The following is a 72,089-nucleotide window of genomic DNA, read 5'->3' on the forward strand; positions in this document are numbered from 1 at the left end:
ATTTTAGCAAGCAATAAGTAATTCGGTTGCGTCCCATTAAAGTATAAAATATTTGCATAGAGAAAAATAAATTTTTGTAAACTTTCCATACTGCATGGTAATACCAGTTCTAGAAAAAAAATAATTCTGGTAATACAACCAAAATTCATGTTAGTAAAATCATTCGTTAGCAATTTCTCCTTTCATATGGTAATGGTTTACTGGAAATCGTGGTTTTCAAAATTATCGTTCTTATTTCTAAACATTTAGAAAAACATGCAAAACTAAAAAGTAAATTTAATCGAATAAATGTATTTTATGCAATGCTCTAAGGTATCATAATTTACTAAATCTACCAAATTTAACAAATTTTATCCCACATAATAAAACAATATTTAATTTTTAATTTCACCAAAATGTTATCGAATAACTTCGGTAAAAATCTTTAGCTTTTCAGTGCTCCCTTAATTTTCTCTCCTTTAGCAAACATTTAAAATTATGAAATCGGAATTAGCAAGACAAAACTTTTAAAAGGGCATAGCTATTAACTATAAGTGTGTAAATATAGTTTAATCAAAGATTTATTTTATTTTGGTAGCATTTAAGAAATATGTCTTTATGCATCAAGATAAAATGTACACAATTTTTTGAAATTGTATTCATTCTATTTGCATGCAATAACATAAATTGCAGGAAGTTATTGAAATTTGGCAGAACAATCTCTATAGTTTGATTCCTTGATAGCAGTGCTGGATTAACTAATATCGGTCCTTTGTAAGAAATTTCACGATTAAACTTCCACTTCCCTTTATGTTTAAGTGCTTGTGATTCTTCGTTTGATCGTTTGTGTTTTGTCATGTAATCCAAGAGTTGAGAAATAATCCCTTGTCTAGACGGTAGAGATTTGTTTTATAAATGCTGCTTCTGAATTTTCAGAACATATCGAAACAACTTCATGAAATGAATATTTCGGAGTAAATAAAATATTTTAAAAAATCAGGAAAAACACCATTTTCTACTTAATTTTCAAAACTAGGAATGGTTGATTTTTTTTTTAATATCACATCTCATAAATGAATGTCTGTTTCCGTCTTTTCTTTAATTATATAGGGCTAAACTAACAAAATGCTGAGTTTCCTTGAAGAGTGGTTTTGCTACTCCTTTGGTTTGAGCCAGAGGATTCCGAATGTGCAGCAGCTTCGGATTTTCAATTATAATGCTTGTCTCTAACTAGAGCTATAACTCATCTTCAATTTAACCAGGATTATAAGCCAAACTTTCCAATGAGAGCAAAACTCAGCTAATATATTGTAACAATGAATAATTAGATAACAAGAAATACTCAATAGCGTTAGAGATACTGCAAAATACATATAACTCCTAAAAGTTATCTTTTCTTTTGAAGAAACCTGAATTTTTAATATAATGGTGAAATTTAACTTAATTTTATTAAAAGTTATAATATTTAAAATACGTAATGATTTCAAATTGAGCATTTCTGAAGTTGTTTCAGAATGAAAATATATGCGTTAAGTAAACAAGACTACTTCAGCAAACTTTTCCTAAATTCGATCTTTATTCATCTATCTAAAAACATTCAAATCTTCATAATTACTGAATTACAAAACCGGGATAGCCTGGTTGTCAGGGAGCTGGATTCAGTTCAAATCCAGCCGACCAAAAACTCCCCGTGCAGTAAATGGTAACTAGTGCATGTTAAATTTCTCGGGTCACAAAGTCATCCTTTCACCATAATAAATTATACCTCTGGGGGTATTGAATTGGAGATTGATCGTTCTCTGGTTCAGATCAAAATTATGATCTGTGATTAAATAAATGGATGTGATCCACCCTACAAAATGGATGTGCCTTATGGGTGTGGCAGAATTTTAATACTTTGCCATAGATGGCGAGACTGGAAAACAAGAACAATCGCTCCTCTTCTGCCTTAATGGCCAACGACAACAAAACTTTAACAGGCAAAAACACGTGTATTTTATGTTTGTTTATTTTTGTTTTTGTTTCAGAGGTTGTGCTAGCTCATAACCGATATAACTGTCTAGTAAGATTTTAATTATTATTTTGATAAGTATACTTTTGATTTTTTACTCGTTTTTTTTAATTTCTTATTTAATATATTTTTATCATTTTTTTCATGTCATACTTTGTTAAATTAATTTTTCGACAAAAGCCAGAATTTTGCTAATGAAAATATCAGATGTATGAAACAGACAGATTAATTTATGACAGTGACTGGATAATAATTATAATTATCTATTGAAACTGGAAATAAAATTTTGAATCAAGTTTTCAAAAGCTTCTGTATCGTAAAAAAATTCTGCAAAATTTCAGAGAAAATAAAAACTATCTCTGTTGAAATACACAAGCTTTAATTCAAACTGCCTTTCATAGTTGAAAAAATAGCTGCGTTTATCTAAAAATACTTTCCATCTATATTCCAATTTACGAGCACTTATTTAATAGGTAAGTAATCATACCTCCTGCTGGATGGTTACAGACTTTGCCCACCGTAACTTTGAACAAGGTTCAAATATCAAGCCAAACTGCGTGCAGTCGATTTGAACTTGCACCTATTTTGACTTAGAGGTTCGGAACCCGCGCTTATGATATGCGCTTATTCATAAAAACGTGACGGTTTCAAAATCATGCAGAGAAAAAATATGTATTGTTATAACTATCAGAATATGGTAAATTTTACCATATTTTTAGCTCTATGGGAACATAAATTCATTGAAATGATCATTTTTCATTGAAATGATTGGTAATGACTTTAGTAAAAGTAAAAATACAATATGGTTTTTTAATATGTGATGTAGTTTGGTAAATACGGTGAAAGTAAGTAATTTTATTATCACACTTTATCATCACATCATCTTTATTATTTTTTATTATCTCATGGCACAAAAACCATTTGTCCGGCTAAATTTAATTCTCAGTTTTGTATTTTTTTAAATGTGTGGTAATAAAAATTATACTTTTGATAAAAGGAATTTCTGGTTAACAGTTACCGTAGAAACAGAAAAATTAACAAGTTAATGATTGAAAGACCGTATAATTATCTTTTTATTAATCAGAATTATATTGTTTTTTTTTTAAAATTTTACCAAAATTGTCAATAATATATAGAGTTCCGTTGAAGAATTTTCAAATTAGTTAAAGTGTTCAAAGAGACAGGACTTTTTTTAACACTTTTGGGAAGATACATTTATATTTAGATGTTGTCAATAATCCATTATTTATATGAAGGATATGCATTTTTTGGAAATCGCTTTAGCTCTTCATATTATATTTTTCAAGCAAAATTTAATAACTAAATTCATGAATTAAGGAATATAATCAATTAATAACCATTTTAACGGTTATAGCACTTCTTTTTAGCTTTAATTTCAACGAAACACATAATTTAACTTATTTTATTTATTTTCAGCTTATGGATATCGATCAAAAGTAAATTCATTGCTAGACTATAGAGTCAGCTTCAGGACTGTGAATTGAGCTGTTGGACTAGAACCCGAATTTGAGATAATATCTGATACAATGAGGACAAAATTTTATTTCTCTTACTTTATTTTATAACGGGTATTGAATAGCTGACCTAATTGTAAATTTACGACTGTCAATTTTCAACTCCGTAGCCTTGAAATTTTTAACTCAATCCAGATGATATTGGAACTCCTGGATCAAGCATTGGGACCAACTAGTTTTCGTGGAGGACTTTTTGATGAAACTCACCCGAATTCACGTTATACGGACAAGAAAACCACATAAACCTTCCACAGTAAGCCTGAGGACAAGGGGCCTCTTATCCTTGATCGATCTACTACTGAAGATATTTTACGTCTGGAATCATGTCGAAATGTTTTCATAAAAAAGAAGTCTTTTATTGATTAAAACAATTACAGAAAGATGGTTGATCATTTACGGTTCCATAGCTGAAACAAATTGGGATCCGCTGCCATTCAATATGGCAATTTTGCCACAATTCCTTTTTCTCCCTGTGTAATTAGCGAAATGTTCGAAAGCTAGAAAATTCCGCAGTTTTACTCAAAACATTTTTGCAAAATTTCTGAATTTTCTGTAAGAGTATTTCTGTATTTTTACAGAAGCTTTTACGCTTTTATTTACGGCAATTTTACGTGACATTCTTGATAAACTATTTTTTGTATAACTTCACTTTTTTTATATATAATTATTTATTTATGCATTCATCTAATTATTTACTTTACCTGTATAGATGGTTTCTATTTTATCCAAGTATCTTGCGGTCATACCAAATCCATATGTCTCTGTCCATTTCTGATGTAATTACATAGTCTTATTTTTTTTTCACATATTCGACTGAATTAATTATTTCATTTGTAAGAACACAACTACCCATCTAGAGGTTGTAATAATTTTGTTGTTTCAAAGAGTTCAAAAAATAGGAAGCACAAAACAAAAATGATTGAGATTTGAAATATTCGAATATATAATTTTAATTATTTTTTATTTAATTACTTATTTATGCGCTCATCTGTTTGTTTACTCAACCTATATAGGTGGTTTCTATCTTATCCTAGTATCTTGAAGTCATACCTGATTAATATGTATTTGAACATTTCTGATGAAATAACAAAGTTTGAATTTTTTTCCACATCTTCGAAGGATTATATATTTCATTCGCAAAAACAAAATAACAATAACATAACCTCCTAGAGATTGTATTAATTTTGCTGTTCTAGAGAGTTCAAATAATAAAAAGGAGACACAAAGCAAAAAAGCTTTTGACTTAAAATCTTCTAAAAATATATCTTGTAAGTCTGACAAATTTATTTTTGAACCTATTTTTTATGTTGCATATTAGAAAAAAAATCTCTGTGCGCATATTTTATGGCTCATATAAATAAAAAAAGTTTAATTTTCTTAACAATACAAAGTGTATTTAAAAAAAAATTCCACAAGAGCGTGCTAGTGTAAATTTGAATATTTACAGCAAAGATATTTTTTGTTCTTCAAATGATAAGTATTCTCATTTTAAGCCAGATGAATACTTTCTTTGACTGCAATGTATACATTTTTCAAAAACATTGTACCTTTTCCAAAAAATATAAAAGATTTTTCAATACTTTCTTAAGGTGTGATATAAGCTGTTTACTTCCATTTTAGTTTTATTATTTGAACATCTTATACAAAATGCATATCGCGTAAGTATTATTTATCCAAATCTATCTTAGAAGTATTATAGAATCTTCTTGAATATATCACACATTCCCTGTGGGAAATGAATAGCATGAAACACATTGTTGTAATATTTGGCACGTAAGATAATTCCCTGAAATGGGATATATGAAATTGAAAATGGAACAGATATTTGCATGCATTTATTTCTTATGGAACGTCAAATCCCGAAACTTTTAAGGATTTTGAGACAAAAATGTTTGCCATTGTAAAATACGCTTATATTATAAGTATGATGGATTACTTTGAAATAAAACGTGCAAGGATACTATTTTATATATATATATATATAAAAATTTCTTCATTTTACTTTTAAATTACTTAATGACGGATAAAAATTTACATTTAAAATTCTTTGATCTAATAACTGGATAATTACTTAACCTTTAACTAGTAATTGATATAAAATCATGCACTCTAAAAAATGCAGATAATTTTTTGATGTAAATATAACAGTGAAAATAGTTTTAGATAAATGGTAAGAGCTTCCTGGGAAGTGAAAGCGTCTGCATAATGTTGACCACATTCACATCATCATCATATCAATCATGACATTATGATTTGTGTGATCACGTGAGACATATTTATTTTATCACTGTAAATACAAATGATGTCGCTTATCAAATCTAATGTGAGCTGCGATGGCATTGCGGTTAAGCAATAGAGTCGTTTCTGAGAGGGATTAGGGTTCTATTCCTAGTGACATCTTCGCGAAAAAATTCTGTTACAATTACCATACTTAGTGACATTTCTGGTGGAAAAAAACAACAACTTAATTTTGGAATTAAACTATTCCATTGGAAATTTTTCCATTTGTTTGGTAACTGTTTGCCGAACATTGTGGTTTTCAAAATTATATATTTCTTTTTATTATTTCCACATATTTTGTAAAAATGCAAAACTGAAATTAAAATTAATAAAAAAATGGCTTTTATGAAATGCTCTAAGGTATCATGATAAAATTACCAAATTTTAGAAGATTTACTACCAAATAGTTTGGTCTCAAGACCATACTTTGCTGCTAACTTTACCAAATGTCATTACCAAAGATTATTCGATGTTAAAAATTATAGTACTTTTTGATATTCCCATAGAGCCATAAAAATGGCAAAATTTGCCATACGCTGGTAATTTTGACCATACTTTTTGGTCAGTTCGGAGCCTACCCGAAATGTAATAAGAATTCCCGCCATCATGCCTATGTTATTGAAACTATAGAAATTTAATATACATGGCCTCGTTGCCCAACAAAGTGGTTGTTGTGGATGCGCCTAAGCTGACAGACAAATCTAACCTGTTATGTACTATGCATTTACATCGGAAATAATATTCATATTAATATTTCGCTTACAGCTGGTCCAACATGTGGACCACATGTAATAGTACAAATAGTACACCGTAATCAAATAGTTAACACACACATATAAAAACTATATTGTTGTTATCCTGTTACTCATTCCCTATGAAGTTCGCATCCGATTTTTCTAAAACCTTCCTTGATATTAGAACCATTTTATAAATAGATTATACTTTTTTTTTCTAATTTTAATATTTTCGTGCTCATTAAAATTAATCTCAACGCTTCATCAATTGACTCGCAACTGAAGTGAGACATTAAAAAGTAAATCAACTTCTTATTTTCTAAATTTTAAACAAAAAATTAGCTAAGTATGGCTTTTCGGACTGGTCGGAATTAGCAATTATGCATGCTTTTGCATTTACAGCGATACCAGCTGCCTCGTGTCTTCTAATATATATATATATATATATATATATATATATATATATATATATATATATATATATATATCTTTTAACCATGAAAGAAACTCTCAAAATATAATTTTCTAACTCTCTGAATAACTCTTTCCCTCACAATCGGAAACAAATCTTTTGTTCTTCTTTTTTTTTCCTGTAGACAAATACCAAACAGAATGCAGAAGAAAAACAGGAGAAATAACAAAAATCTAAAATAATACTATAACTTCTCAGTTACGAGGAACTCTTTTTGAGAAGATTTGGTGCAATGATTCTTGATCATATTCTTGAAAGAAAGCTCGTGAAACGAAGCAAAACATTTTCTTACAAAAAAAAAGGGAAAAAAATGGAAATTCTGACAATTTTTCTTTCATTATTGTAATGTTCAACCTTTTGCCTTTTCTTATCTTAACCTTATTTTTTACAACAACTGACATAGACATGCAAAATCAGTTTCATTTCCATACAAAAAAATAGTTTTTCCTTTGATGTTGAAAGAAAGTTTCAGAAAGGCTGAATATTTCAAATGAATAAAAAAAAATTGCCTAGGCAATTGCTAGCTTTGTATGAATATACAGTTCTTTTGCTGTATACGTAATTGGAATTTCTGTGTTAGTAACATCAAAAATATTGATATTTTATTTACTATTTAAAGTACTTGAGATAAAAATGTCTTCATTGTTTTAAATTTTACTTTACTGGAGAAAAAATTCTTATAATTCACAGTACTGTATAATTCTACTGACTTTACTATTTAAAGTACTGACATTCTTATTAAAATATAGCATACAAATATATATATATATATATATATATATATATATATATATTCGTAACTTAAATAATAATTTATGACCCGAAAATGTTCTCAATTTGACGTTATTTTTACAAATATGTGTTAATTTAAAGATTTATTATTTTAAATTTATAGTAAAGACGCCGAAACGTCTAGTGAGTAAAAAGTTACACTAAGTCCGGGTATAATAGAACTTAGCAGATATGCTTTAACTTGCGGCATATATTAAGAAAACAATGCTTAAATATTTTGCCGTCTAGCCGAAAAAGCAATGCAAATGCTTCACGATTCATTCCGGGAAAAGTAGCTTGAGAATTTATTTACTATTCCTAATGCTATGAGCACTAAAATAGAATTTTTAAAAAAATGATGAAACAACATTTTTCATATTTTTTTTGAAAATATGAAGCTTACCATATAGAGATACCAAACATACAAAAATATCAATTTCGAATTTTTTATCGCTTAGACTGATTTTTCAATTGCATGGCAGTATTCTTATATTCTGCATTTTTATCATACTAGGAGTATCTGTCCCCTGTTCGCTTCGGTCAGTGACTCATTCACCATTTTTCGCCTTCTTTTTTCCACTTCACTATTTTCCACAAAACGCTAGCTATTTTGTTTTCAAAATATGCAATTATTTTAGCTTCATATAAAGACATTATTGTTAAATGTTAAGCTCTATGTTACAGATAATTACCTAGATTTGAAAAATAATCATCTAACCTGTAAAACCTAAGTAAACTGACGAGAACAAATTGCGTGACTCAAAAAGCAGAAAAAATTGAAATAATTTTACTCGTTGACGAGACTTATAATAATTGCAATAGACAATGGTTTTTATCTCTCTTTATTAATATGTTTCATTTTTGGAAATTTCCATAAAACTGTTAAGATTTGAATCTGGCAGCATTTAATCGTTACGACTTTTGATTGACATCTACCAACACTTCCTAGACGTAGGAAGGCCTCAGGACGGATCAATTTAGTAGTCCGATGTGACGAAGTTAACTGCGCCGTTGATGAAAAATAAGAAAGATGTCATTATGTTCGGGGTACTAAGCTGCGCAGTGGTTGAAAATACGATATATGTCATTACGTTTGGACTACTAAAGGATATTAATGGTAACCCGCGCAGAGGCCTACTCTTTTCCAGGAGGTGTTGCATCTACTCGAGATAGAGCTTATGAAATTAAGAAATAAAGATCTCATAAGGGAAGGGAAAAATAAATTTTCTTCACCAATGGATAAATAGTTAATAATTAAATGAATGAAAATCTGAAATAAATTTAAGAAAAACTAAAACGCACTGAAATTTCCTATGACTTTCGAACAAGTTAAAATTCGCAGACAAAATTCTGGTTCAAAAATGAGAAATGTTTTTCAAGCAAGTCAAATATTAACTCCATAAATGCATTTCAGCAGGTTACAGATCAAAAAAACATAGTATTTTTTTTCTGAAATTTAAGCAGTTAATAGTTCTGGAGCTAGCTGTTAAATCTTATTCTTTTTTAATCTGTAATACTTCATGTACTTTTTTCTGAATATCCTCCAGATGTTAGGTTTTTAAGACTTATATTTTGTGGGCAACAAAACGAAATATAGCGTAAAGTAGAATACCCAAAGCAGCGATGACGACAGCAGTCCTAAATATTTCTTCATATAGAGATATTTACTCATTGCTATCTCAAAATTGTATATGCATTGTTAAAAAAATGTTGAAGTAAGGATTGCGAGAAATTTGTCTTCGTGTAGGACATTTTGATTGCACTAACTCTCATTTGGGTTACATGGAAAGGATAAACCACGAAAACCTTCCACAGTTAGCTTGACGACAAGGGGACTCTAGCCCATGATCCGTCTACCACTGAGGATATTCTGCGTTAACGCTGTGGACGGGGCAATCCAGATGCGGAATTTGTTTCAACCAGCCGTCGCAAGAAATCTAGTCCTAGTTACCCGATTTTTTTTGAGGGGGGGGGGGCGGCAAACATAATATATATATTAAATTCTAAAAAAATCGAAAGTTAATTTTTTTTTTCAAATTAATGACTGATACACTTGAATCAGATTACCTGACCCTGAGCGTAAATTTCTTATTCATTTAATTTAATAATAATTAAGGGTGGGGAGGGGGGATGAATTATAGCTAAAAGCTAGGTCTAAATATGATGAAAAACAAATATTTCTTGTGAATGAAATCTAAAATATCAGTAAATAAAAAAGGAAAAACAAGTATTATTCAAAAAAATATATGTGCAAGAAAAATAATTACAATATTTACAAATAACTACGAATTAGAGGGTGACTCCTAACGCACTCCTTCACCTCCACCGCTATCCGGGCTTTGCCTTTTTATGTCTTAATTATTAAGTAAGGTTGCTGTTTCTAGTTTAAAAAAAATAAAAATTTGGATAGATTATAGTTTATTTTTCTTGCCTGGATGATTCGGAATGTGAAAATGCATGGTTATATTCCTTCAGTTTTTTCTTAATATTTATTTATTTATTCATTTGATATTTATTTGTTACCCATTTATTCATTTTAACCCTTCAATCCTATTATTAATAAATAAAAAAATAGTGCAATAACATAGTTTGCTCATAAAAAAAAATTGTATATTTAATGAAAACAAAACAAATGTAAGTAACAACTACTTAAAAGGAAAGACTTCAAAGAATATTGTATGATATATATATATATATAAATATATCTATATCTATCTATCTATCTATATATATATATATATATATATATATATATATATATATATATATAAATATATCTATATCTATCTATCTATATATATATATATATATATATATATATATATATATATATGTATATAATTATATCTATATCTATCTATCTATCTATATATATATATATATATACGTAAGAATTCTTTCTTTCCCCGGCTACTTTTACTCTGATATAAAGCCATAAGGTGGGGATTATCGTATAACATTTCAATCTTTATCGCCTTTTGGAGAAAAAATATGAAGCCTCGCAGGAAATAACACGTGAAAAATAAGCCTAAAGTGATGCGGCATTAGGAATTTTGCAGAGACTGTCATATATAATAAGCACAGCTGATAGTAAATGTTGTGTGTTATGCCCTTAAGGTTAGGATTTTCTTATTATTGATGCGAATCCTGAGTTATCCTGAAATGGAGGAATTCTGATAGCTTCTATAAAATAATGCATTTTTTCTGTAATATAAGACAATATATTAAATAACATGTCTAGATTTCTGTCCATTTATACTGGATAGCTGTGATTTGTTTAAAGTAAAAATGTACATTAAATGTTTCCAGGAATTTTTTTTTACGTAAACTGTTTAAATATGTTATACAAATAAGAGTGTTCGGGTAACAAAATCTTAAAAACTAAAAGATACATTTTATTTAATTATCATTTTAAAAAAATGATACTTTTTATGATGTAAAATATTGTTGTCTACATTTAAACAATAGTAGTTTTAAATAAATAATACCAAGAAACTGTAGCTGTAAGATTACCTGATTAAAACTTGTATTGATTAGGTGAAAAAAAAATACTGAAAAATCCTCAATAACCATGAGAAGAAAAAGATTAAAATCAGAACAAAGAAACCACAGTGACCGAGAGGGGCAAATGAGAGTAAAATGAATTTCAACGCGTTATAAAAAAGTGGCGAGGAACTAAGCTCGTTAAAAAAGAAAGTATGTTTTATGTTTCTAATAACCTTTATGTCTGTCAAGTCTTGAAAATGAGCAGCTGTTGTTAAACGGTCGAAATATGTCGACTGTTATTTCCTATTTATACATATTTTTGGAGCGAATAAAGATTTAAATCAAGTAATAATAGTTTTATCAAAATCAGGCGTGACTTACTTCATTTATCCACCCAATGGAGAAACCAAAATAAATATTCTTTATTTTATGTTTCTACTTATAAAACTGTATTAGGTATTAAAATAATTGCCCCTCTTCGAAGGAATAACGGGTTGCTTATTTTAGCTTTAGAAATAAATCATAGCAATACAGATTGCAAAATAATTAGAACCAATCACATTACAACAAAACAAAACTCATAAGTTTAGAAAGAAAATTATTTGTAAAAAATAATATTCAATATAAAGGGTCACAAAGAAATATTCATTATCTATGTGAAATTGATGAAACGCTAATGGGGTTAAAAACATCAAAACCAAGTTTATTGCTGGTGGAAATTTGAAGGTTTTTCGAACAACTGCATTTCAGCTACACTCTGTTTCTGACAATCAAACCTGTCTTGACTTATTCAATATCTTCTGCCCCCACCCAGAAGTGATTCACTAGATTTCATAAACGTTTTTGTTTTTTTTTTCCTCTTAAATATCAAATATTTGTCACCCCTATCGTGCAAATTTATATATTTTTTATTTTATTTTTTGATAAAGATTCCGATAATTTATTTTAAGGGTATGAATTATTTTTTTTCAATTTTCTTACAATATTTTTCAATATGCATTTAAATGTAGTCAGACGACAACGAGAACTCTTTGCTGTCGTGAATTTACCACCCTTTCATTCAAATTGCAATCAATAAACTTGCCTCATAAACATCATCAAAATCAAAAAATTTGCCTCATAAACGGCAATATTTTTTTAGGCTTCAAAGCTCAAATTTTCGGCAGTGATATCGGTCAAATCTTCACAGTCTTTAAACTGTACTCTTTTTTCATTCTTATTTTTAGCTGGGTAGTGGCGTGTTCTAAAACCCATTCATTGGCAGAGCATGCTCTTTTTTAGAACGCTTTTTTGAAGTATTCATTCAATTCAATTTTTCATTGGAAAACGTGCATTCATAACATATATCATTGAACTTAATGAAACTTTATTTCCATGTACCTTAGTAACAAAATAATTAATTAACTCCAAAAAAAAAACTCTTATTGGACTAATATTCACGAATTTTTCTCAATAAGAGTTCAAAAAGCCGCTATTTTCCAATATTGGGCCTACATAGAATTGCCTGTTGCACCAGATATTTTACAGCCACTTCACAACCAATATCGGACCTATATAGGACTTCTAGATTCCAACGATATTTTATATTTATTATTATTCCAATATGACCTTCAAGCGGAGGTGGATGCAGACCACCTTCGTCTTTGCCCGGCACTAAAGGACATCTCTTTGCGTGATCGTTACTGGCGCGCATGAGACTTATTGGACTCATAGACTTTTCTTGCCACGTTTGTTTTTGCTTGTGTTTATTTATATTGTTGTTCCTCCCTCTGTGGTGAGTGGTCTTTTGTAACCTTGACCATTGGAAATAAAAAAATATTCCAATATAAGCACTATATTGTCAATATATAGGCCGATATTGGCCCTTAAAAAGACCAATATTAAAAACTCTGGATATCCCACTATTGGTCCCTAAGTGCATGTTCATATAGGACCCACCCATATTGAGCCAATATTGTGCCCATCTGGGGCATGGTAAAATTGTTGCTGGGGTAGTTTATTTAACTAGTGTTGTATATTTTATTACATTGTTTTATAATGCTTCTTAGTAGAAATATATTTAAAATAATAGTTTTCAGCGAATCAAAGTGTTATATTAGTTTATTTGACTTCAATTCTACTATAATCATGAAAACGAAATTAAAAAAAATTAAGAAGGGAAACAAAGCAGCAGGGACTGAAGATGCTTTTAAAAAAATATCATTCATCTACAGCTTTAAGTCGGAGTAAAATATTTTTTACTTATATAACTCGTTGAAGAAAAGATTTTTTTATTCCCGTTCGAACCTTTTGTTTGTACAAGAAAGTTAATGGAAGTAATTTATTTTCACTGACATCCCTGCGTAAGAGAGTACTTCAAAGTGCTTTAGGTACTTCAAAGTTTTAGTTGTTCTAGTAAAAGAAAACAAAAACTTTTATTTTGTCAACATAAAGAAAAAGAAGTAGAATCGCCTCAAAAAGAATTTCAGAATTTCATGTGCCTCAAAATTACCACTAGTTCAGTTACAAATAAAAATATAAACTCCAAATATATATTTAAAATGTTTGCTCCTTAAATGTCCGAATCTCGTCCTGTTTTTTTCTTCTTTGTATTAAAATATCCAATTTTAACTTATTTTCTCATATATTCGTTTTCAAATTTGCTCTGCATTTTCATATATTTTTAGAGAATGAACACTGTACTGTCATTTTTATGAATAGTATATGCTATACATTAAATAAGATAAATATGTATATATCTTTGTGGCAAAAAAGCGGGAAAACAAAACACTCTTTCATATTTTTAAAATCAAATATGTTAGTCAATGAAAGAGGTTAGTTGAATAAATGTATAAAATTAACTATGTTTTTTTGTAAAAATTATTTCTACAAATTTTTTTCTTTTGCTTTATTATTCAAGTCAAACTTGTATTCATTTCCAATTCGGAAAACAAAATACAATTTGCATTAAAAAAAACATGGAATAAAATATCAGTAATTATCCTTTGTAAATTCAATTCTTACTTTTCGACACCAATACTTGTTACTTTATTATCTGAAATTTTTCTTAATTAGGTAGGGGAGAGGGGGGCACATGTGAGCAGGGGGTACATGTGAACATGGTATGTTTTACCAATATGATTTGAAATAAAAAATCTCGAAACATTTTCAATTGATGGCAGTACTAGTCCTACCTCTCTGAAAAACTTTCAGAACAATGAGACATTTTGTTGGTCTATTCTGACAATTTCTTTGTATCAGCTGGTGTTGCATATATTATAATCACTCGCTTCTCCAAGTGAAAGCATAATATAAATCAACTAATAAACTAAAATTAACTATTGCAGATCATTATATGAACATTCAGGTAAGTTTATGACAATTATTCTTTTTTTTTACTCAATTAAAAGTTCTTTATTTTTCAAGTTAGGTTTAAAAAGGATGATGGGGGCACTTGTGAACAAAACATCTGGGGCAGATGTGAACAGTTCACAAGTGCCCCTACATAGTATTAAGTTACAATGATTATTATCCTCATGATATTATAAGTTTAAAAAATATGTATGCATTTAAAATTATCATTATTTAATTTTCCATAATTAATTTATTATTTTTTCCTTTAAAAATTTTTTTTTATTAAATGGTTGATCGCGCATCACGCATATTAACTGATACACCTGAGAAAATAAAATTGTTAAAGCTACAAATGAAAAGATAGAAAAAATGAAAATAAAAGCATGAAAGAGTATTAGAGAGGAAAGAAAAAGGCCCATTACAGCACCCGTGGAACATGAAGTTGCGAAAAACCCAATTACGGATAAATTATTGTACAGCTGAAAAATTATTTTCTTATTGACAGTACTGTTGTACAATTTAAATTCACATAGTATGCTACAACCCCATCAGTATAATGCGTATCTATATCTGTTATATTAAAGATTTTTTTTCTTTGAAATATGATGATTGCTTTGTGTTTTTAATCTTGTTCATATGTGCCCCAGGCCTGTTCACATGTGCCCCCAATAGGGGCACATGTGAACAATTGAAGTCATTTTTCTAAAATATTATAAAGTAAAGAAATATTTTATTGAAAAATCTCAAAAAATTCCACAAGACGAAGAAAATACTATTTAAACATATGGACTTTTTTACTATGAAAAATTGATGATATTTTTCGAAAAGTGAAGAAATAAAAAAATTTGTTCACATGTGCCCCCCTCTCCCCTATCTAGAAAAAGTTTTTTATTATTATTAAATTATGAAATTGTTGTCGTAAAATAAGTTATAAAGCTAAATTAATGAAATTTACACAAAAATTCAACGCCTTTTTATACAATGAACTTAATTATTAACATAATTTTTACAATGAAAATAAAAAATTTTATTATTTATTTACGAATCTTTTTAAAATATTATTCGGAATAATTTTGTAGGCCTATAAAATCAAATAAATTTTTTGTCTGCCTTAACATTGGGGCATATAAATGCTGCATAATTTGGTAAGATGAGAAAAAAAATATGGTTAAAACTACTAGGTTGTGGTAAAATTTACTGCGTTTCTATCTTCTTGGAAACACCAAAAAAAACATGGTATTTTTTACTGTACAGTTTGGTATTGTCTTTAAAATTGACAATAAAATATTTTGTTGTTGTTTGCTGTTGCACAAGCTGTTTTGTAGACAATGTAACAAAAATATGGTAATTTTAACCTCTAGTGGTAATTTTAACAGTAATAGTATTGTTTCAGAAGACGCAAAAATTTTCAGTTTGCGTCATCCGTAACCTGTATTTTATTTATTAAATGCTTCCGGACTTTGTTTGTCGTTGCTTATCGCATTTTTTTTCTCTCTTTAAGTTATAACTTAATATCAACCGACATTTTAAACTATAAAAAAGTGCCCTTGTAAGCCAGGTCAAACTAAATTAGTAGATTAAATATTATGCATAAGGGCTTAACTGTAACTCAGCACATTTTTTTTTCGTCATTGAAAAATTACATTAGAATAAGAAATAATTCACTGTTATCTATCTCCTATAAATCATTTAAATAAACCACCATTTTAAGTAAACAATAGAAGTGCGAACAGATTAGTACCATCAATTTGGTAAGAGTCACAGACATCAAAATGTTAAAGTAACCAAATAAATGGTAGAATGAGTGAGAGTTCTGAAAAATGTTTCGGTAAATTCATCGTTATGCTTTAGAGCATACCATTTATTTGGTTAAACTTACTGTTCAGTTTTTTATTTGTCACTAAATCTATGGTAAAAAGAATATAATTTTAAAAACCAGAATTTCCCGTGAACAGTTACCATTGCTAACCGTAAAATTAATAAATTAATGGTTTAAATATCATATATTTTGGTTTAATAACCTGGATTATGATTTCTTTTACCGGAAAATGTCTTTACCATAGAAGTAGGATAATTTTGCCAGATTTTATTTTCTCCGAGAACTTTAGGTAAATGTTTACTAACTAATCCTAGATTACTTAACTTGTATCAGCGTCAATGTGAGACAACTAATCATTAGTCTCAGAAACTGGGAATTAAAAATAAATCCGTTGTAACATTGTTTTAAAAATCTATTTTAAATAATTTAGCAAAATGGGAAAATATTCTGATAATTTTTGAAAGAAAAAAAAAGAATTAAAAATTAATTTCAGTCTTGAATTTTATTAAAGTGTTTTGATAACAACACGAATTCAGAAAACTGGCTGTGGGTGGCAGTCTATTTGGCGAATGTGTACAAAGTTTTCGAAAAATATCTTGCCAAAATTTAAATATGGTTTTAAGGCAATGAATATAACTCTGCGTAAAGGTGGTAGAGAGTGCTGTCTGGTTAAAATTAAACAAGCCAGCAATGCGGAAGCTGCCGTTAGTCAGCGACAGGCCATCAAACTTCCCAACATGGATTTTTCTTAGCGTATGCACCGCATGGTGCATGTATAGGTGATTGGGCTGGTCACCGTACATCATTACTTCGAAGATCTGAAATACAACATGTTTCGACCAAACGGCTGGCGTTTGTGCTTCAGATCTTTCCGAGACATCTTTTTCCAGCTGGATGGAGCACCAGCACACTTTTGCTGTGTTCCCGACAACACTTGAATGCACAACTTTATTGACACCACTGCATTAGTTGAGCTAGCTGGAATATTCCCCGGCACGCCATCAGCTCTGTTCTGTTTGGTGTCCATCTTTGAAGTCATTTCAAAAGCTTCATATACGATAACCTTGTTCTATACAACCTCGATCTCGTCCCAAGATCCGTTGCTGATACCGTAGTTGTACGGAACTCGTGTTTTTGCTATTGTTGGTTGTCCAGTGCTACGGTGTTGTGAAGCTGGTAAAAATGTGAGAGATATTATTTTACAACGTAAAAAATATTAATTTCCAAGAAATGTTACTAAAGAGATGTAATGTTGTGACATTCTTTTTAAATATTAAAATTTTTTATGTTATATAGTGGGTTTGTTATGATAAATTTGATGTGATAAATTGATCTGATAAATTTGATTATACTGTGTTTCAATTATTTATTTATTTTTTTATTTATTAATTATTTCCTTGCAGTGTTGCGACATGCGTTTTTCATAGTCTACTGGTAACATTTTTTAAATGTTAATTTATGCCTTATGTTAGTTGCATGGTAGCTATGATAAACATATTGGTTGATTTTTGTTCTATTACCATATTAAGATATTTTTACTGGATTTCTTTCAAAGTAAACATTAACTTTACAATTTTTGACATTGAAAACATTGAAAAAAAGTATGTTCAAAAATACCAAAATATTGTTAAATTTACCGTGTTTCTGGCTCTATGGAAACATCAAAAGCATATTAGTAATGACTTTGGTTGAAAAAAAGTATAAAATATCGTGTTAAGTGATAAAATTTAATAAATTTGACAAAATATTATAACTTTCATAATTTTTTAGAGTATGCCATAAAAAAAAACATTCATTTAGTTAAATTTTATTTTTAGTTTCGTATTTTGTACTAAATGTTTGGTAATAAGAGCTTTAATTTTAAAAATCAGAATTTCCGGCAAACCGTTAAAATATAAACTGGAAAACAACTCACTTAGTGGCTCCTAAATACCATATATTCTAGTTCTATCATCAAAATTACGTTTTGCTTTTAACAGGAAGGTCATTATTATACAATACTGTAATTATGCCAGAATTTCACATTTTTAATTAAACTTTTTAAAACAGCTTTAAACAAAATACGTGGAACTTTCCGTATGAAATTTCCTCCATAACACATACAAATCAATTTTTTGAATCAAAAATTAGATTTCAAATTTATTTGCCGCTACTTGATGACATTTTTAAGAAATAATTAGTTAAATAAAAGAGATAAAGACAAGAAACGCTGATTTTAGAAGTTTTGTTTTCTGGTTAGAAACAATTTTTACTTATCATACATCATTCCATAAAACCTAATTTCAAAAACGTTTAATTAAAATAAAATAAAAATTATAATAATAATATTAAAAATAATAGAAATTTTCTTTCATTTTCTTAAGACAGAAAACAGTAACAAATTTAAAAGTCTTTATTATTTTCTTGATTGCTTAAATGAAGCTGGGGAAATTGTTTTAAATTAAGTATCACTTCATTGAAAAGAAAATTAATTCCTCAATAATGGCGCCGGCATATAAATATAATTTCTTATACCGTCTTCTTAATATCATTAGTTTCAGTTTATTGCAGCTTTAATAAATGAAGATTTAATTAGTTTAACGCTGTCGACGTCATATTTTATTAAAACTCCGAGTTTATTTTCTCTAAGATTTTCACTAATTAAACTGTCTTCTTTATATTGAAAAGAAATGGATTTTGTGTATGCGAATCGCGGGTAATTGGAAATTCATAATTATTTTAAATCGTTTCAAAGATTTAATTAAAAAAAACCGAGATATATTTATTACTTAATTTTGTTGATAACTATTGTCTTACGCTTTATGAAATATCTTAACTGTTATAAATTAAAATTTACTTGAAAAAATTAATAAATAGTTTTAATATTTGTTCTAACTTGTTTAAAATTGTATTATAATGTATGTATTTCTTACAATTGTCCAAGCTGCCCTTGGAGACTAGCTGCTCTGCCTTTTTATATCAGTAGAATTTCAATTACTTCAAGATTTAAAATAGCACAGTCAATAATCAAGACAAAATATAACTATAATAAATTCATATTGTTCAAGGGAGGGTGGATTTAATTTTTGACACCTACATGTTCATATGGTATCATGCGTATCGTGGTAAAATTGTTCAGTACAATATATGTAATCATAAAAGAAATCAAACAGCCATACTAATAATCTCAATAGGGCTTTTGATGGATAATAAATATAAATAAAAATATGCATATAATTTTCTATTACTAACAACTCGAGCCAATGAATTTAGTTTGAAAGAGTTTTCTTCTCCAAGTTTTCGTTTTTAACTTTATAAAAGAATTGAAAAAAATGCCGTTTGGAAGAATAAACGAATTCATGTTTAACATTAAAACATTAAAACTGAAGGGGAAATATAATATTTCTTCTATTTTCTGCATATTTACAGTACGATTCAGTTGTGCACGTAAATTATAAGTTCAGAGAGCATAATATATATATATATATATATATATATATATATATATATATATATATATATATATATATATATATATATATATATATATATATATATATATATATATATATATATATATATATATATATACTAGGGGGCAAAGCCCCTGTTTGCTAACGCTCACCTACCCCGATGATTGCCTTGGAATAATTGTTTTTTCTTGCCAGAAAACAGTTTTTCAATTAAAATTAAAAATATTCACTTAACATCTATGAGCTAAAAGGATTTCTGTTTACTAACACTCTTGCGCCTCTACTTCCCACCTCCAAATATTACTATCTATTAGTATTATAAACATTTAGATCTCTTGGTGAACAGAAGTGATTTTTTAATTATCATTTTTTTCAAAATAACATTTATATTCTTAATACATTATATTGTTCAAACAAATTTGATGAGTTCACAACCATAATTTAAAATTTTCACTAATAATAGCAGTACTGAAAAATAACTTTAAATTAGGGATACCAAAATATTTGAAGGAAAACAATACCTTTACGACTTTTGTTAATTTTATGCTGATGACAACCTAAACAATATGGAAATGAATGGGGTAAAACAGGATCCTACCACGTGATACAAAAGCACTAATACAAAAGCACTAATGTTTATAAATTAGCATTGCGAATGAAAATAATTTTGTTTACTTGTTGGCTTTAATTTTCTATTCTTCCGAAAAGTGCTGTTTTAAGATTATTCATCATTTTAAATTTATTAAGAGCTACAACATAGGTTCCTAAAATAATTCGTTCATAACGAACATATATACTAGCACCTAAGTGTACAGAGTTGTGATGCCATAACATATATATATATATATATATATATATATATATATATATATATATATATATATATATATATATATATATATATATATATATATATATATATATATATACATATATATACATATATATATATATATATATATATATATATATATATATATATATATATATATATATATATATATATATATATATATATATATATAAACTATATATATAAACTATATATATAAACTTTAAAAGTCTCCAAATACATAAATAAATGGGGAATTGCAGAAATATATTTTTACGTTTATTTATTATATAGAGACAAAAATAAGAAGATAAGTTATTAAAGAATGCATTATGCATTTTTCTAATAGTCATGTTTCTTGCACACAAATTATTACGAGTTTTATCAATATTATGTTATCAATAATTTTCACAGGACATAAAAATTACAAACAAAGTTACCCGGTTTAACGTAATCATAGTATCTTTCTGAGGAAAAAAAATTATCCTGTCACGGGGTATGACATTAATTGGACCATCAGAAAAATTAAATATGCAACAAATATTTCGGTCAATTCTTAAATTTTTAACGAACGTTAAAATGAACATCGTTAATTCAACTTTAAAGCAGATAAAAAATCAATTATCCCTCTCCTATGGAAAGAGGTTTAGAAGTAGCATACGACTGAAACTTAATTGAAAACAAGCATGGCCCTTCTGGCGGCTCTATAAGATCGAAATGCCTTCCGAGAGAAAGTTCAGCTCACTATTGCGCCTAGTAGTACGTGCTTCAGTAAAATGTAATGTTATGAATTTATGTACATAATATCGTTTAATGAATTAAAATTGAGCATAAACTATGGTTCTTTCTATGTGGCTTTTTGTTGCATGGACTTTTCGATACTTGAACTATTTTTTTTTAAAGTTCAAATATATTTTTTCATGGTTCAAACAAAGAACAGGCAAACCCCGATATAATGAACATGGTTTATAGTGAACTCCCGGATACAGTGAATGAAATGTCAGCTCTCGTGCCTTGCTGCACACGTATAATGTTATTTTTTGTGGACATAATAAACCATAGAAAGAGAGGAAGTTAGATATTATGAACTTTTTTCTGTCATCGAGTGATTTATTTCCTAGATTTTTTTGCAATAATTTGAAATTTCTACTTCAACATAAATACATATACCGATTTTTGAAACTATCTACAGCATGGAATGTAGCAATAAGCATTTTTCTTGTTCGCTTCTTTATTGAATAGCATTACTGAATTGGTTTAGCATTCAAAGAAGCCGCAATCTTTCAGTATCTGGAAAAATGATTGAAGTCAAAGGCAATGAATTTGCTAAGCAACTTAGTGAGATTACTTTTATGTGCTCGAATGGATGGTCAAACAGGTTTAAAAGTCTGAATAACATAAATTCCGAAAAAAATTATCGGAGAGTCGGGAAGTGTTCCTATATCTGATGTTGAGGATTGCGAATCAGCTAAAGATCACAACTTTTTTTTGTACGCATTGTGAAGAGTAATAAAAAATAAAAGTTAACACATTTTTGTTTCTACGTACTATTTTTCAGTAATTTTTGTATTTAATTCCATTTAAATAATGCCGTGTAATGAAAAGGGGGGAATTTGGAACCTTTAGTTAAAATTGTTTGCGGAACGAATATAGTGAAGTCCCGGTTATAGTGACCGAAATTTTGAACTCTTGAATTTTCACTATACAGGGGTTTGAGGGTATATACATATTTGTATTGACTTCTGTCTATCAGAACAGTGATTGTGTTGGTTTACTTTACTTTTTTGAGTAAATTTTATTACAACCTATCCTCAACACAAGTATCAAACACAAATAGTAATTAATTTATAAATTTAATGTGAAAATTTATATATTTGAAATCAATAACATCTTCTCTTTACATGCCTAGTGACAAAGAAGGATCCCAGTTTTGTTCTCCACTCTCCCCTGTTAGTCGCTCTTGCTTATTGTCAACTGGTTGCTTAAAGCTTATTCTACTCTCTTCCTTTCCCCTCTTCCTCCTGAACCACATTAGTTTTAGGCTTCTTCTTCATCGGTTTTTCTCTATTGCCCGTTGAAGAGACACTATAAATTCTATATCCGCCCTTTCTTAATATAAGGTTGTTAAAGCGCCATCTTCGAAATCTAATTTCTTCATCTCTGGGATATATTTTTGTTTTCTGTTTTAGCATTTCATTGATAATAAAGATAAGTAAAAAATAATTCATAATATTTCTCAAATATTTATTTTCGAAACCTTTCTTTTTAAAATTTGTGCTGCTATGAGTTTCCATGTTTCCGATCCATACAATAGAACTGATCTTATTAATGATTTCTACAAATTTAATTACACTCTTAAAGTCATATTTGAGCTCTTCCATAGTTTGTTTAAAGGTTTGAATCAATTGCGAGGATTTACAGTTCCATTTTGAATATAAACATAGGCTCCACTTTGGATTCTTATAGTTACATCCAAATATAAAATTTGCTCAATATTTCGCATTCAAACCTTCTTTGTGAATATTGAGACCTTCACTGGGTAATTGTAAATTATCTTTCCACTACTTTTCTTAACAATATGGTTTAATTAAGGAGTTTGATCTCTATTCTAGGCTACTCACACATTTTTCACACAATTTTCTTTTGTCACCCCTATTCATTTCTATAAACTATTCCATACAGAACTTTTCACCACATAGAGCAGTTGTTCGGATTTTGAACGGTTTCTTAGGAGCTTAAGTCTCTTTCTTTTTCAATTTCATTCCAGGCGTCAGCCGTGAGCAGTGCATTACTGTTTTTACTTTTTCTTTTTTACCAATTACATCGCGTATTTAAAATGTCTTTATAAATTTTACCAACTTTTGTTAAACAGTTATAAGATTGGACATTGCTCTAAATGTCTAGTGCTGCATTTTTTTAAAACTTAAAACAAAATCTATCTCTTATATCTTTAACTTTGAATTTTTCAGTACCATAACTAATATTTCAATATTAACCATAACTAAGTTTTCAAATTGGTCTCATGTTTCTTAAACTTTAAATTTCGACTTTACCGTGAGCAAATAATTATATGATCCAATATCAGCTCCCTTTTTTGCTTTAACCTCAAGCATCGACCTCGAAAAGTTTCAATTTATAACAGAATAATCTATATTAATATGATACGGAGATAATCAAGTATGTTTGTATATAGCTTTATGCTTGAACACGCTTTCTCGTATGAATAAATTACGCATCTCGAAAAAAGCAATGAAAAACTGACCATTTTTATTTCTTAGACCATTTGCCTCGTTTCGCAAGCATTTATTCACATTTCTTGCCTAATTTCGCATTTTATCCGGGGTTCGAATTCCACTATGCGTTAGGGTATAGTTTATTTCGCTGTTCCATTTAACCTTGTTTTGCTTTGCTACCTATATGGTGCCTACGATAAATTGATCCTTAGAAAAGTTAGATATAATAGACATTACGATAATTTTTTAAAGGGGGAAGGGTTATTTGACAAAATATTTCTTTAATTTTGACAAAATTTATTTCTTGGAGAAGTGATGACAATTATTTCATCTTGAGGAAATCTCAGCTTGGACTTATTAAAAATTAGTGTCATCAAAAACGAAGAAAGTTTCGCAATATTTGAGTATCCACTTTTTTACAGCGTACATTAATAGATCAGTGATGAAATTAATCAAAAATAACGCTATTTATTATACAATATCTTTAAACTTTTATAACTATTTTGCCAAATATAATATTTTACCAATGCTAGATCCAATATTTTATTATAAGTTAACAATTAAAATATATCAAATTTTATTCATTTTGAAACTAAGTCATATATTTATGTTATCTATCCCAAAGCGTCTTATGTAGCTACATTTAACTATATTAAGTGAACAAATGTAATATTAATAGATAAATCCCTTAAAAATAATTCGATATTTTAGCACTTAACGATTAAATTGATATTGCATGTCATTATAGGAAATTCAAGATATCATTTTAGAGTACTTACCATAAACGGCTCATTAAAATAGCTTAGAATGAATATAGTTTCTAGAGTCGATAAAACGATTACAAGAGTATTATTTAGAATGAAAAATACATTAAATGTTTTCCATTTACTAAGATATATTTTCGATTACAACCTATCAAAATAATTTAAATTTTCAAAATACCTATTACGTATTTTAAAGCTTTGCAGATATATTTCGTGTGCTTAGAAATATAAGTATCATTACGTGTTATTAAATATACTTTTATATTAGTTTGTTTTTAGAAATAATTGAAAGTAAATTTCATTTTTAACATATTAAATCTGATGAATACAAATATATTACTTGCATTATGTGCTAGAATTAGAGAACTGATTTATAAAATATTATAAAAGAAACTAGTTTATCACCATGTTTAAGCTAATAAAACAATTTTGACTCGAAAGTTTTATAATAATGATTATATAAAATATAATTTTATTTATAATAGTTTAGAGACTCAAGAGTTAAAATCATTTTGAAATGCTTCATAAATTTCTGAATGATAATTTAATCAATATCGTATTTTCTTCATTGTGAGAAAAATTTGTGAAAGTATTACCTTAAAAATTAACCTTTCTAATACATAAAATTTTACAGCAAACAGTTTTAAACTTGTATCGAATAATTTGAGCATAGAGCTATATTTGTCGCAAAAGACTATACGTCCCCAGTACGCATCATTCCAGCCTGATCTGTTCGAAATTACTGTTTGAATACGAAATTTCAAAGCAATCGGATAATTGCTTCCTGGTGCGTCGATTTTTTTGTTATAAAGTGTATTTAAGTGCTGCTTCATGCCATTAGATTTACCAAAATTCAAGTTAGAAGTTTAACTCACTGAAGAAAAGATTAATTATACATATATCACTTAAAATCACTTAACAGTATCACTTAAAATGCGATATTAAGAATTGGTCATACATTCTCCTGGCTTAATAGATAACTTTATTTCATTAGTTCTTGTTGAAAATCCTGTTATTAAGTTCATTGACACAAGCTTTCAAAGCGTAAATATCAATATGAGAAACACTTGGTCTCATATACATTTCAAAGTACCATTTCCTTACTTCATCACCATACATCATTATTAACGTTGATTTTACTTGTGATAACATAACATATCAAATATAATTTAAATAATTTATCAGAACGAGCAATAACGCTTATTTTTGATTATTAATTAGAGCTTATTCGCCTTAATATTTAAAAAATGTAAGTATATTAATTTTATGAATAGTGATTGTCTTTTAGCTTTGTGCAGAATTTGTAATGCTTTTCCATATTGATTGATTGACTCCAGCCCCAATGGGCACCTGATATATATATATATATATATATATATATATATATATATATATATATATATATATATATATATATATATATATATATATATATATATGTGGGAATCCAACCCCCACTACAGCAGCGCCACCCCACTTATGTTAGATTCCAGCTAAACGCTCAGACGGAGCGGTTGTGTTATTTCCATTGTTGTTATTTTTTCATTAAATTTGTTATTACAAAAGCGTAGTTATTTCAACCATACCTGACGCCAACCTCCACATGGGGGCTCTGGCCGTTTGATAAAATATAATTAACATAGACGGTGTTGATTAACCAACGATAATTGATAATTAAACACAGACGGTGTTTACTGTTTACTTGACTTACCAGACGGGTGAGTTTAAATTTGAACTGCATCTCTGGCCTTGACCTTGGTTTTTGTGAAAGATAATTAACACAGACGGTGTTAGTTAACCGAAAGATAACTAAGCACAAACCGTGTTTACCTAACTTACCAGACGGGTAAGTACAGCTTTCGATTTGAACTATCTCTCTTAAACTGTATTAATTATTATACAATGACATCTCTTAACGATATTGAGTCAATTGCAAATTTCCTAAAATCAGGAAATATAAAAACTGTGAAATTACTGAATAGAATTATATTTAATGACGTGTTTGATCGTAACTCACGAAAGAAATTGCGATCCTTTTCTGCTTTTCCCCCGGACATAAATATTGAGGAAAGAAAAAAGTTAATATCTGATACTTGTTCCGAACACGAATTAATATGTGTATTAAACCTGCTTAATTTAGATGTTGAAGGAAAAAAACCAGAATTAATAGATAGAATATGTCAATCGCTTACGAACTTAAAAGAATTACAAGCCTTGAACACACAATTGAGCGAAGAAGATGAATTCGAAAGTGAAACTGAAGTACACGTACATGACATTGAAACCCCACCCAAGTGTATATCGAGTAGTAACAAAACAAAGAATGCAGAATTTGATTCTTCGAATTACTTTCTTTTAAAAGAAATATCATCTTCAATGAGACGATTTAATGCTTCTGATTCATATGGGATACATTTGTTTTTTAACGATGTTGAGGACGCGTTTAATTTTATTCCGGATTTAAGTGATACGCAGAAAATAATATTTTGTAAAACTTTACTTGACGGTCAAGCTAAAACTTTTATTTTCACACAACGTAATTTAACATCGTGGTTATTGTTTAAAAATGCTTTATTAAATGAGTTCAGTCATCAATTAAATGCCGCCGAAATTCATCGTCAATTAAGTAATCGCAAAAAAAATCCACACGAATCTTTTATGGAATATTTTTTTGCCGTACGGGAACTCGCGTGTAATTGTAAAAACCCAATAGACGATTTTTCTTTATTTGATTATACTATTGACGGTATTTCCGATTCCCCCGCTAATAAATCCATTTTGTATGGAGCGAAATCTATTTCTGAATTTAAAGATAAATTGCGTATTTATGAAAAAATAGTTAATGATAGAAACAAAAAATCTTTTTTCCGTACAAATCCTCGCTTTTCCCCTGAATTTCCCAAACGTGAGCGCAGTAATTTAGTACGTGACAATGTACGAGGATATGATTTTCAAAATGATATTAAGTTTGATAAACAGAAATCATGTTATAATTGTGGTGTGACGGGGCATATTTCACGTTTGTGTCCTGATAAACAACGAGGTTTGAAATGTAATTTATGTAAGAAATTTGGACATATTGCTTCTAAGTGTAATAATAAATCTACTAACCAAACTGATAACACTGTAAGCGCAATTACACATTCACCTTCTTTGATGTATAAAACTGTTAATGTCAATAATACTTCATTTAATGCTCTTATTGATACTGGAGCTATGAAAACAATTTTGCGGGAACAAACTTATCATAAAATAGGCTCACCTCCTTTAACTTTTTTTTATGGTACACTAGCAGCGTTTGGTAACGGACATATTAAACCAATAGGTAGTTGTACTCATGAATTTGTAATAGATGATCAAGAGTTTAAAACAAATTTTTGTATAGTTAGAGATAATATTATGTCATATGATGCTATAATTGGCATGGATATTTTAACACAGGCAGAAATAAAAATTAATACCGCTGGCATCACTTTAACAAAAATCGAAGATAGTAGAACGGAACCCGTAGAGCAATTTTCTATTTCAAATATTTCCATTAAAAATGATTTCGAATTAGAAATCGGATCTCGCGTTAGTCAAACACAAAAAGAAACTCTTCAAAATATGGTTTCAAGTTATAAACCTACCAAAACTAAAACTTGCGAAATTCAAATGTCAATAAATTTAAAAAATGAAACGCCAATAACTCATAGACCACGTCGATTACCTTTTACAGAACGTAAAATTGTTGATGACCAAGTGACAAAATGGTTGGCTGACGGTATTGTTGAACCATGTTCATCCGAATATTCCAGTCAGGTTGTAGTGGTAAAAAAGAAAGACGGAACCCCAAGAGTTTGTATTGACTATAGAGCGTTAAATAAAAATGCAGTTAAAGATAATTACCCTTTACCACTTATTGACGATATATTAGAAAATCTTCAAGGAGCAACTACGTTTAGCAAAATTGATTTGCGTAATGCATTTTTTCATTTGGAAATAGAACCGAACAGTCGTAAATATACATCTTTCGTCACTCATAATGGTCAATTTCAATTTTTACGCGCACCATTTGGCCTTTGCAAATCACCCGCAGCTTTTCAGCGTTATATTAACACTATTTTTAAGGATTTGATAATTAAAGGTCATATTATTATTTTTATGGATGATATGACTATACCATCGAAAAATGAAGAAGAAGGTCTCGAGAGGCTTGCATCGGTATTTTCACTCGCTTCTGCTTATGGGTTAGAGATAAATTTTTCAAAATGTACATTTTTAACTAGAAAAATAGAATTTCTCGGACATGTAATTGAAAATGGTAAAATGTACCCATCACCACAAAAAATTAAAGCTGTACTTAATTTTCCCGAACCCAAAAATAGGAAGGATTTACAATCATTTCTTGGTCTAGCTAGCTATTTTCGAAAATTCATATTAAATTTCTCCATCATTGCGCACCCTTTAACTGAACTTTTGAAGAAAAATCGCGAATTTAAATTTACCGAGAATGAAATACAAGCATTTAGTAGTTTAAAACATAATTTGTCTTCTCCACCCGTTCTTAGCATTTACAATCAAAACGCGGATACTGAAATACATTGCGACGCTAGTATTCATGGTTACGGATGTATTTTAATGCAAAAGTCGATAGAAGATAATGCTTTTCACCCGGTATATTTTATGAGTAAGAAAACGTCTGATGCCGAAGCGAAATACAGCAGTTATGAGCTTGAAGTCTTAGCCATTGTACAGGCTTTGAAAAAATTTAGAGTTTACTTGCTAGGGAAACATTTTAAAATCGTGACCGATTGTAATGCGTTTGCGATGACATTAAATAAAAAGGATTTGTGTACTCGCATAGCGCGCTGGGCATTATTGCTACAGGATTTCGATTATATCATTGAACACCGTTCCGGTTCTAAAATGTACCACGTTGACGCACTAAGTAGATATCCCATTATGATAGTACACGATAGTCTCATTACGAAAATTAGAAAAGCTCAGGAAGAAGATAGTGAAATCCAAACGGTTAAAGAACTTTTGAAAATTAAACCTTATGATGACTTTTTTCTTAAATCTGGCATACTATACAAATTTGTTGATGGTGAAGAACTTCTTGTCGTTCCTGAAAGTATGCAGAATGATATTATACGAAATGCTCATGATCGCGGACATTATGCCTCTAAGCGTACTGAAGAATCATTGAAACATCAATTCCATATTCCTAAAGTGAAAGAAAAAATAGACCGTTTTATTAAAAACTGTGTTCCTTGCATTTTAATAAATCGAAAGTGTGGAAAACAAGAAGGACTGTTACATCCGATATAAAAAGAATCCATTCCTCTGCACACTTATCATATCGATCATTTAGGACCATTGCCTACCACAAACAAGAATTATAAATACATTTTTGCAGTTATAGACGCTTTCACAAAATTTTGCTGGTTATACCCAACTAAATCTACAGATGCTACTGAAGTTATTTCTAAATTGGACTCTCAAAAATATGTTTTTGGCAATCCATCACGAATTATTTCTGATCGTGGATCTGCATTTACTTCTAAACAGTTCCTTGAGTATTGCACTGCTGAACAAATTGAACATTTTCCTGTAACTACTGGTTTACCGAGAGCAAATGGACAAATAGAAAATTTAAATTCTACCATAATTTCTGTAATCTCCAAAATATCAATAGAAGATCCTAACAAATGGTATACTTATGTAAAAGACGTTCAGAAAGTCATTAATTCTACTTTTCAACGAAGCATTAATACTACCCCTTTTCAACTGTTATTTGGTACTGCTATTAAAACAAAACAAGATCTGAAAATTACAAATATGCTGAATGAGGAAATTCAAGCCATCTTCGTTAACAGCCGTGACGAGTTACGGAAACAAGCCAAAATACAAATACAGAAAGTCCAAGATGAAAACAAACGAACTTACAATCTTCGGCGAAAACCATCTGCACCCTTCAAAATTAACGATCTAGTGGCAATAAAACGCACACAATTTGGACCAGGATTGAAACTGAAACCGAAATACATAGGACCTTATACGATAACAAAAATTAAACCTAATGATACTTTTGATGTCGAAAAATGTGCTTTTTTTGATGGACCTTCAAAGACCAGTACATGTGCAGAATACATCAAACATTGGTCTGATGATATTGCTTAAAATGACATTCTCTTCAGAACTCTTTAGAACATTTTTACTTTTTCCCCGAGATTTATTGTTTTTTTATCTTGAAAATTATTTTAATATTTTGATTATTAATATGTCTTTTGAAATCTTTTTCAGATGATGTATAGGTATTTAGAATGTAAAATGATATTTAGCTATTATGTAAGTATTTTTTTTGAATTTTTTTTTGATATGCCCACCTGAGGGCAGGTGCTTCTTGTCGGATGGCCAATGTGGGAATCCAACCCCCACTACAGCAGCGCCACCCCACTTATGTTAGATTCCAGCTAAACGCTCAGACGGAGCGGTTGTGTTATTTCCATTGTTGTTATTTTTTCATTAAATTTGTTATTACAAAAGCGTAGTTATTTCAACCATACCTGACGCCAACCTCCACATATATATATATATATATATATATATATATATATATATATATATATATATATATATATATATATATATATATATATATATATATATATATATATATATATATATATAAGTCATTTAAGTTGGGAGCAATATCGAAATCATTGTTCATCGAATTTCATTTTTGAAACCTCTTGTCACAGATTATACTTTCCCTTACAGCGTTTAAATTTTTTCTCATATTTCTTTGCAGCATTTTATACAGATTGCTAATATTTCAAGAAAATTTTCTAATATTTTCCATTCCTCTTGGTTGAGCATGCAATATCGAAAAATGCGTTTTTGCATTAGTTCAATATTGCACTTCATGGTTTCCATTCTTTAAATAGACAGAAAGAGACAAATCTCTCAAAGAAAATGAAATCCCTAATTAAAACTCACAATATTCCTAAGTTTAAAGACTGAAAAAAACCGTGCTGTTAGCATACATGCAAGCTAATAAAAGTCATCAAGAATTGAAGAAATACATCGTCTGATTATTTTGAACCATCTTAAATGTTTTAACCGTCTTAAGAATTTTAAGTGTTTTTCACCAATATGCTTATTATTTTTCATCCAAACGGTATTTCAATTTAAAATTTCTCTAATTTATTAAATTCTAATACTGAAACGTTGTTGCCAAATATTCAAACGAGACACATTAAACGTATAACTATATGTTTGTGCAGACACATTTTAAGGTCTGGATCAGTTATGTCTTCAATCCTGGGTTTAGATATTAAGAAGATAAACATTGTTAACAAAATATGTTCCGTCTCTGATTATATGAATGTAAAGAATAGTTCAATTTAACTTAAATATTTATTTAAGAGGTTATACTGTCTCTTTGGTTTCTGCAGCTCCTTTAAGCAAAAACATTATCATTTTATTTTAATTTCTTTCAGATGTATTATTTAGCGCTTTAGATCTAAATATTTTTTCTGCGTCACATGAGTTTTGTCTTTAAAAAAAGTCTTGTTTTTAAAATTCGATTTCTCAGGAACTATTTGACCGATTTCACTCAAATTTTGTATTTTGTCATGTAGAATTATATTCTTTAAAATGATGTAAAAAATAATTTACCTTGAACTTACATGCATAACGCTTTTGCTACTTTCAATATGCCTGCACTATTTTGTTTTCGTTTTCTTACTCAACTAGAGAGTTTAAAGTTGTATAAGTATTTCTTTTTTACATATATGGAGTGAATAATTAATACCATTAAACGCTAGCAAGTTTTCTGAAAGCTTAAAAAAATAACAGATTTTCATAATTCTTATTAATGATAGCAAGTTTTACTTGAATTGTCTTCGAATAACTTTAAAAAAAATAATTATATAACTGTAAAAATTGTGCTTTTTTTTGACTAGATAAATCGGTTCATAATTATTGCTAGTATTGCTCATTAATTACTTTCCGGAATATCTTGCACAAATTAAAGCATTATTAATTGATGATGTTAAACATGCTAACTAGTAATATATTACCAGCGAATGAACTTTTATAATTATGATATTTTTCTGATTTATTTCTTGTATCCCAAACGAGTAATTCTACAGAAATTTCCCAAATACACTTTCCAGACACGTATTTACAAATAATAATTAGATAAGCGAATTCGTATCAGCTCCATTACGCTTATTTCTCAAACTTTACTTTTGACAACTAAAGAGTCTCTCCAGGTCCTTACTTCTCTCGAACTGAAAAATATCTCTAGAATACCACAAAGTCTTAGAATTTTTGTAATTAACTTTTGCGCAAATGTTGAATGAATTATACTTTTTTTAAAAAAATAAATAATAAATAAAATTAACAGCCACGTCTTATATTTATTTAACCTTAATATTTTAATGATTTAATTTATGGCAAAGCTTTATTGTAACGATCAAATGGGAGTATATCCCGATCATTTTTGATTTACATATATTATCAATAAGAAATGTATAGTGCAGAAAAAAAGATAAACGGACCACCCTGAATAACCTTTGATCAAATGATCAGATATTCATGTTCCAGGAGTCAATTTAAATTGTTCAAAAGGGTAGCCTCAAATATGCTCGAAATCAGACTCAAAACGTACTATCTCTGATTAACCATACCTTTTTTTCCAAAAGATTTGGATTTCTTTCTCCCAAAATATTGGATATAGCCGCAATCAGGGAGCGCTCTGTCGCCAAGAAAAATAAAAAAGTCATAGTTTTAGTGCCCTAAACTTGAAGCAATGCAATGATTTTAAACTATGTACATATTTAATCTTGCTCTGAAGAATTATCTGCGCTTTAGAACAGACAGATAACTTAAATTTTTTCAAACGTATTTAACTTTTCTTAAAAATCCCCGATCAGGTGCATTTTTCAACCTAGATGAAAATATCAATATCAGACAGGTATTTTCAAGTTTTGCTATTTTTTTATGAGACCAGTTGTTGAGACCAGACCATCATTGGAGGAAGTTGTTAAATATTGAAGACCACATATGCTTTTCATTTTCACAAAACTCCGGCTTTTCTCCATATTGGTGCTTTGCGCCAATTTCAAAATAAGTGTAAACAGCGCTGGCTTTAAATAAATTAAACTTGACCTAATAGCCATGAGTAACAGTTGCAGACTCACAACAGTTATAAAAATAGCATATTACATGGAAATCATTCTTTATATTATTTTATATTGCAACGGAGCCTTTGAAAATCAGCTTTAAGTTGTTATACTACAAAGGGTAATTAATGTTTTCATATTTATCTTCTTAAATATTGATTTCAAATAATTCATTATTTATCTTTTAAAAAAATAAACTAAGTAATTTACAGTACAAGTACACAATATAAATACTATGATACTAATAATGTGTTTTAAAAAAATCGGAGACTTTTTTAATTCAAGTATAAAAATCGCTCTTGTGGTCAATGTTTATTGGTTTCAGAGATTGGTGAAAATAAGGTTCTGAAGACATTTAAAATTATTTGTTTATTGTAATTTTTTGAAAATGGAAAGAAAACTCACTTTGTTCTGAACGATTCATTTTGAAAACGCTCAATTTGTCAAAGCTCTCTTCACCTTATTTTAAGGAACTAGTGGGTTGCGCCCCCAACTCGCTAACGCTCGCCAACCCCCGAAAATTGCTACGCAATGTTATATGGTTTGCTCCGCAAACCAAGCTCGCTTCGCTCGCTACTAACTTAGGTACATTACAAATGCACAAAATTCTAAGAATTCGAAACAATCATTCAAATCCATATAACAACTTTTTTTTCTAAAAAAAATTACTTCTTTTTAGTAAGTACTGAGTCCTTAAAATAAATTTGAATTCAAATAAATGACATGTAATTCGTTAAATCTATTAGAAATGTGCTATAGTATAAAATCTTAAGATAAAATTTATAAAACTGATATCTCTTTAAAAAGATTAAAATTTCGGCTATAATTAAGTCTATTAAAAATTTAAATCAGTGAATTGCAATGGAAAAACCTGCATAAACAAATAAATTCTAGTAAAACAAATTAATTCGTGATATAAATAAAAAATTGTCAAATAAATTCGTAATACATAAATTCGCGGGAAAAAAAAAACGCTTTCGACAAAAAACCAAAATAGAGATCTATCGACAAAGACTTCTGCCTAGCTTATGCTCTCCATGGTTATTTCAGTTTCCGTTTTTAAAAGCGCTATATGTTGAGCCATCTTAGCTAGATTTGGCATGTGACATTTTTAGCGGTAATCATTGGTCTATTTTCTAGCGTTGCCATTCGGGGAGTTGTAATGAGGCTTTTTTTTTATCGCCGTGTAAGAGAAATATATATATAGATAATTATTTAATGTTTTCATAAATTTTTAAGTGAAAATAACTGCTATTACACCCGATGTTTTTATTTTCTAATTCTTTTTTCCCTCCTTTTTCATGTAAGTATAAAATGATAAGAATTTTAATTCTCTTTCTTATTTCTACAAAATGTAATATAAATCTAAAAAAAAAAACATTATTATTTTGAGAAAAATAAAGAGATAACTGCAGATCAGTTAATATTAAAAGCAAATGGTAATATTTTTATTTTTCGTGCATTTCTAATGACCAGTTAAAGAAGAAGAACAGCAAAACTTGTATATCCTTTTTATTATTTAAAAGAATTCTATATTTTTAAATATGAAACATTGGAATAAAGAACCGTAGAGGAAGAAATGTTTTCAAAACGTGCTTCTTCAAGTAAAGTGTTTGCTAGATTGCATTATTTTATTTTTTATAACCTTTCTTTTCTGTTGCATCTGTAGTTTTTTTTCCTTCTTTTAAGTGTGAATATTTAAGTACGTTCCCTCGCTTTCAACTAAATACTGAGTATTTTTCTTAAATATAAATATTTTATACAGTTACAAAGTGTTTAGTTCTAATATGGAAATTTGAATATAAAAGAGAATTGTCTCTGATACGTAACTATAAAACGATTTCTCTTTGTTGTTTGAAAAATATTTAAACATATAGTATTACACTTTGAGCTTTTCTTTCATATTCATATATTTTAAGTATATTTTTTGTGATGATTTATTTTCAGTAAGTTCGTAAGCAAGTAACTGAAATAGAAAGAAACCATGTTACGCTACTCTGCGAAAGTGAAATAAATTTAAAACATACGTAGCACATACGTGTGTTTTGTAATAGATGATTTTAATACTTGAGAACATCTTAAAATAATTGAATAAAATGTACGATTCTTAAACAAAAGAGTCATTTTTTTACGAATGACACAATTTTAGTATAAACTTTACCTTTTGCGAATTTTATTAAATTTCAGGTTATGAAAATTCTTAAAAGCTTATTTTTTATTGTCACTGCATTAGAAAAATTTTCAAATGTGTAAAATGTCTTTAAGTAATTTTTTTACATTTCTTCATTTTTGGTAATTAATTTTCACAGCTAATAGTCCGACTATTTTCTTTCAAACTCTTTCTTCATTTATTTACTACTTTTTCAATTTTTAAATTTTTTTCCAAAATCGTTTTTTTTATTTTTCGGATATTTAAATGCTTTCCTTTCAAAAACTGAACATTTTACAGCACCATAACATATTTGAAGCAAGTTCCTCCTGAAATTATTTTTAAAAAATTCTATGAATAAAAAAACGCTAGAAAATTCCTGTTTGAATGCATGGTCATTTGTTCGAAAAATGTTCTTAAAAATAACAGTTTTGAGCACCAAGCGTTTTGTTGCATAAAATGACATCCTATATGCCTGACAAATATGTGACAGTTTCGTTATATTGCAAATGACTCGTTGCATTCTCGTCTCATTTACTGTAATGTTTTGAATACAGAATTGCAGGGACTACATTTTACAATAATATTGTCCTCAAAAATTCCCAAGATTTTTTTTCTATGTGGTTCAAAATTTAGAGCATTTAAAAGTGAAAAGAAATCGTAGTCTTTAACTTTTTTTGTTAAAGTGCAATCGAAAGACAAATTACGTAATAAACATAATTCACACAAAGTTAAAGTAACGCCTCTAATTTATTTTGTATAGAAACAAACCGGTCTTAATGATACAGAGAGAAAGGAACTTTATTCTTTGTCGTCATACCGCTCTCTTCACTGAATAATTTTTTCTTGAAATCTGCCATTGATGAATCACATCATTAGAGGCATTGGCAAAGATCGATGGTGGTTATATGTAAGACACGGTAGTTTACTAGTAAGAAAGGAGACAAAGAAAAAGAAGAAGAAAGAAAAAAATGACAAGGCAAATACAATTACAAGCGTGGTTGTCTTGACAAAGAAGAAAAATGTCCGTGTCTGCATGTCAATATGGAAGTTGTCTCTTGTACTATTAGCATTAGAACAATCAGTTGCAGTTTCCTCTTTTATATTTTGCACAAAAAAATAAATAAAATTATCCATTCAGCAAAATGGTGGTGTGATTATCATTTATTTTATGCATGTTGTGAAAAACCTAAAGCGATTAAGTTACTTATTTTTTCTGAAAATTCCCCTTTTCGATTAAAAAAAAATGTTTGTTAAAATTGGCTGTGTAGCTTCATCTAACTTTTTTTTGCTAACTCTATGTAGTACATAATGCTTTTTCTAAAGATAATAATTGAAAACTACATTATTTAAAACTTAACTTCTTAAAAAAACTTTATAAATGCATGCCTAACATACACATTGAGCGAAGTTGGGACGAAAACTACTAAACGTCACAAGAACTATCACTAAATAGTGTTGTTGACAAGGAAGGAAGAGAAGAGAAAGAACCATGTTGTGTTGAGTTGAGTTGATGGATAGGACCTATGCTTCTCGTTTCTATCATCTTTGGCTGCTAGAGAAATAACAAACATTTTACATTATTACAGAAAAGTTTTCAATTAATTGTACTCAGTTTAAATCTGGCAATAGTTCGGATTCAGCGCGAAAACATTTAGGGTCGATTTTTCCAGTTCTAACCTACATAGAATTCATACTTGTGGTTCTCAGTAAGTAAACTCATTGAACAATCAAGGTGTGAAGATCCGTTTTGTTATTCAAAAGATTATCTATTTGCTGTAGTAACTTGTAATCGCTTGATCCTACCTTCACGATTTATTCTTAGACTTAGACTAAAGTTGTTTATGGGGTACACCTCCGTAAATCGGACACCTCACTCTTTCATAGGTGATAAAGCCCTTTGGTGAAAGAGATAATTACAGTAAGTGCAGGTCAGCGAGAGAGAAGTAGCAGAAGTGGTAACGGACAATAAGTTTAAACTTATGGAATAAATATTCTTTCTGTTATACCACAAAACCTTATAAATATGTTGGTAATATATTTCTTTACTAAAATAAAACTGTGCTAAAATAAAACTGTGCTTTACTAAAATAAAACTGCTGTTCTTTACTAAAATAAACAGTGGACTGATCATAAAGACCCAGTTCCCAATAAGACATCTAAGTCAAGCATTGATGTGATCATTGAGCGTGTGGTTAGCATGCAAAGGGATAGATGTTGCGTGATAATTAAACTGTTCTACAGTAAATTGCTTGACTTCGCGCAGAGGCCGTTTAATTACCAAAGCGGGGAAGCCATCCCCTCTGAAGAGAATCAAAATTGCGATGGCATGTCTTCGGATCATTCTCTAAAATGTTTCCGAAACCGTCTGATTAAGTCCAATGTGAAGCTCTAATGCGATGGTAAACTGACTAATATTACAAACTGACTAATATTAATAAACTGACTAACATTAAATAAATTGATTATATTATTTTCTAAAATAAGTAAAATGTTTGCCATTATTAATCAAATTTCATATTTCATAAATTTGATGTTTAATTAAAGCTTTAAATTTGAGCAAAAATAAAAAGCTACTTTATAATTTTGTTATGAACCAAGTTTACTTCTTGCATTAAGAAAGTCAGTGTCAAAATTCAATTTTTATGAATTACTAGTTAAATACCCATTATTTCTACTTAGTGGGAAAAAAAGCAATCACTATATCAGTACTGGAGGACTCAATAAAATTATGAACAAAATATAAAGACATAAATAAATATAATTAATTAAGCAAAAATAATTATTTTTTTCTAAATTTATAATTAGGTTTTGCCCCTCCCAAGAGCTTTATGTTATTAGACAAAGGAAAACTTGTTTTTACTAGAGCAATCCATCACAATAAAGATTAACTTTGTTTAGAATCATTTGGCATGATGCTCTTGCTCGATACCAACTCATGATCGTTAAAATTTACCACAACGACGAGATTTTCTCCATTACCTACTTCACTCTCATTAAAATATTACATACTTACATTAAGCAATGAAAACTGTCGATGATATCCCTAAGTATTATAAATCAAAATAAATTGTCAAATGATACTAAACTTTTTAGAAGAAAAATATTAAACAAAATTGCCATATTACTGACGCTTATTTCATTCTAGTAAAAACTACTAATTGAAATTAAAAATGGAGCTTAGTTAAAAGCAATATTAATGATGAAATGGTATTAATTCGTTAAAGAGGAGAGTAAGAAATCACCCCACTATTATTAGGTAAACAACTATGGTAAACAACTATGTTTTGGTAAAGCATCAAATTAGTACAGTAATTATTATTAAACATAAATTAAAGCTTTATTAGCTAGCTTTTATATAATAAATATAAGACTTGATTAATATTCAAATTGAATAGTATTATAAATCTCCTTATGCACTTAGAAATTAAAATCTCCTACTTTAATTTATTAAGTATAATTGCAGAACCTTCAGTTCAGTTTGAATTTATTATATGAGATTTTAAAATTTATATAAATATTAATGTATGTAAAAGTATGCTTGATTATTTGAAAAAGATTTTATCACATCTTAGAGGAAAATATTATTTTATAAAGGAATCTGATTTACTTGTTGATTTTTTGTTCAACTTCACTCCTTTAGATATTGGTGCGGGACAATTAGGATTTTTTGGGAAATTTCTTTTACATTTTTCCTGCTGCCCTTTCATGAACGCACTGTGGTGACAAACAAATAATTTACTGCAATGAAAAAATATTTTCAATCCAATAGAAATGTACTAGAATTAAAAGTATTTTTTGTAAATTTATTTGTCCATTACTCATGATACAATGGACAATTCATAATCATTTACTTTGATGGGAATTACGCATCAAAAATTAATAAAATAAACATCTTAAAAGACAATTGCTTGATTTCTTAGGAGTCAAATAATAATTTTTCGGTATTATAAAACATTTAACAAACCAAAAAAACATTAAAAATAAATTATAACTAGGTAGGCAAAACGCTGATCTTTTTGTTTCGTTTAACAAAAGTAGATGGCGCCACTAATACAATTTTAAATTTGAAACTTAATTTTAATTTAATTTTAGTAATCCGCACGAAATAAATAAAATATTAATTTAATTTGATAAAAATTAATTTAATGCAATAAATATCAAGTAAAAACTATAGAGTTTTCATTTCATAGTGAATATAAGAAAGGCAATTAAACTTCGATTTCAATGTTATTCAATAAATTAGAGTGATATTAGCTTCGTAAGAATTGATGCATATGATAATCATAAATTTATCGAAAAAGCATTTCCCGCATCTGTTCCTGCATTCCACAGCCCACAGTCAATAAAACTGAGATGGGTACAGTAGGCAAAGGCTCTCTATCACCCGTATTCACCACGCCGAGTTAAATTCAAGAGGAACTCGGGGATCGGAAAATCCACAGTTCAGAGTTACTCTCGGGTTAACCCTCGCTTTTTATTCTCCAACCGTTTTCAACAGAGGATTTCACAACTCGAGTTTAACTCTTGCAATAATATATATATAACGAGGCCTTTGATTGGGCAAGGTAAAACCATGTGACTTAGTATATAATATAAACACGTGAATAAACAAATTAGCGTGAGTATCGCTCAGCATAAAATCTTACAGCAGTTAAAACTTTTTCCGTTAGAGTTAAGGCATTGTACCGATCTGTATCAGATTCCAACTTACTGCCAATTTTGGAGATCAATTCTTCAATCGTTGGTTTTAAGAAACGATATCTTTTAAAAAAGTCTATTTCATCTAACTCTTCTGGTCATTATTTCTGATAGTTGGGACATATCTTTCCCTTCTTTCCACAGTTTCAAGATCTTCAAGCTCAAACGCAGCGATAGAATCCTCCATCTTTTTTGTTTACAAGCTCCTCGTGAATAGGTTACCCTCCGATAACTCGGCAAAAACGGAGGGTTACCCGAGAGTCAGAACTGTCGATGAAAATCTGCGAGTTTGGCGAAATTTCGGCTGGGGAATAACGTTTCGCACTAAACTCGTGATTTTACTCTTACTCATAGATAACCCGGAGGTAATCCGTGTTGGTGAATACGGACGTATGTGGCGTAGCGACATTAAGCTTAGTTTCGATATAAGTTAAGATGACACAAAAATATTCAGTTTGATAATCTCTATTTTTTGTTTAGTAAATGCTTGTTATCTTTGTTATTTTTTCGGTTAGTTGTTTTTATTTCTTCGTTAATGAGCTAACGCCAAACAGTCGTTAAAAAATGGGTTTTTTAAACATGCATACCCTTGACAGAGTATAGTATCACCCTCCACGCGCTCTGTAGCGGGAGATCTCAATGTGGAGCTCTGCAACGGGGAGCGAGATCGAATCCTACCGTTTACCTGGATGTATGCATCTTCATGCTGTCCTTCTGTGAATTGTGATATTTGTCTATAAGGACTTATAAGCTGTACTTATGCAATTGAATACACAAACCTGTATGTATGTGTACCACTAAATAAATAAATAGAATTTAGTAAAACCAAACTTTCCAGTAAACCATTAACATGAAAATAGAAAAAAAATACTAATTGATTGGATCAAATATCGTAATTTTTGTTTTCTTCTCCAGAAACATGGACCATTTACATTAAAAATGTTATAATGATGCAAATACGTTAATTTTATCAGAATTTTTTAGCCAGGAAGTCAGCTTTCTCGCTGCCTGGAATCAACTAAAATATATCAGCATATTAAAGCAAATATCAATGCATAAAAAAATGTGCTTAAATTCTTTCTTTTTTTCTTTTTTTTTGATTTATTGACTGAATAAGATTATTTTAACTTCAAGTCTAAAAGATAAAATGAAAACTGTTTCTATTTTTTGTTCTGTACTGAAACTTCTAAAACGACAAATCTACCGTTTATCTTGGCGTTCACTTAAATAACAGCAAACATACATTTTGAAATGTTATGAATAATGCAGAAAATAAACCATGAAGACACTTAAATAGGAAAAAAAGTGTCTGAAAAACTGTATTTTTGTTTTAAATTATACCAGTTAACAAGAACGTGTAAAAATTTCAAATTTCTGACAAGATTTTTACATTAATGAGTTTTTTTCCCCGGATCTTCTTTAAAATGCAAGTTGTATTTATTTTGTTCTGAGTTCCAAGCTTGTCTCTTGACATTTTCCTCTTGAATTATTTACTTTAAAGATGTAAACTTAATTAGAAACTTAGTAATTTCCTTCTGGCTTATTAAATTCAGTAAGAATGTTTTTTTTCCACCCTATTTAAGTCACGAAATAAGTTTCGGTCTGTTTACTAATTATCACAACCAAGTGAGATGTAAGAATGAAACTACTCTAAGAGACATTCCGTTATTTTTAATTTTTGGTAGAAAATAAAAACAAAAATCAGAATATTAAAATAATTTTTTTAGCACTTTTGTAGTATTTACTTACTGCATAAAATTCTTATCATGCATTATTCTAATTATGTATGTTATTTATGCGACAGTTAATCATTTGGTATTTTTTACTGGAAAGTCTAAGCAGAAAAAAATTTAATATTAAGCTGGCCTGTGCCTTCCCTATACTATAAAACTGGTAGCAAAATTGCTAAAAATATATTAGAAAACTCACGACCTCACCTTTCCAATTTAATATGCAGAAAACGAGAATCATCCGCATAGATTTTCTAACAAAAACAATTATTACTTTTTAAATAATTGGAAAGTTAAAGAATTTTCAATTGTTCGTTTGGTACCAGTACTACCAGTATTTTAATTTCGGATGGTCACTGATAAGCTTATGTAAACAGCGAGTTTGAAGATCTCCTTTAATATATAAGGTGTCCCATGATTATTGGGACAAACTTTAAGAGGAGGGAATGGACATCCCAAAGTTTCTGCTTTGCATAGCAACCCATGGTAGGAAACGTCTTCTTTCAGCGCTTGGTGGTGTGGTTCACAAGAGCATTGGAAAAAAAAACAGACCTATAAGACAGCAGTCATGGGATCTGTTATTGCCAGCCGAGAAGCATGCAACTTTTTACTAACACCGAGGTTGCAGATAAGCACATGATGTACAGATTGGCAAAAGGAAATGCACGAGCTGCAGAAAGTTTGCGACGCTAGCAGATGCGGGCCGTTTGCTGGTACTCGGGTTCCTACGAACAGTATCCAACTCATTTTGTTCCATGTATCTGACAGAAAACTACGGTTATTTTGTATTGTTGTAAAATTAAGGGCGAGAGGCTTCCGGCAATAGAATAGATTTTGATGTCTTCAATCTTGCTTTCTTCTTTAATAAATCTTCAACTTTTTATAAATTTTTCATATAATTTAATTTTAATTATTACTTTATTATACTTAGGTATAGATTCCAAACATATATATTAAAGGTGGAGATAACTTACATTGTCTATATTTATTAAACAAAATTGCATAAAGTACATATATGACAAAATTGTATTTATTTTATAATTTAAAATCGTTATTTTAAAGTAAAATTTTTACACGATTTATTTAAAATCTGCTAAAAATTAGGTATTTACATATTTCTGTATTTTAGTAATTTTGTGTAATCAAATTAAATTTTTAGTTTGGGCTTTAAGCACATTCATTAGAGTTTACACAATTGAATTTTAAAATTGATATTTATTCACAGATTTTTTAGCTTCAAACCTCTCCTTCAAAAACTTATTTACTTTAGATAGTTTCAAAATTTGTTGTAAATAAAATTAGATAATTTAAAAAATGCACCTATTTTATTGCTTGAAAATATTTTTTTTTAAAAAATAGAATAGCGAAGAATATACATAGAATAGAATAGCGAATAATATATAATTTTTTTAATTGAATATAAGATTTGTGGAACTGCTTGTTTTTAAATTTCATTATAAATCCTGAAGCTAAGGAGCAAAACGCAAAAGATTTAAATCTGGATTGTTAGGAATTTCTCGAAAAAATGGTTCAATAATAATTCATTCAATTGCTATTTTTCCATCTTCAACCAGAAAATCAAATGACCATAAAAAAAAGAATCTATTCAAGCACTTGACTGTGACTCAATCGTTTCTTAGCAGTTTTCAACTAGTATATTTTTAAAGGAAAGAAGAAAAAAAACAAGAACATTATCCATGCCATGGCGTAGGCCCAGATATTCACAAACTAGACGCACCGTATGATACCAGAGGGGGATGTGCAAGAGCTGTAGCCCAGAGGGCTAATCGGTCTATATCAAGACCGACAGAATGTGAGTTGTAATCCCGAGAAGACATCAAAATATGTCTAATGTTCTTTCAACATACAAAATGTTTCTGACGTCTTAATGCCCCTAATTATTAAAAAAGTCCCAAATTGATGCCCTTGATTATTAGAATAGAAAAAAAAAATTATAATGAAATAAAATATATTAATATATTAGTTTCTATCACTCAAGATAGATGGCGCCGCTAAACCATCTAATAGCTCAGCATATTTACTGTTAAATTTTTAAGGTTGGTACTGCTACTTAATTACTGCAGTTCTCAAACTGCAATAATTTTCCATTCCTGAAGAATTCTGTAGTTCAATTGGCTAAATCACCTCAGTCTTCAAACTGCATCTTTTTTATAAGTTTTCTGCTGTTTATTTTTGGCTGTCACACGTCACAAGTTTCACTTTGCGTTTATAATTTTGAGACAAAAATTTATACACGCTTACAATTTAAATTCTTTTGTTCTTAATTATCACACACATTTTCTGAATCTTAAACTTTTTAAATTAGTGTTTTTTCTCGTTTTTTTTCATACAATAAGCTAGAAGTTGTTCCAACTGTGGAATAAATTAGAAACTTTGTGAAAAAATTTCACATTTATGAATTTAATATCTCAGCTAGCTTGAATGGATTTGTTTTGATTTTACTGAATACTTCCCTAAAAATGTTTTGATTAAAAGCTTTATCCTAACAAAATAATATTCCACCACATTCAAAACAATAAATCACTGAATATAAGTTTAGAAACAAATACTAAAAGAAGTATATTTTAATGGCACATTCAGATACCCCATAAAATGGCAATCAATAAAAATTTATCATATTTTCAACTTTGCCTGACACCATTATCTAAGATTTATGCATACTTAAAATATAATTCCTTGAGAAACAAGTAAGTATTGAGTAAATAAGGCACGCATGACACTCATATCAGAATGCAAATCGAATGAATAACATAGATATTATGTAAATGGAATATCCATTCATCACATGATGTTCTAATCTTAATGCATCTCGGATTTCCTTGAATAAACACATGATTTATTGAAATTCTCTTCGTTAAGTATTGGCAGAAAGGTTAAATGGTTGAACTGAAATCACTGCTTGAGCGTTGTTTATCAGAAATTTATCTTAGATTGATCTACCGATGCGTGTAAGTTGTATTAAGAACAGCACGCATTCCAGCTTTGTTTCAGGACGATATGATATTTAGTACAAGAAGTTCCAGTATTAGTAAACTTTAAAGCCTTAAAGGAAAGTAAACTCAATCCAGTGAATTACTTTTCATTCCATTAAAGTTTGCTGTGTGACAGTGATGAATATGTTACGTAATTAAACGTAGCATGTCACGTGCTAGGACATCAACATAATTGTGAATGAAAAATTTTGTTTTCATATTAAAATTTAAAATGGCCATCTTAATCTCGGTAAAATAATTTGCGTTGCATTTAGAACAGCACGCATTCTATCTTCGTTCGTGGATGATATGCTATTTAGCGTACGAGGTATCGGTAAAAATGAACTTTCGAGCATTGAATGAAAGTGAACTTGATCGAGTGAATTACTTTTCATTCCATTGAAGTTTGCTGTGTGACAGTGATGAATATGTTACGTAATTAAACGTGACATGTCACGTGCTATGACAGGATCATAATGATAAATGGGAAATTTAGTTTATATCTTATAATTTAAAATGGTGATCCTAATCTCGGTAAAATAATTTACGTTGCATTTAGAACAGCACGCATTTGAGCTTTGTTCCTGGATGATATGCTATTTAGCATAAGTATCAGTGTAAGTAAATTTTAGAGCATTCAATGAACTTGAACTTAATCAAGTGAATTACTTTGCAGAAATTTATCTTAGATGGATCTCTCGATGCGTGTGATTTGTATTTAGAACAGCATGCATTCGAGCTTTGTTCTAGGAGGATATGCTATCTAGTGTAAGAAGTATCAGTATAAGAAGTAGCATGATTAGTAAACTTTAAAGCATTAAAGGACCGTGAACTTAATTGAGTGAATTACTTTTCATTCAACTAAAGTTTGTGGAGTGATAGTGAAGAAAACATTACGTAATTAAGCGTGACGTGTCATGTGCGTACGTGCTAGGACATGCACATAATGATCAATGAAAAATTTAATTTACATCTTACAATTTGAAATTACCACCTTAATATCTGTAAAGTAATTTGTGTTGTGTTAAGAACAGCACGCATTGCAGTTTTGTTCCAGGAAGAGATGCTATTTAGTGTATTGAGTACAAGATTCAGTAAAATTAATGCTTCGTTTGTTGAAATTTAAAGGAATTGAATGAATTATTTTTGATTCTCTTGAAATTTATTATATAACGGTGATGAATATGTTATATAGTTAAAAATAATATACCACATGCATAACTGCTGGGCCATGGTAAAAATATCCAATTAAAAATCTAATTTATATTTTAAAATTGTTTGCTCAATCTCATTTAAAGTGAATAGGAATAATACAAATTTTAATTATCTTTTTTTTAAGCAAAAAAATGACTGTTAAGAATTTTCCCTAAGATAATTGCAAAGAAATAATTGCGAAGAATTGAGAAATGGAGTTAAAGTACAAATAATTTAATACAAAATGAAAGAATACAATTTCATTATGATGCAAAAACTATGATTAGTATTTATCTCAGCAGAGGAAGTGGGTGTGTATATAATTAAACTGATGGCATTCATAGGATCCTAAGTTCATGTTCTACTGAGTGGATCCAAAAAATTTCATATGTATGTTATTTAGATCATACGGCCGTAGATCACAGCTGATATAACGCAGTAAATAAAAAAAATATGGCAGTTACATAAACAGAGGAAACAAAGATAACAGCAAATAAATATATAATATTTCCTTTGTTTACCCACCAGTGTGCTATATAAGCATTGAGCACGCTTTGTTAGTCAACAATATAAGCAAAATTGCAAATATGTTTAGTCGCTTACAGAGTCTAGCAGCACAGAGTCATCTCTAGAGAAAATTTTGTACTATTCTTATGCCTTAGATCTTGGCTCTGTGACCTAAAGAACAATGTTTTGAAGTTTCGTTAGCATCAGCTTCGTAAAACGGGGGCTAGGAGCATTTGACCACCTTTAGCTTCAACTTGAATACCTCGTATTAGCATTATTGGACTTCTAAGTATATGTTTATTATTTTTACCTGGGAATACTTTTATTTAGTTAATGATTTTCATAGCAACACAATTTTAACTGCTAAAAATTTTTTTTCTTTCCATTTCTACACTTTTATTCTCACCTTTGTTTATCTCCTAATCTGTTTTTAGAATTTCTTATTTAATATTGTTTCCAGATTCCACTGGCTCATCTCTTTCTTCCTTGATCTAACATGCTTTTAATTTTTTCTACATATCTGTGTTGTATTTCGATCATCCTATGTTGCAACACAAGAAGAGTTAAGTAAAGAAATATTTGTCCCTTATAATATAATTTGTGCTTAATCCTATTTTTTTCTTCTTCTGCTGTATTCAAAAGTTGTTTATTTTAAATCTTATATGCTTCAATGATTCCAAAAAATAGATATTTCAACATAAAATATTATTTTAATATTTTTAAATGCGGCATAGATTTTTTTTGAAAGGCCAAAATTATCAAAAGAACATATATTTCATAAACGACACAAAGTTTTGCATAAAAATTAGTTATTATAATTCATGTCTCTAAATGTCATACATTTTGCATATAAAATAAGTATTAGGGAAAGTAATGTCATTTCGGTACATTAAATATACGCTAATCCTAAAAAGCAATTATTTTTTTCGATCCATTTCGATTCATTTTTGATCTGGCATTGAAAAGTTGTTGCTAACGAGGTGAGTATATTATTGATTAAAAATAAAATCTTGATGAAAAATATCAAATGCACCAAAATGACATTACCTTCCAGTCCCCCTAATATTTGTTTAATACAACATTTATAATTTAGTCATTGTTAAATTCTTTACTTACCAGAAAAAAAGCAAAAGCTGTACAGATTTGCAGGAGGAAAATATAATTGATCTGGTACTCAAAATAACTTGTGAGAAAGTTACTGTTATATAGGTATGAATAATTTAAAACATATTATATTATAATTAAATATGGGACGTCAAACATATCATCAATGCTTTATTCAGATAGAAATTTTTTTTATTCACAAAAAAATCACCTCACACACATTTTTTAATCTTTGAGGGAAAAAAATTACAGTGTTTTCAGAAAAACATTTAACGAGAAAAAATATTTATCCGAAGAGTTTTGTTTTCAAATTATAAGCTTGGCTTAGTTCTTTAATCAAATAAGTTTTTCTATTTTAACCATCGGTTTCCAAAAAAGAGGACAAAAACGGAATTTTTAGAAACCTGTTTTTTCTCACATATAAGACTATATCAGGTAGTTCATGTCTTATTTAGATTTAAAGAGTTATTACTAAATATTTGTTTTATTAAATTAAAATTTCAATTTCTTAGTAAACCTTTGAAATATTTAAAATATGTAAAAGAAATATACTCCAAAAATGGTACATCAAAATCGTTCTCATCAATAAATAGCAAAAAATAAGCAGCAAAACGAAGACACTATTAAATTTACTTTTTGTCTTATCCTTAAACATGCTTAGATTACAGAATCGAGTTTTTAAACATCGGGGAAAAATAAAGCACACGAACTAATTAAAACAGAAATAAATTACATATTAAAAGACAATTAAAACTCACTTTGAACAAAAGCAAAAATATGCATCCTTTGATATTTCAAATACAGAGCACTAATAAAAAAATAACATGATGATTTATGTTTTTTTCCTTCTTTTTTAAAGGAGAATAAAAGTATAATTCTCAATCCCTCAAAATCATCTAGATAATTTTTGCTGTTTTTTTATGTCTTGAATAAACTATAATATATTGTTTACTACTGTAGCAGCTATCATTTGCAAGAAATATTAATGAGAAATATCTTAATGGAATGCTTAATTAAAATAGTGACAGGCTTAATTAATCAAGATTAACTATTCATCTCCTTAAGCCTAATTGCCCTCTGAAGCAAAAGAAGAAAAAAAAGACACCACCTTCAAAATGGTATTTTTTAATCAGATTAGACACATGCCATCTAGTACTTTCATGCCTGATACACAAAAACTTTTGTCAGATAAGAAATTATTGGTTTGCGCAAAATAAGTAACTTAATTGAAATTATGTTTCAGAATATTACTATGTTATACAAACTAAGTTGTAAAAATAATTTTCTGGTCGAATTTGGGGATTATTGGCAACTAAAAAATATGAACACTTTCCTTGCACGGCTATCGTATAAATACTGAGTGCACTTAAAAACTGAGCATTTTCATTTTTATGCTATAAGATTTATAAAACTATATATTGAAATAGAATTATATTTTTTAATCTTAAATTTATTGGACAAATCATTTATTTTAAATATTCCAAAATACGTTAATCGAACCTAATAAAAAATACAATTATTATTATTATTTTAAATTTCAGTTTTGAACTGTAAAGTATTATGATTTTAGTAAGTTTTAGTAAGAAAATGAGTTTAGAAAACATTCCTTCAATATTTCTTATCTAAATTTAAAGTAAACTATGTATTATTTACTATTTAAAAATATTGATTGATTTTTCTTTTAAATGTACAATGGGATTTCCTTTCAAATTGTGACGAATATGATTACATGAATGTAATTATGGGTTTAATACACTAAAATTATAATTTTAAACATTTAGATATAATAAGTATAATTATAGATAAAGATTTGATATATTTAGAGCAGGTAAAAGTAATGTTGTAAATCCTATTTTCAATGTAATAAAGATAGGGAATATAATAAAAATAGGTTAAATTTAAAAGACAATTAAATAATAGTGAGTCATAAATCTAATTTTGATTTATGACTCAACCTATAATTTAAATGTTATTTGTAATTTATCTTCAAACTTAGAAAAAACTGTTTATTATTTAATTTTGTTACAACTTCAATATTTGAACTTTATTTATTTATGAAAGACATGATTACCTGGCTGTAAATGAGAACGTGTCCTAGACTATTTTGGACAATAACATATTGATTCAAGCTACGAAAGATTTATTGATGTCATTAAAATAATACACGTTGAAGTTGATAAATGCGGATAGGGAGCAGTTAATCAGTTTAGTTGGGTTCGTTCATTAATTACTAATGAGCTTAACGATTGAGACAATCTACAAATCTAGGCGAGAAAAATATTCCACACCGTAAAAATGTGCGAAATTCATCATTCAATTCTCACCGAACAAAATAATTCGTTCGCAAATCAATTTCAAGAAAACTTTCCAGTCCTTTTGTTTCGGAACGAAGTTAAATGTTTCGTCGTTTCTTTTCAAAATGAGTTTGTGTTTGTTTTAGGAACTAAAGACTGATTAATGGAATCTGAAAGATTCTCCACCTTGTATTTGTGGATTTAATTCTTAAAAATGTTCTTTTCAAAGTTTAATCCATTTATTATAACATAATACTTTTCAAAGATGTTCGTTTTCGCTTTTGAATATTTCTCAATAGTGTTTTTAAAGTTAGAAAGTTTAGAAAACACGCGATGTGTCTAAATTTTAAAGCGGTAAAAACAAAAATATCAAATTACATAAGTTTCGAAAGAAAAATATTTCGGACATTTATTATATATGGTCACATATATGAATTATAAGATTAATTCTCAATTGCCTGTGTTAAATGTATTGTTTTTATTTTGTATAATTATCTTTAAATGTCTCAACTATTTACCTAATTATTGTTGGTAACTGGAAATATCTCTGTACAATTTTTCGAATGAAGTAAAATAATTTTAAAGTTTAGTTTCATCTTTCAATAATGTGGTAATTTTAAACGCAAAGTAAAAAATGATAGCTATTTACATAGAATTTTAAGACTAGCATAAATAAAATAAAGAGAAATAACTATAAAACTTCAAGTTATCTTTACGTAAACGATGATTGCAATAAATTAGCCAACGCAATAAGCTCAACGTCTTAACGTATTCCAAAACGCATTCTACTTTTGACTGCGAAAAAGTGTCATCAAAATTCTATGGGGCTAGTCTAATCTGCGCTTAGTCCCTTGCGCAGTGGTCCCTATTTTCTAAAACAGCAATACAGTGAGCAATCATTCTTAACTAGCCATTAAGATGAAAATGATTAATACATTTCTTTCTACTTACTACTAAATTTTGTTGTAGATGTGTTTTAAAAAAGGAAAAGAAAGGTTTTGTTACATTCAATTGAACATCTTTACACATTTCATTATTGAACTGAAGGCTTTTTTTCTGTGGATAATAAATTTAACACACAGCGGTTTGGGCTCAAATTTTATTTCCGTGTAATTTCTTTTAAAATGTTAAACAGGTTTTAGGCAACAGTTTCAGTTTAGATTTCTAAGCAATTTTAAATCGGCAATTAAAAATTTCTAAATTCAATTGTTTAATAATTACATTGATATTTATTCTTCCTGCAACCAGCTTCAAAATCATGCAAGCTATGAATACTTATAAGTATAAAAAAAGAGCAAACAAGGGCATTCTTACAGGCATGTCACCAATTTTAGGACAGAGGAAATTAATGCAACAACCTGTATTTTCATAAAATTTGTCAAGTATTAGATGCTGCAGTTATGATAAGGAATAACGCAATAACGCCATTCACAGATGAAACACAACTTTAAATCGAACACAAAATGTACAGTTCACACAAGAAGAAAAACGAACCATTTGTAATATTTTTTAATTTAATTTTCAGATTTTCAAGTACAAGAACTCAAACCTGAAGTTTCGAGGGGGTGACCTCTAATCTGCTAACTAATGTGTGTAGCTGATTTAAGTTACGAAGTCTGACAAAAAATGTACTTCCCTGAAATGGATTTTTTATTATAAAAAACGTAGGAGGTAGCTGAAATCTGGGAAATATGGTCACAATAATTTGGTCAGGAAAATGGTCAGAAATTGGCACCCATTAATGCTTTTTTTACTTTTTGCGTATTTCGCTATATCAGGAGAAGTTTTTTTGAACGAGTTTAAAAATATTTTTTCTGAAAATTATAAATTTCATTTATCCAAAGATAATTCCATGAAAATTTTTTATTTTAGCAGTTCTATATGTTGTTATTTAATTTAGTACCAGTGGAAAATTTTAAATTGCAAGTAATACTATTTTTCGCATCATTTAAGAGAATGTTATTTTAAATGACAAATTACACATTGTGAAGGAAATCAGTCGAATAGTTCCTGAGGAATTTATATACATAACTTTTTTTAAATTCCATTTTTCAGGAAATATTATATAGATTTCCTTCAACTTTTTTTTGCTATTTAAAATAACATTCTTCAAAGAATGATTTTATTTTTTTTTACAATTCAAAATTTTTTCAACTATTCTATATAAATAAAAAGAATGGTTGAATAACATCGTTTACCCTATGACCTATTAATATAGGTAATAGGTATTATATGCATCATTTAACCTATTACATTTAGAACTTACCACAATTTTCTCATGATATATTAGATAACTTCAATTTGATTCCATTAGTTCTTATTGAGTTTGCATTATTTAAGTTCACAGTGACAATCTTTAAAATCGTAAATATTAAATATAAGAAACACTTGGCTTGATATAAAACTTTAAAATACAGATTCGGTCACGTCATCATAATATTTTCCGAATTTCAATGTTGATTTTACTTGCAAAAACGTAAGATAGGAAATTAATAATAAATAATACATAAACACGTTGGACGAAGCTAATTTTAGATTGATAAGAGCCGCAAGCTAGAAAATCACTCATATTATAAAATCTTAATCCGATCCAATTGAAAACTCTTTTGTTGGGACCTAGCTCGGGAACCGGTAGACAGAGAGAATTTTGCACATTTACATTGCATGTCTTGGAACATATTTATGGGTCGGTTCTACTTTGTGAATTTAAAAAAGGTACATTATAGGTACCAAAATATAAACGTTCTGATTTAGGTTATGTGATATGTAGGTTAATTTGCAGCTAATATTTTTTTATATATTATTTATATTATATATTATTTATATTATATATTATTTATATTATATATTATTTATATTATATATTATTTATATTATATATTACTAATATTACATATTCCATCTCAAATAATGCATATAATAATATTTTTTAATATTTTTATTATTATAATTCGTTTTTCTTTGTATTTGTAAGAATTCACTATTGTTCTCGCGGCGAAGAAAAATCATCTAAGAATCTGTACGTTTAAGAATTTTTTTTTCAGATGGATAGTAAAAAATCCTGAATTATGAAAATGATCATTAATCCTCTCAATCAATGTCAATACAATCAATGTCATTTAATCCTCTTTATTATTCTTCCAATTATATTCTTTCCAAAAAATTGAATTTTTTGAAAACATCTAATAATATCTACCAGAAAAGTTATGCCAGAGGACGCTATTAGAAATGTTAGATTTTTTGGAACATTATAAAATTGATATTTTTCATTTACAATATTGTCAACCTAAAAAAGCTGTGAGTTTTAAATGAGATAAAATGTGCCTTTTTGACAAAATGAAGTGAAAATATCTAACATTTCAAAATAATTTGAGAAATTGAACAGAAGTGTAATAAGGATATATAAAACGCATTTAACCGAAGATTGTACAAGAGCTTCAAGATCAAGAAAACGTAAACCCAAGAAAATGGCAAAGAGTGTTGACAGAAATTTTAAAGGGATTTTGAAAAAAAAAAAGATAGAGATGGCAGCAAATGACAACTCTAATACCTATAAAAAAGTTCCATTTAAACACAGAAACAAAGATATCTTACAGAATATTTTAGATAGTACTTAAAATGAAGTAGATGAAGCATCTAGCATTAAATGAAGTGACAAGTCATTTAGCCAGTGATTCTGTTAACTCCCTTCATTTGAGATAATTTTGAAATTAGTTTTTAGCTTTTGAAATAGCAGCTACCTCATGTGATAACTATTCGGATTAAAAATAAATAATAATGAGGTTGGAAAATTTAACAAGAACATATATATTCTTATAGAATTTCATGAGCAATTTTTGAGTGAACAAAAACTTCGTACTAATTTATATACACACTGTAAACACCAGAAATGATGTTATGTATAATTTTTAATTAAAATATGTGTTTAATATCTTTCTTATTTAGATGTGTACAAGAACATCACTATCTTGTTTTGTATCAGAATTCATATCTTTCTAATAACATATATAGACAATACTTACAGAAATGATTAACTCTCAAATGATTCCTTGCCAATATTTATAATTTTCATTTATTTTCTTTTTTTAAAATCGCATATGTCAGTGATTCTCATTTTTTATGAATTCACCATTAACGCGATTCGTTTCCTTTATAGAACATATACACTATATTTATGTAAAAAATTTATTGTAATACCACATAATGTGAAATTTATTTTACACCAAATGTGGTGCAATAAAACACCAAATATAAGTTTTGATGTTACCAAATACCAAAGATAGCTTTTAGGTTTCATGATATACCAGGGATGTTCTTTTATACTACTTTTGATGTAAGGAAATTGTCACCAATTTTTGTATTCAATTACATTTAAATTTGTAATTACATTAATATAAGACGCACATAAAGCCTGTTAAGTTATTTCTACGACAAAATTCAAGGTAAGATCAGTTAGTTTAGAATCAAACATATGCAGAGCACAGAGAGAATATAAAGAATGAGGCTTAATTAAGGCTTAATTCGGCTTAAAGAATTATTCTAATTAGGCTCAACATAAATAAATAGACTTTAAATATTACAAAATTATTCGATACAATTAATACATGCTTAAAAATTAAAATATAATTATGCCTGTGAAACAATTAAAAATATGTATGCATTTTGTAACACTGAACTTCTGTAACTGTGTGGCAGCGTGCAATGTAACAATAACAAACTCATGCCATTTAGTATTTGATTTCGAAATATTTACTGGCGGTATTCAAAGTATGCATAAATTGGTGCGTTTGGATACAAAACAATTCGCGAATGCGCGTGAGTCTGGTCTAAGTTATCTTCTCCTTACTTTAAGGCGTACATAAATGCCTTGTTTGATGTTTTTTTTAAAAATAAGTTATCTTTGACACAATTTACTTGCGTTGTTCAATCCCGAATGAGATATTAATCTCCTTACTTTAAGGCGTATCTTCTCCTTACTTATCGTAAGGCTATCTTCTCCTTACTTTAAGGCGTACATAAATGCCTTGTTAGATGTTTTTTTTTTTTTAAATAAGTTATCTTTGACACAATTTACTTGGGTTGTTCAATCCCGAATGAGATATTAAACTAGAATTTTTATTGTGCTTTTGCAAGTCATGTAAGAAATCTTGTGAAAAAGTAATATTGTTTAAAGAACACACATAATCCACTGATACTCCTTAAAAAAAGAAACAAAACAAATTTGTTTATTTTAATAAAAAAAAAAGTCATTTTAAGCAAATTGCTTTGTTTTAAAAGTGATTTAATATTTATATTGCTTTCATGAATACTTAATGCAACAAAAAAGTATTAATTATTCAAAAACAATGAATAATGATAGAACTTATTAAAAAGATTCAACTTTTAATTGAGATTGCAACATTCTGATTCGAGCTCTAAAATTTAGAAAAGATCGCTTTTTTTTTCTTTTTTTTTTATGAAAAAAACCATATGTAAATTTTAATCAGACAAAAATAGGTTCATCATCGTTAAAAAATCAAAAATTTAAATTTTATCAAAATTTTTTAAACCTTATGTTCATTTTACTTTTTTGGTACTAAGAGAATGATTGAAAAACGTAGTAGCATACTGCGGTAAATATTTTAAATCCATGGCTGAAACATTAAAAGAAAAGGGCTAAGAAGTTTTTTTTCTTCACAAAGAGTCATTAAGGTCAGTTTTTTAATCTTACAGAAAAACTTAAAACTAGGTCACGTAAGATTCAAATGAAAGCTTTTTAACGAAATATTTTCTTCTTCTTAATTACCTAGACGCGGAGATTCATTTGGACGAAAGTCACCATCTTTCCAAAAAATAATGTGCTCTTTTTCATTTGTTCTTTTTTCTTTACAATTTATTTCTTTTCCTCACCCAATGTTTGAAAAACTGATTTTTCTTTATAAGTTTAGAAACTTAATTTAGTTCCGGATTAAAGGGTATCAATCAACACTTAATATCATTATCCACAATTTAACTGAATACATCGAGGTATCTTGGATTCAAATGCATGGTGCTCCCTAACAATTTCCATTTATCTATATTTCATAATCTTTAATAAAAATGAAAACAGCAAAGTGTACACATTAAGAGTGGCAAATGAATATCTAACCCAATAAAAGCAAGATGAAACTAACAAAATTTGCCCTCTCATAGTACAGGAAGGCGTTATAAGCTGCAAGAAAATATTAACAGTAAACAATTGAAGAGTATGAAATAAACAATTGAAGAGTATGAAGGCAACAAGTTTGAGAAACGAGTTTATGTTTCAGTTCGTTGCTTCGAATGAGACTCTAATATTATAACAATTCAAGTATTAGCACTTTAATTTATTTTTTCGATTATAATACACATATTTTGAATCCGTTCAAAAGTTTTTCCTGATCAATCTAATTACAATATTTATTGTCCTATGGCTATTTAGGCAATGGGGGTGCAATTGTTCCTGTTTCTCAGTGGTGCCATCTATGGCCAGGAATTCGACTTCTACTACAACATTCACACAACCACAACCCGTTTATAGGGGCGGGTCACATTCACACACAAAGGAGAAAGGACGTAGAACACAGAGAGAGAGAGAGAGAAAGAAACATCCATGCCTTGCACGGAATTCGAACTCAGGACCTTTCTGATGCAAGGACAGTTCCCTATCCCCTACACTGGCCTATCTGCATCTAAGTATAAGGATTTTTAAATGTAAGTTGTTGTTGTTATTGAGGTAATAATGCAGTTTTCATATTTGATTCAAATTAAAGAGAAAAAAAGCATGATTTGAATATGATTCTAATAGTAAAACAACTTAAGTAAAATATGATTTATTTTTTCAGTTGTAATACACATTTTATTGATTATGTACAAAATTTTCTTACGTGTCAATCGTATAATACGGATTTTTAAACTTAAGCTGTTGTTGTTATTGTCGTCGGTCATTAAGGTAAGGGGTGCAATTGTTCTTGTTTTCAAGTGGTGCTATCTATGGCCAAGAATTCAACTTCTACCACACCCATACGTCCCACCCTTTCGTAGGGCAGGCACATTCAGATATATTCATTCATTCACAGTTCGTAATTTTGACTTGAATCAGATAATGATCAATCTTCAATTCAGTACCCCCAGGGGTATAACTTGTTGTAGGGAAATAGAGGATCTTGTGACCCAACAGATTTAACTTGCACCATTCATCATTTACAACTAGAGCAGTGTCCGGCCGTCTGGATTTGATCACCCGTTCTCACGAACGTGTGTCTAGCGCCCAACCCAACAGGCTATCCAAGCCCCAAATTTAAGTTAAAATCACTACTATTAAAAAAAATCGTTTTTCAAGAATTATTAATATTTGATGACCAAAATTGATAGACATGCTGTAGTGAAAAAGGAAATGTTTGCTTATAAATTCTAAATGTATATAATTTCTTATTTTTTTATCACTACAATAATTTCTTCATTTATTTTGTTTTCTGTTTCATAAAAAGTGTGAAGAAGAGCATAAAGCAGCGAGTTACTCAGTAATATGCTGATTCGTACTTATTTATCAAAAACTGTAACTAGTTTCTAAATAGTATTTATATGTTATTATAGTATTAAGTACAAAAACATAAATTAGTAACATATTTACAGTTCCATCTAGTTTTAAATTACTTACATGATCATTTAAATTTAATATATAGTAGTAAAATCTGTAGTTAAAAACTGTCGTTAGTTTTTTAACAGAATTTGCATTTATTTTATTTTTCTAATTAGTACGAAAATAAAAAATATTAACATATTTACTGTTTCATCTAGTTCTATATTACTTACATACTCATTTGAAATTAATATATACTTCTAATGCTTGACACTAAATTTTTATTTATTTTATTTAAATCCCTTATCAATTTAAATTTGCAAAATAAAAACTTTTCTTTGTTCTTAAAGTTTAGAGCGAATAAATTTTGTCAGGAAAAATATTAACATTTGTTTGATTAAACTAATTAAATTCAAGCACTTGTGCAATTCACTTGAGAAATTAAATCTATGCTCTGTTTCGCACTAAAATTCTTGTTTTTCAAAAATGTATACGGATGAATAAATAAGCTGTTCTGTTTTTGTTCATCAACATAATTTGTAAAACAAAATGTGATACTGGAATTCAAGATAATCATTTAAATTGTTACTTTATTTTTATATTATTACTTTACTTTGTAATTATTATTTTATTGAAACTTGCATTAAAAAGTTTTCGCATTTTTACGATTCTTTATTTAGAGTTAAGATTAATAATTAAATTTGATTGCATCTGGTGGGCAAAAGGAACGAAAAATGTGTTTCTTGATTGTTACTCCTGTTAGGTTTGATTAACTGTATAAGGTTCGATTCCGAAACGTGATAGTTTGTGCTTCGGTTTTATAAAGAAGAACTTTTCCTGATTGTCTAAACCTAAATTTACATCAGAAAAGTAACCTGGCAGACAAGGAGGAGATGCAGATGTGAGATTGATTTTTTTCTTGCACCCAGGGGCTTCCTACCGAACCACCTTACACCTATTCCTTTTTTTTCCATTTTTTTATTCACTCTTGCTGCCTTTTCCATACAGTTAAACCACTTTAAACGTGTTTGTTACTTTTGTATGTTCATTTTGCGTTTACGGAATCGAAACTATAGAGCGTTAATTTCTGTACTTCTGTTTGAACTTCATTCGCTTGACTCATTATTGTTATTAAGGTACGATTTATTCTAAGGTATACGATTATTTTTATAAGGTATGCGATTGTTATGTATGTTACAACTCTTTTTTTCCCTTTTTTTTCGGAATAAATTACAATCAACATATATATATATATATATATATATATATATATATATATATATATATATATATATATATATATATATATATATATATATATATATATATATATATATATATATATATATATATCTCACGGAATGCATATATTGGATCTCTTACTATGAAAATTTCATTCTTCTCATGTAATATTCCAAGAAATGCTCATTTAGAGTGAAAAAGTGAGAGTCAGCTTCGTGGACGGAGATATGCATTGCTTTACACGTAATCCTGGCGCAGTAATCACGTAATCTTTGGCGATGAAAGGGATCGTTAATGGGATAGAACACACGTGCAGTCTCCTAAATTGCGTGTCTTAAATCATTGTCAATATTCAAATTTGATATTATAAAGGTGAGTACTATTGTGATGATATTACCACGATACCCTCAGTTTTCGACGCACATTCGATTGTTGATTGTAGTTGAGAGATCTTCAAAATTTGTTTTCTTTCTCCGCGAGCTCAGGAGTAAGAATAACTTTTTTTCTCAAATCTTAATTTTCCTTGTGTTATTCAGACATGCACTTATACTGTCTGACTAATATTGATTAAGTAATTATTTATGAATATATATATATATATATATATATATATATATATATATATATATATATATATATATATATATATATATATATATATATATATATATATATATATATATATATATAGCCTTCTTCAATTTTTCATTTCATCTCCAAACAGGCTGAGTTCGTCCAGGTGTGGACGAAACTATTGATACGACCCCTCCTCTTCCTTTGGGGAGTCATTGCTCTTATGCAGTAAAACTACAATCGTTTTCGATAATTTCGACATTAGTAATATAGCTTTATATGTCTTGAAATTCCAGACACACAACGAGGAGACAAAGGACTAAATATCAAAAAAATAATAATAAATAAATAACTAAATTAAATTGTTTAAACAATAGACTTACTTACATTCCTGACGTCTGCTCATGAAGTGAAGCCAAGAAGGCATGGCGGAATCTGATAATATTCTTTTGGTAGCAGTTAGTCAAAAAAGAATTGATGTCTGGAAACGAATTAGAGTTTAAATAGCCTACGCAGTTAAAATGAATAAAACTGAGAAAACTAAGTTGACATAAAGAAAAAATTTTACATTTCGATAGAAAAATTATGATATTATGTAGTTAAAGATAAATAGAAGACATTTTGATGCAAGGGTGATGTAGCAACATAGCACTATATATACATAAATAGATCTTTATTATAGTTCATGGTTTTATTCGATTCGATTTCTTCTTCGATTCTCCTATATCCAATTCTTTTTCGCATCTATCATTTTAACTTTACTCGTTCATAATTTCAAGTCATTTTGACTCATACTACTAATAATAATCTTTGAATAATAATTTTTGTTGTTGTTAATCTTTGAATAATAATTAATTAAATTCCATTTTGTTTTTAAATTAGTTCCATCTACACTTTACCCTGCAGCAAATTATTATAAATTTTCAAAATTAAACTAAAATACATTTTTAATTTGTTGGGACTTGATGTTGAAATAAACAACGTCTCTTCTATGATTTAGAAAGATTAATGCTTCGTTGAGACATTTGTTTAATTAACCAAACTGGTTATACATCTCCCCTGAAGATCTCATATTATTTAAAATGTTTCTGGAATATATGTTCACAAAATTTTTCGTCTGATTAATGAGATTAAATAACATTTGATTTCATTTTGTTCCCAAAATTTATGCATTATAATGGTATAAGCAAAATTATTTCCTTCGTAAAATAACAGAGCTTTGTTGATTTGACTGAGAACTGAGGGCAGTTAAGAATCGTTAACATAAATCAAGCCAACTTAAATGTAATAAACTGGTGCAAATATTTTTTTTACAGTACGGAATTTAATAAAATTAACGTGATATAGCTTTAAGCTCTTTTGGACAAGTATGGACATTTGCAGAAAATGGAAATTTGAAGCACATATTTTAATATGAAACCAGCTTTTAAAACTAGCTCTTTTCAAAGAATTTTAAGAAATTCACAAAGTGTCCAATCGTTTGATTCTTTATTAAGGACTGTGGATATATCATGTTATGGTTAAAAAAAATCTCATTCCAATTCATTATTTGAGCACTTTTGGACAAATATGGGAATTTTTGAGAATTTGACACACATATTTTAACATGAAACCAGTTTTAAAATATTCGCTCTTTTCAAAAAAATTAAAAAAGTTCGCAAAGTGTAGTTCTGTACTATGATAAATAGATTCTGTACTATGGACTGTGGAATACGACCAAGCGTAAAATCATCAAAATGACATCTTAAAGACATATAAGAAATTGCAAGTTCGTCAATTGATCATTTATGTTAATCTTTGATTTTGAACAACAACGATCAGTACGCTTCGAATCCTTTATATCTCTCATCAGCGCTGTTATATGACAAACCAGTTTGACTATCCAAAATTTTCAAACGTACCGTCATACCGTATCTTGAGCTTAGTCTAATTTTCCCATTTCTCTACCTTCCATTTCGTGGTTGCTATCGTTTGTTATTATCATCAGTCCTTAGCCATTGTCCATTAGTGTATGATTCTATTTATTATCTTATTCAATCCAGGGTCATAGGAGAGTAAATATTTAATCCTATACCTAGAATGGTGACAGAGCCAGAATGGTCCTTAGATATTTCGAATGTTAAGGAGAAATTTTTAGCTTCTTGGAATCGCTGTAATAAAGCGAATTTACTATTTATGATATATCAACTACAAATATGTCAATTTTAAGTAGAGAGCTGACGGGATATAAGGAACTTAGTCACAGAAATTATTCTTTGCAATCATGATAAGAACTTCAATTCCAGATTTTTCATCAAAAAAAAAATCTTCAAAAAATCCAAAGGAACACTGAGTAAAGAAACAGTGCATTTTCAAGAAGATATTTAATTGTAACGAGTAAAATTATGCGAATCCTTGATATATATATATATATATATATATATATATATATATATATATATATATATATATATATATATATATAAACTACATATATATATATATATAGTATATACTACATATATATATATATAAACTACATATATATATATATAAACTACACATATATATATAGTATATACTACACATATATATATATATTAACTACAGTCAAATAAATCAAGCATGTCCCCCTTACTCTTTCGATTTTTGGGGTATTCAGCAATTTCAGTCTTCCTAATGCAAAAAAACAAAGTTTTAATTAGAATGTCAGTTGAAAAGGCTATCACTCTCTCTCAAACATTGCAGAATGTTTTCCAAAGAAAAACTATCAAAAATTAAAATCTTTCTTATTGCTTGTTTTTGACAGTTTTTCAGAAATGTTTGAACCGTTTCAAAATTGCGTCAATGCTTAGAGAAACAACTGTTTTCTACAATTTACGAAGCGATTAAATTTAATTTTTTATTATTTTTGAAAACAAGCTGAATACTCGTTCTTCTTTTGAGGTGAAACAAAGTAAATATTCAATAAATCGGTTTTCATCATCACTATGGCATCATGCACACAACTGAAAGACATATACAGAACAAAATAAAGTAAGCGTTGCAGATTCTAATTTTTTGATTATTTGTTATTTGTGGTCCATTCCAGTTATTTAGTATTATCATATTAGAAAACAGGGTTTTTAAAAGTTCAGCCCATCGAAGTAATGCTTAACCAGATTTATCATCATTTGACATAATGTCATTGCACGAATTTAACTCTTGATAACCAAAGATTGCCACAATCAATAATTTTGTTTCTGGAACTTATTTCATTCAGTAGGTAGTAAGAACCTATTTCTGTCGAACATATAGTAGACATCTTGGTACCAATATCAGTATATTCGGCATTTTTTAATAACAACAATGAACACAATGTCAGTAGTTCCTACTAATAAAATTAATTAATCATCATTGGCATCAATAATAATAAACTGTTTATTTATGGTTTACCAATTTAGACCAACTCTACTTTTTTTTATTATTGATTGAATATAGCTATACGACATCATACTATTTTAAGTTTACCATAGTATGAGTTCGAAATTTAAATTATGATAAGAAGCATTAACTATGCACATAGTATCTATCTTTCAATTTGTGATCTTCAAAATTTTCCCGAGAATTTTGTAAATCGCTTCCATACTGTTCAGTTCGAATTTTCCGTCGTAATAGAGATGCTGATTTTCTGCGAATAATATGCTATTTTTATAACTGCTATGAGATAGCAACTGTTACTCATGACTGTTAAGTCAAGTTTAGCCTATCTAAAGCCAGCGTTGTCTAGGCTTATTTTGAAAATGGAAAGGCGTAAAACGTTAATATGGAGAAAAGCTCCAGTTTTATGAAAGCAGAAAGTGTTTGTGGTCTTTGATATTTAAAAACTTTCTAAAATGTTGCATGACCTGGGCATATAAAAAATTTACCCAAAAATTGCAAATAAGGCAGTGATTCTGATAATTTCATCTAAGTGGAAAAATGTCACCACATTGGCAATTTTTTAAAAAAAGTTTATCAACTTAACTAAAATATTTAAGTTACTTGTCTATTCTAAAGCCCAAACAATCCCACACAGCAAGATTATACATATATATAGTTTACAATCATCGTATTGCTTCAAGTGTAACGCAGTTAGCAATGCTGTTTTTTATATTTTTTCTTGGCGACAGAGCTTCGAAAAATAGCGTTAAAGGGAGCCTTAAAGAATCGCCGAATCCTTTTTAGAGAATTCGGGACCACAGATGCAATCCCTCGCCTCAACGGTGAGTATATGGAATTCCGGGTGCAATGGCACTTTACCTAAAAACATTAGTGATGGATATACAGGGCTGCAAATGTATACCGGGAAGGAGCACCTAACTAATCAAATTATCAAATTATTGAAATCCATTTTTTGAAATTTATGAACATTGAATATGATTGATTTCTCATTATGTTTGGTAAGAGAAAAAAATAATAACCCCCACCAACTGCCCCCTTTAACTGTGGAGTACCACAATTTCAATTTTATTTTATTAGTACTTGTTGATTTTCTATAATTTAAATTTTGAGCAATTAAAAGCTTAATTATCAATGCACAAAACACGTTTCTTCATACACATTCTTAAATACTAATTCTGTGACGGAATCGCCATCTGTCATGGAATTTTTAGCGTTGATTTTAATTGAAGACTAAGGAAAAATTACGTTTCATAATAATTTTTTTTTAAAAATTACCTATTATATCGCCATCTCTTGCATTATGAGGATTACAAAGATTTGACAAATAAATAACATGGTAAATCTGTTCTCCCCGTGTGTCATTACACAGTGAAGAATTAAGATGGACATTAGTGCGAAAAAAGCCTCACGTTCAAAATCGTTTTTTCCCCGAATTAGTTTCCATGGAAATAAACTGTTTTTCCCTTATGGCCATCACTTCTAAAATCCCAACAGAGGTGACCGAAGACCATAAAAACTTACGCTGAAACTTATTTTTGACTGTTAAGGCTTCAAGTTAGCAAATCATTCAAAATAATATATTTCATAATAATTTCAAATAATTTAAGTCATAAAATCCTGTGAAAATTTCTTTCTATTGGATGAACAGTTTGTCAGAGAGATTTATAAAGTAGACAATTAGGTACGTCGAGTTTTTAAATGTATGTACATCAAATTCAGCTGGGATCAATTAAGAATTGCAAATTTGTTTAATAAGTATATAAGTGCATATGCACACATATATACATATTAACATTCTGCTTCATTCCAACAGATTACTTTAAAATTATGGCATTTAAAGCTTTAAGTGACATCCATCTATCTGATGAAAGATATGAGGCATTGTATAAAAGAATGTTTGCAAGCAAAGTTAGTGCACTTCGAAGTTATTTTGTGAAATGTCTACAATAAAAAGCATTTTTTTAATAATAAAATGTTAAAATTTTCCGAAATTTAATAAAAATATATAGATGGATTTATATTTTTTTTCCAAACAAAGTCTGTATCAGTATCATTTATCCATTTAATACTTTAACTGTCAAAACACAAGATTTTTCTTTTGTGGATTTCACTGGGGAAAGGACGATCTATTGAAAAGCCATCATTCTCAACTAAGATACTAGACTTTCCTCTATCATCCCCACGATTTCTTCACTCCCAATGCGAAGGTCACAAGTCCCAGAAGCCCTTTCCGAAAAGTAATTACCTTTTCCTACTTTCACAAAAGCTTCTCTTTGAATACTTGGATCCATTTTGGACACATAGGTAAGTAGAAAGGGACCGACTTCTCTTATTCAATGACGCTAGGTCAATTTAGGCGAATTTTTATTTTTACATTATTAATACTTTGGTAATTAAACGCAAACAAAAATTTGGTTACATTTTCAAAAAAAAGAACAAGAAGAAAAGCATATGTTTCTTTATTTAACTTGTATTAAAAAATATGTATATGTAATAAATTTAAAAATAATTAAAATGTAATAATTAAAAATATAAAAATTAAATGTACTTTTACATTATTAATACTTTCGTAACTGAACGCAAAGAGAATTTTTGCTACATTTTAAAAAAAAAGAACAAGAAAAAAAGCATATGTCTCTTTATTTAACTTGTATTAAAAAATATGTATGTGTAATAAATTTAAAAATAATTAAAATGTAATAATTTAAAATATAAAAATTAAATGTATTTTTACATTATTAATACTTTCGTAACTGAACGCAAACAGAAATTTTGTTACATTTAAAAAAAAGAACAAGAAGAAAAGCATATGTTTCTTTATTTAACTTGTATTAAAAAATATGTATATGTAATAAATTTAAAAATAATTGAAATGTAATAATTAAAAATCTAAAAATTAAATGTATTTCTACATTATTAATACTTTCGTAACTGAACACAAACAGAAATTTTGTTACATTTAAAAAAAAAAAGAGCAAGTAGAAAAGCATATGTTTCTTTATTTAACTTGTATTAAAAAATATGTATATGTAATAAATTTAAAAATAATTGAAATGGAATAATTAAAAATTAATTTATAATAATAAAAAATATGAAAATTAAATATATAATAATTAAAAATATAATAAATAAATATATAATAATTGAAAATATAATGATTAAACATATAATAATTAAAAATATAATAATTAAAATTATAATAGTTAAAAATTTATCAAAATGTTCAGTTAATCAGAATTTGATAATCAAATAGTCAAAGAAAAAATTTTGATAACCAAGTATTCTCTTAGTGTATTTATCAGCAGATGTCAAAATATGGAAAAGTTAAATCTGAACTTTTCAATTTGTTTTAGTTATTTTTTAAACTTGTATTAAATAAATATATATGTGTAATACTTTTGAAAATAATTAAAAAATATGATAATTAAAGACATGATTAAAATTACATCGCAATGTTCCGTTTATCTAAATATATAAATCAAATAGGTGAAATTATAGCAGAGTTCTCAATCACCCAAATTACTGAATAGTGATCACATTATATTATTTAGCAAAATTTTCTGATCTAGAGACTCAATTGTTAGACAGCGAAGAGAATTTATGATATTAGGAGAGCAAATCGGTGAACTTCATATTTTTTTTCCTTTATTGCAAAACAGAGAAATGTCTTTACACTGCCGTGGTGGCTCATTGGATGGAGCACTGACCTTCCAAAGAGGTGATCCAGGTTTGAATCCCAGAGATGGCTGGTAGATATGAATTCCACATCCGGCTCGCACAGACCACAGTATACTGTAGTGAAATACCCTCAGTTTAGGATTATGGGTCACAGTTCCTTGCCATCAAAATAACTGTGGGAGGTTTCCCCCTCATAAAACGCAAATGTGGTTTAGTTTCACCCAAAAAACCTCCACGAAGGCAAATTTCTTCCATTACTTGATCTTTGAGTTCCCTTGTCTTCTGGATTGTGTTCAAAAGTATAAAGCTACGGAGTTGGACATTGGTAGTCGTAAACTCAAAATTGGGTCAGCTATTCAACTTCGGTTTTAAAATATTATGCTGAGCTGTGCTCCCTTGTTACTTGTGCCTATAGCTCAGCTTTCAGCTTCTACACACCAGCTCGCCTGATAGCCATTTTATCTTATTTTTTATTCTTTGAATTTTAAAATTAGACTCTATACGCTAAGACTATCGTTCATCAATGACTAAGCACATGGAAGTTTCCATATCAAGCCACTGCCTTTTGCTTCTTTTTCGAATAAAACAAATGCTAAACCATTCACTTTCCAGCAACAAAACCATTGCTGCTAGAAACATTGAAATCTTAAGACAATCTTATTTTTAATTGAAATAAATATGTCTCTCATTTCAAGTGTTTATATTCGTTTTTGTTTTTGGTCATCAAAGATTACTGATCAAACGCGTTTTCTTGATATGCGACGAGATGAATTCGATGAGTCTGCTGATTTCTCTCCATAATACGATAAAGTTCTTATGACTGCTAATTAATGAAGTAACCAGGGAAAGAATTTTCCCTATACATCGTAGAGTGTTCCCAACTCAGCCATTAATGTGATTTAGAACTTTGCTGTAGTTCACATTTGCATTATACTTTTCATTACAAACTTTTCCTTCTACAAATGTTGCAAGTTGCAGGTTCTATTAATTTGATTAATGCTTCTATAAAAAATGATAAACCGAATTGATTATTAGTTTTCTTAATGAAAAATATAGTGTCGGTAATTTTCACTTTATTAAAGAATATGCATAATCATTATCAAAAATCGCCGACCAGATTACCGAGTGTTTAGCGTGTCCGACTGCGGAGCCATTGGCCACGGGTTCGAATCCTGCTCAGGGCATGGATGTTTCTTTCTCTCTCTGTGTTCTATGTCCTTTCCTCTTTGTGTGACGGGTTTGTGGCTGTGAGACGTGGGTGACGCTGCTCCACTTCCGTGGCTTAGTCACAGGTGCCCACTGGGTAACGAAAAGAGAGTAGCAGTTCTAGCATTTCTGTGGCCAATGGGACAAACCCAAAGCGCCCGCCATTAAAAAAAAGTTATCAAAAATCACGGTAAAATGTATCATTTTACAATAAAAGTGGTCGCTTCACTTGGGCTGATAAAAAAGTTGACAAAGTTGACTATTCCTTAGAATTTACTTCCGATATTTTTGTTTCCTTTTGAGGTAAACAAGATGAAAAAAAACTAAATAAAAATGAGTTATACTCTCCAGTTAGCGTTATAAAGATTCGTAGCTCCGATAATTTCTTGTTGAAAAGCATTCAAAAGCGTATATTACGTATTTGTTTTCCTATTTTTCCGTTAACTACTTTTTTTATATAATTTCAACTAGAAAATTTCCATCCATTTTTTTTTAACGTTTTGGAAAATTCCGTAATAAATCAAGAGGAGTCGATCGATTTGAACTCGATCATTATTAAACGAACGACTATAATATCGTCTCTTCTTAATTTATTACGGAATTTTTCTTTCCCGGAAACTTTCTATGGAAACCATATGAAAATTCATTTAAGAGAAATTAGGTGCAAGCAGTGTTTAGCAGCATTCAAAAACAATTGCACTTACCTTTGCTTATTAATTTGCGTGTTTACCTATTTTGGAGGCAATCTGTTAATTTTTTTAAACAATCGTGTTAGGTGCTGAAAAGTTGGAAGGTATAAAGAAAATTGGAGATTTCTTAGAAAATTGTTTTCAGAAAAAAAAATTTGTTTTTAAACTCGGATGATTAGAAATTGTTGATTCCTTCTAATTTATTACAGAATCTTATTTCGTAAAAAACTTCTAAAGTAATAAAAATTTAAAAAAAAAAGTATGAGCATCAGCTTACGTTAAATATCTTTGAAGTGCTGGAAAATATTTGTTTACTGTTATTGAAAAGCTTTTTTTCCATATTTTGTTGTTAATTTCTTAATTAATTACTTTTCCGACAAATTTATCCGATTTGTTGATTTCATATAAAAAGCTTGTTTAGAATATGGAATATTAAAGACTTTAATAAAATAATTTTTGAAATTAGATTCAGAGTTTTCTTAGAAATAGACCTCGAGTTTGGTCAATTTAACATAGGTTGGATAGAAGCTGTCGGATTTTCTTAATTTATTTACCTTATCTTTTCCTTTGCGGGAGGTTCCTGAGGTAACAAAATTAAACTTAACTAAAGAAAATAGATTAAAAGCCACAGCTTACACTAAACAAGTGCTGCGGTACTTTTAAAAATAGAATTTAATTAAAAATATTGTTTACGTTTTAAATTATTCTTGGAATATTTGAAATTTTCAGTGGAAATACTTTGAGTCAAATAAGCTTCCATAAAATAAAAAAAAAAGATTTAATCATAACACGTTTTCCCGTTTGAATTTATAAACCGCATTGTTCGTTTATCGTATTGCACGAGTACGAAAACCAAAAAACTTCTTTTAAATTAAAAATTTAATCAAAGTTTCATAAACTGTTCAGATTTTTGATTTGCTTAACCTTGTTTCTCGCCAATTAAATCCTGAGTAATTTAATCTTCCTCCTTATGTTTTTTTAACAGTAATTTTGTAGTCACACCGTTTCAGTCGGTGCGGCAACTTTTATTAATATCGAGATCTTAATATTTAATTTAATTTTGAAATATATAACTGTGTTTAAAGTTAATTTGCTCCAATCAAAATACTGAGTTCTCTACGTACAGTTTCTCTGATGGTTAAGAAAGATAAAACAGAGATCTGTTGTTTGAGAAACTTTTAGCAATAATTTAACTTTTTTATATTGATAATCGGAAAATTGAGAAATTTCTCAGTCTTGATAATTGGTAAACTAATTTAATATTTATTTAAAACAATCTAATAACATTGTTGTGTTAAAGAAGAATTCTGCTCATTCATTGCATATTTAATTTGTGAGATAGACGCATAACGTAAGGTTATATGTTGCTTTTAAAAATAAAAAATAAAAAACTTAAAATTACGCTTGTCATTAAATCTTTTTTTTTCTGTTTTGAATTATATATAATATTATACGAAATAAAATATTTTGCTCTATAGAAATCTATATTTTTTATTTGTTTTAGTTTTTTTCATTTTTTTACCTATCGAGTTAATTTATGCTTATTTTTAGATCCGGAAACGTCAACTAGCCAAAATCATTTTAAAATCCCTTTCACTTTGCTTCTAATCAAGGCTCTAAAGAGTCAAAAGGTGTTCGCGTTATTTTTACAGGGCATGGAGAGGTTTCCATAACTGAAGGAACCACTCGTGATTAATACGCCAATATCATAAGTGACAATTTTGATCACACACACACATATATATATATATATATATATATATATATATATATATATATATATATATATATATATATATATATATATATTATATATATATATATTAATAATCGTAATCAATTTAATAACAATTGTAGATGAATATATTCAATAACAAATTCATAATTTTTAAATAATAGTTTTTTCCTCAGCATATCACGAATAATACGATGAAACTTTACATTTTTAAGGTACTGATTACTTAACAAATTGTTGTTTACACTTAATTAATTTTCTTAATTAGTACATTTTTATTGGTATGATAAAAACTTTATTTCAGTAACATACAAATATCGTGTTACAATTAAATGTATTAATGAAAAAATTTCAATAAGAAGTATTACTTTGTTTACTTTGTACTTACTTTCATATTTCGTTTTTAAGAGCTAGGATTCTCAACCTATAACAATAACGTTCGTTTCGTTTTCCACAATCCCCCTCACGGTTTACTTCTCATTCATCATTGTTTTTTTTTCCTTAAAAGTAGATAAACTGTATTATTTTGACAATTAAAGACATATTTGTTTTAATTTTATGTAAGCACATTTCGTCATTTAGTAATGGTCGAGAATTGAAATGAATCCTAAATCTGAAAGAAATTCGAATCGAGAAAATCGTGCGATAATGAATAAGTAATTTTTATCGAAGAAATTTTAATTGCAACGAAACACCTAAAATTACAGTAATTTTTGAACAAATTGCAATTTCTAAGAAAACTTTTGTTGGATCTAAAATTCACAATGCCCCTCATCCCTATCAGCACCTACAATATAATTTCAGCAGTTTCATGTCAGTTTACAGTAAATCTGGTAAAACTGGTTTTTTTTTAACTAAGTTTGACAGTTGAATTTAAAAAAAAGCAAAAAAAAAAAATATCAATTTATAATTGAACGCTAATTTTTTTAAATTCCTTTGTGTTTTGTCGTACTTTTTTTTCCTCAGTCAACGAAAAGGCAACGTTACGTTCATCATTTAAAATAGGCTCCAGGTATGGTATAGTTTATTGTTAAACAGATTTTTCTGAGTGTTTTAAGAGAAACAAATGCTCCGTTTAATTTTTCAAAAGTTAATTGTCTACTCTTTCCAGATGTTAAATACACTAGACATGATTACTGAGACTAATGAGACTAGACTAGATCACCGAAACACCTAATCGCACGATGTCAGGAATTGTTTAATCTAAATATAAATGTTGCACTAAAGACTTGAAAAGCAATGCAAAGAGCAATATTTTTGCTTAACATAAAGTCCAAAATAGAGATATTCTCTCCATCAATGGTGATAAAGCAAATGGGCATCATTAGCTCAGCAAGAGTGTCATTAGCTTGACAAATTTTCTCACCCCTTTTTATGAAAGGGCACTGTTATTATTAATCACATCATTCATAAATATAATTTTCAACATATAATAT

At 28.7% G+C, this 72,089-nt stretch overlaps 1 protein-coding gene across 1 annotated transcript; it reads left to right on the forward strand.

Moving 5' to 3' along the window:
* The first annotated feature begins 27,857 nt into the window (after positions 1-27,857).
* LOC147813493 (uncharacterized) lies at positions 27,858-30,866 on the forward strand. Its single transcript, XM_087160055.1, has 3 exons — positions 27,858-28,904; positions 29,571-29,817; positions 30,103-30,866. The coding sequence occupies exons 1-3, from the start codon at positions 27,858-27,860 to the stop codon at positions 30,864-30,866; spliced, it is 2,058 nt and encodes a 685-aa protein (XP_087016181.1).
* Positions 30,867-72,089: the final 41,223 nt, after the last annotated feature.

The sequence above is a fragment of the Parasteatoda tepidariorum genome, chromosome 3 (genome assembly GCF_982258835.1).
Source record: "Parasteatoda tepidariorum strain Cologne lab strain chromosome 3, Ptep-v5.0, whole genome shotgun sequence".
NCBI classification, from domain to species: Eukaryota; Metazoa; Arthropoda; class Arachnida; order Araneae; family Theridiidae; genus Parasteatoda; species Parasteatoda tepidariorum.

Excerpts from the sequence above, each read along its gene's own strand:
- LOC147813493 (XM_087160055.1), top strand. The coding sequence starts at position 27,858 with ATGTATAAAACTGTTAATGTCAATAATACTTCATTTAATGCTCTTATT. Across the intron at positions 28,905-29,570 it reads GTCTCGAGAGGCTTGCATCG|GATTTCGATTATATCATTGA; the intron begins GTATTTTCACTC and ends TTATTGCTACAG. Across the intron at positions 29,818-30,102 it reads ACTTCTTGTCGTTCCTGAAA|TTATAGACGCTTTCACAAAA; the intron begins GTATGCAGAATG and ends ACATTTTTGCAG.